The sequence below is a fragment of the Triticum aestivum genome, chromosome 4B, assembly GCF_018294505.1.
Source record: "Triticum aestivum cultivar Chinese Spring chromosome 4B, IWGSC CS RefSeq v2.1, whole genome shotgun sequence".
NCBI classification, from domain to species: Eukaryota; Viridiplantae; Streptophyta; class Magnoliopsida; order Poales; family Poaceae; genus Triticum; species Triticum aestivum.
Genome location: NC_057804.1, coordinates 250,515,280 through 250,587,162, shown reverse-complemented (window position 1 = coordinate 250,587,162; position 71,883 = coordinate 250,515,280). Strand labels below are relative to the sequence as shown.

At 51.4% G+C, this 71,883-nt stretch overlaps 1 protein-coding gene across 1 annotated transcript; it reads left to right on the top strand.

Annotated features, from left to right (window-relative positions):
- Nucleotides 1-37,336: 37,336 nt before the first annotated feature.
- Nucleotides 37,337-50,369, top strand: LOC123090073 (proline-rich protein 36-like). The gene is made up of 6 exons (XM_044511541.1): nucleotides 37,337-37,354; nucleotides 37,621-37,699; nucleotides 37,838-38,104; nucleotides 38,197-38,268; nucleotides 48,576-49,524; nucleotides 50,313-50,369. Exons 1-6 carry the CDS (start codon nucleotides 37,337-37,339, stop codon nucleotides 50,335-50,337), a joined length of 1,410 nt encoding a protein of 469 aa, XP_044367476.1. The 3' UTR covers nucleotides 50,338-50,369.
- The last annotated feature ends 21,514 nt before the right edge of the window (nucleotides 50,370-71,883 follow it).

The following is a 71,883-nucleotide window of genomic DNA, read 5'->3' as shown; positions in this document are numbered from 1 at the left end:
TCTTCACAAAGATCTGCATGCCACCACAGAGGTGCCTCCCGAGCCTTGCCCCAACGTGTCTGTCGAATGTTGGTGGGCTCAAGGGTGGCTCACTTTGGTTGGCGCGGGCGAGCTGCCCCGGCAAGGGCCTTGCCGGGGTTGCTGAGGCCGCCCCGGCAAGGGTCTTGCCGGGGGAACCTGCTACGCCCTTCTGATCTTTGTGGTCTTGGTCCTTATTGTTGCTTCGTTCGCCTTGTGTCCTCGGCTTCTCTCCGGCTTCCCCTTCCTGCCGTGTCTGTGCGTGGCCATGGTGGGAGGCTCTGGCTGCCCGTGCACAAGTAAAGGGGTCAGAAGGAGAACCCCTACTTTTGTACACCGACACGAAGTGTAGCATAGTGAGCAAGATATGTGTCAAAGTCATCAAATGGCCCAACCATATTCGTCTTGACGGGTGCCATTTGGCCTTGGTGTTGCAGGGCCAGGATTGAAATGAATGCCATAATCCTTCTTGTTTTGTTCTACTGAATCCTTTGCATACAGATAATTTGGCTTCAAATAGTTCATCATCATGACAGCAATGAATGTTGGTTTGGTCACGATCTTGTAGCATCGAGTATCTCACCATGCAAGGGTAGAAACCTAACCCAATGCCATCTGCCTTTGTCTTTGGGATAAGCTTCTTGTACACAATATTTTACCATGTTGGCGTGATGGCATTTTTAGCAGAGTACTCCGCTGTGACAAAGTGATAGAAGAACCATTCTTCTGCCCAGAATCGTCATATCCACTAGGTGCGCGACTTGCGCTCACCATAGGTTTATGCAAGATCTAATTTATACTTCACATAGAGATTTGGTTGAAGATCTTGTGCGGTATTATGACGTCGTTATCTTCCACCCCTTCTGGGTGCTGGAGCATTATCCTCTGCCATTAGTATCAAAGAATTTATTATTTTTGCAAAAACAATTGGCTTCATAGGACTGATAAGCTTCACAGGACTGATACAACAAGAACTTGCTTTTGGAGAGTCAATATGAAGTTGTAAGAAGTCTGCAAATGAATTCAAACTATGACAACCATGCGACACGGCCACAAACATGTACCTGTGAAAGAGGAGAGATGCGAGGGAGGTATGAGAGGTCATATGCATTCTTAGAGGATTTTCGAAGATAAAATCTACTTGAAGATAATGACATCATATCGCGAAGGCATTCACTTCATGTGAGTGGTTGGTTCCATATTTGTATGAATTCATGAATAAGTACAAGTGAGGAATCATACGGGTCATCTGACACAAGTGAAAAACTTTGCGTGATATGTGAAGTATTGGAAGTGAAAAACAACTTTTGAACATATTGGAAATTTTATCAGATCAAATCAGCGTTAATAATGAAATTTTATATATCGCTCGATGAACTGATGAAGAACAGCTTGATGAGGCAGAGAAGCTAAGAAGTCCAATCTCCCATGCCCTAACTTGGAAGTGGAAGACAACCACTGCGACGGCATTATGAAGATATCCGTGACCAGCGTGAGTACTCCGATGAAGAAGTTCCGGCAGCAAAGCGCTTCTTCTCGGGCAAAGATGAATCCAAGCGATGGCGCTTTGGTTTGAGGAGGTGAGAGCGATAGGTGTAGAAGCAATAAATGACCATAGGGCAAAGTATATATAGGGAGGGGTTTGGCCTGGGTGAAATTATTGTGTTGCCCTTGGCGCTTTGTATTTGCTTGACACATGGCATGCATGCACATTTTTTGTTGCCACACTTCAAATCCACTAGCCTGCTACATTGCTTTGGGCGGGAAGTCATTCCGGCTTCTACAACGACAACCAAGATTGGATAAGGATAGGAAATCATTTTAAATTTGTGGTCTTAAAATCATCGACGAACAAGGACACAGTGAAGACAATCGACACATGTCAAACAATATGCATATGGAATGTAGAGATAGAGTGGACGAGATTAGCATAGATGGGGGAAGGGTGCGTTCACATTCACTTAGTGCAAAAAAATCAACTTGAAAACATAGCTATAAGTGAATGTTGTTGAGGACAAAATCATATATACACCCCTAGTAACGCTCTATACAAAATATAGTAGCGTAGCATACAAAATGTAGTAATTTTTTTATAATGTAGTAAATTAAAAACATGGATAGTAGAAAATAATATTTCAGAATTACTACATTTTATACAGTGTTTTACTAGATTTTGTACATAGCATTACTAGGGGTGTAGAATAAGTTATTCTACACTCACGCTTAGAATAGCGTTATACTAAACGTGAGTGTATAATAGCTTATTCTACACCCCAGTAATGGTACATACAAAATATAGTAACACACTATGCAAAATATAGTATTTTTTGTAAAAAAAAAATGTACTAAATTACAAATTTGGGTTTCTAGGTTACTACATTTTATACACCGTTTTACAAGATTTTGCATATAGCATTATTAGGAGGTGTAGAATAAGCTATTCTACACTCGCACTTAGAATAGCGCTATATATACATATATATATATATACATATATATATATATATATATATATATATATATATATATATATTGTCGGATTTCGGGTTCCGGCAGACCCTTGAGGTTCGAACTCTGGGGTGCGCACGAAGATCTTTCCCCTACCAGCTCACGTTTCGAAGACTCGCAAGGAATCTAAGCTAGAAAGAAGAACACACAAGGGATACGAGGTTTATACTAGTTCAGGCCACCATTGTGGTGTAATACCCTACTCAAGTGTGTGGTGTGGTCGATTGCCTCAGGGGCTGATGATGAGCAGTACAAAGGAGAACAGCCTCGCGAGGGGCTATTCTTGGGCTGGTGCAATGAACTTCTTGGGTAAGTTCAATCGCTTCTCTCTCTCTCTTTCTGATTGATCCGTCCCCCCTTGCCCTGTGGTGTCTAGCTCTATTTATAGAGGGAGGCCCTGGGCCTCTTCACAAATAATGAGCGGGAAGGGCGCCAACAATTGGCCATTTTGAAGGGGAACATCTAGTACACTTATCCTGACTAAAGTTGGTCTTCGGCTACCAAAGGCTCTGACGATGACGCCGTCCTGGGCTCCATGATGACCTCCATCCTGCTGTTCTGCTAGTCTAGGTCTCGTTCCACCGAAACTGTAACCTTTGTCTGATGCCTTGGCCTGTGCTTGCCCCCTTTGCACCTAAGGGGAAATAAGGACACTGCGCAGGCCGGTACCCGCCTGGTCTCGATCGTCATGGCTTGCGTCACGGGATCCTCGCGAGGTGCCCTGCCTTGATCTCCCCGCCTCCTCGCGAGCCTGCCTGATTTGGCTACTCCTGAGGAAGCTTCCTGTCGTCCGCCCGCGAGGCTTGGCCCCTCGGAGGGTCTTGAGCTTGAGCTGATGAAGCTGGGCTGCACTGGGCCCCCACATTAGCCACGCCGCAGGATGCAGGCAGGCAAGTCTGGGGACCCCCATACACAGAACACCGACAGTAGCCCCCGGGCCCAAGGCGTGCCCGGACTTGGCATAGCAGAGAAGCAAAGGGGCAAGTGCGAAGCGCCGCGGGCCCCAATAGCCTGCGGCCTTGGGTGCCGCATGGCGATTGATTGGACGTGGGCGTCTCTGCTTCCCCACGACGCCTCGACAACCACACGACTTGACAAGTCCCTGCATGCAGAAATGGGTCATGATTACCTCCGATCGTGGTGGACGACGGTTGGCCTTCTCCGACTATAAGTACGGAACGACATGAGCCCTTCCAGTCAATCCCTTCCTGCTACTCCCTTTCTTCTTCTTCCTTGCCCATGGTCCACCTTACGCCAATGGCACCAATCCGCCGGTTTTCTGCAGAAGGGAAGGGAAAGCCCCCACGAGAGGGTCCCGACCCGCTTCTGCCAAAGAAACGGCTAGTCCTCTGCCGCTGAGATGAGGGTGCTGGGCAGGAGGCGTCGAGGCCCTGGTACGAGCGGCCGCCGCTCGGGTTTCGGTTGCCCTTGTACGCCTGAATCGAGGGCCCTGAAGAAGAAGGCGTCGAGCGACACCGACGGTGCCGCCGCTGACGCCGGCGAGTTACGGTGGTGCGCATCGTTCCCCCTGGACTTCACGCCTCCATGCCTCCTCGATCTTGGATTCTCCTTCCTCCCTCCTTCGCCTTCGAGATCCTGCCGAGGGGGGCTCGGGAGCTCTGGCTGCAGCACGCCGACTGCAACACCCCTGTGACCGGGGCGGAGGTCGAGGTTGTTGCCCTGGGCAAGGTCTTCCTGACCCGGCTGGGGCGAGATCGCCCGGGTCTGCCGGACAGGGGGCGCCCTCGTAATTCATCTCGAATACGATGGCGCCTCCTGGCTTCTCTTCAAGGTCTTCGACGTGGAAGGACGCCGGCTGGAATGCTGCCCCAAGGAAGGCGGCCGAGGCATCAGAGTGGTGAGGACCAGACCCGCCAACCGCTTCCCCAGCTGCTCCACAGACAGCAGCGGAGGGGCCAGAGGGTCCAGCGACTCCGCCGAGCCTCACGTGACTCCGGAGACGAGCGATGACAGCTACAAGCCCCCGAGCTCGCGTAGTGCCCGGAGCAGGGCAGCTGCATCAGGCCACCATCACCAGTGATCTGGATGGGGTTGGCGCCGGCGCCTGACGGCCCACTATTGATGATGGCGTCTTGTGCGGAGGCGCGCGTAGTTAGCGTTCCTTAGGATTAGCACCTTTTGTTCCCTGCGAGGAATCGAAGTACCACCCCGCGGGGGTATGTAAGGCGCTAGCCATGTCCTTTTGAATATTATATCCTTATTATGAATCAATGTGAGATGCTTGTTCTATCCCAGCTCGGCTCCCGCTTTCTTTCCTCACGAGGGGCTTGGTGCTCTACGCCGGCAGGTCCCGGTCCCCAGGAAGCTTCAGCCGTCGCTGGTATGCCAGGTCGCGATGTCGTGGTCAAGGCCAGGAGGTGAGCGGCCCAAGGTCCAGTAAGAGCCCCCGAGTCACGATGCTCAGGAAGTCCCCTTTAGCGCTCAAGCATCCTCTGCTGGGCAAGAAAGGTAGGCAACGTTGTCGTGATAGAGCTGCACTAGTCGTGGGTTTAGCGTCGAGTCAGTTCAGTTTTTGGCGTGACTTATCTCGTGGGTTTGGAGTGCTTTTCGGTGATGCGTCGGGCCTGCGTGGCGGTAGCTGAGGTGTTGCTGGGTTAGGTCCTCGTGAGCTTCTTCCCTCTCCCCCGCACTTTCCTTCATGTTCTACGTCCTCAGGGCCCGGCCCTCAAGCGAGCTCAGCCGCCGCTGGTATGACAGGTCGCGATGTCGTGGGTCAAGGCCAGGGGGTGAGGGCTGGAGAGCCTGTAAGAGCCCATGAGTCGCGATGCTCAGGCGCCCCCCTTTTAACGTGCAAGTGGATCGTGCCAGAGAGATGGAGAGAAAGCTCGTGACGTCCCCAGCATTGCTTCTGGAGTGGGTCCTGCAAACCAATCACGAGGGGGAAACAAGGTCTGTCGTTACAGTTGCCAGCCAACCATTGGTCGCTCCGAGGGAGTGATTGGGGCACTAAGGGCCTGGTGAGCTGGCGCCTTGCGGGGCTGCCACGGCCAGAGCTCAGCCACTCAGATTTATTGGCATTGCAGGGATGGACCCGTACGCAAGTGCCGTGCCAGAGTGAGCGGCTCCAAAGGTAGGTGTCAATCGAGCAGGCTATTAGGTCAAGCATGTTAAGCACGAAGGAGCAAAACCATTTAGATAGATGCGGAAAAAGCAAACGCCACTAGGTCAGGCCTGAGCAGCTTGGGGATAATGCAGCCCGAGGGGCGCCCCCAACAAGGTAGGTAAAGAGCATAAGCAAAACGGGTACATGCCGCAGGGACGGACCCACGCGACCTGTGAATGATGCAGCCCTGTGGGCGCTCCCAGCTGAAAATGGAACTTTGAAAGATGTCACCTGATATCGTTGGAGATGAAGTGATGCTGAAGTAGTGGATGACGCATGGTGAGAAGGTCGACCCTCACGAGCCCCCGGGACCAGGAGCCTCAGGAGGCTCCGGGGGCTCGGGTGGATCTTCGAGAACCATCTCCAACTCCGCCAGGATCGCACAATGTGTAACCTCCTGAGCCTCCTGAATGCTCCTCATCAGGCGCTGATGAGCAGCGGCCGCGTTTGTCAGGCCGAAAGGCATGCGAACATAGTTGTGGGGTGGACCCTCGCAACGCCCCACGCGTGAAGGCCATAGGCGCTCCTGAGACGCGGCTCGTTTGAGCCCTGGTACGTCGATGCAGACACGCAGGCCACCATCCTTGCCGAGATGTGGGGCTATGGTGGGCAAGCGGCTGCTGCCGCGCATGGCTCTTCACTCCTGTGGCTCCTGAATGTTTCTCGCGATGAACTCCTGAGGGTTTGGCCCTCCTTGACTCATACCTTCCTGAGGGAAACGTGCTTTGAAGCACGCCTCCAAGTGGTGCCCGAGCGCCTCCCTCATGACCTTGGCAAAGTCGGTGGCTCTCCAAGAAAGAGCCCCCGAGCCCTGCCCAAGGAGGGCGTCGGGCGCGCCTTCCTATGCGATAGAGGGTGGCGCCCCCTGAACGGGCGTGAATCCTGACGCAGCACCTCCGGAGGTACCTACCTCCTAATGGCTTGGGCCAGGCGAAGCCTTCTTCTTCTTGCAGACCTCCTCGGGAAGTCTTATGCTCCTGTGATCTGGGTCTTCGATTGTCGCGCCCTGGAAGGCACGCTCAAGAGAACACACTGCATCCCTTTCCTCACAAGGTACTGTGATGACTCCACCGCTTCTTGGCATCTTGAGGACATTGTAGCCATGGTGACTCACTGCCATGAACTTGGCCAGGGCTGGGTACCCGAGGATGGCATTGTATGGCAAGCGAATGTGGGCGACCTCGAAGTCAATGAGCTCGATGCGGTAGTTGTTGCGCTGCCCAAAGGTGACTGGAAGGCGAAACTGCCCTATTGGAAGAGTGGAACCATCAGTGACTCCTAAGAAAGGCTTGGTCGGCTGAAGCTGATCATATGGCACTTGGAGATTGTTGAATGTCTCGACGGACAGGACGTTGAGTCCTGCTCCGCCATCGATGAGGGTCCTGGTGACTTGCACATTGCTGATGACCGGGGAACAAAGCATTGGTAGGACTCCGGAGGATGCGGCGCACTTGAGCTGATTCGCCGAGCTGAATGTGATAGCGCATGCAGACCACCTGAGAGGGCGCGTGGCTTCAAGCTTGGGGAGGACTGCATTCACCTCGCGAGCAAACTGCTTGAAGATGCGCTGTGAGGCTGGGGCCTGGGCGCCGCCCAGGTTGGAAGCGATTGTGTGCGGCTCCTGGAAGCCCCCAGCCCCCTTGTCCTGATGCTGGTCCTCATTCCTCTTTGGCAGTGGTGGCAGAGGAGGGAGGCCTGCGTTGCCGTGCGGGCGATCCTCACGAGGCTGATCCGTCCAACCTTCCTCACGAGGTTGGTCCTGCCAGCGGTCCTCGCGTGGTCTGTCACGCCACACTTGGCAAGGTCCACGGTCTTCCCATCGTCCTCCACCTCTTCCTCCTCCTTGGCCATAGCCCCGGTCGTTGCGCTTGGGGCGTTGGCCGATACGCCCATCTCGTACGGCCCTAAGCTCTTGGCATTCGTTGGTGTTGTGGGTGTGGAGGTCGTGGTACACGCAGTACCGGCTACCCTTGCATGACTCGGGCTGATCCCTGCCTCGCTTGGTGTCTGGCTCTGCTGCGAGTACAGCAGCCCCATTGTGCTTCATGTCCTTGACCTTGGGCTTCTTCTCTTCTGGATCGGCAGCCGGAAGCTCGAGGAGGGAGAGGCTGATGGGGAACGTAGCAGAAATTCAAAATTTTCCTACGTGTCACCAAGATCTATCTATGGAGAAACCAGCAACGAGGGGAAGGAGAGTGCATCTACATACCCTTGTAGATCGCTAAGCGGAAGCGTTCAAGAGAACAAGGTTGAAGGAGTCGTACTCGTCGTGATCCAAATCACCGGAGATCCTAGTGCCGAACGGACGGCACCTCCGCGTTCAACACATGTACAGCCCGGTGACGTCTCCCACACCTTGATCTAGCAAGGAGAGAGGGAGAGGTTAAGGAAGACTCCGTCCAGCAGCAACACAACGGCGTGGTGGTGGTGGAGGAGCGTGGCAATCCTGCAGGGCTTCGCCAAGCACCGCGGGAGACGAGGAGGGAGAGAGGTAGGGCTGCACCTTGAGGGAGAAAACTCATGTCTCTGGCAGCCCCAAAACCCCCACTATTTATAGGAGGAGGGGAGGTGGCTGCGCCCCCATCTAGGGTTCCCACCCTAGGGGTGCGGCAGCCCTAGATGGGACTTGCAGGGGGCGGCCAAGAGGGGGAGAGAGGGGGCGCGCCCTAGGGTGGGCCTTTAGGCCCATCTGCGCCTCTGGTTTCCCCTCTCCCCTCCTAGTTGCGACTTGGGCCTTGTGGGGGGTGCACCAGCCCACCTGGGGCTGGTCCCCTCCCACACTTGGCCCATGCAGCCCTCCGGGGATGGTGGCCCCACTTGGTGGACCCCCGGGACCCTCCCGGTGGTCCCGGTACGTTATCGATAAAACCCGAAACTTTTCCGGTGACCAAAACAAGACTTCCCATATATAAATCTTTACCTCCGGACCAATCCGGAACTCCTCGTGACGTCCGGGATCTCATCCGGGACTCCGAACAACATTCGGTAACCACATACAAACTTCCTTTATAACCCTAGCGTCATCGAACCTTAAGTGTGTAGACCCTACGGGTTCGGGAACCATGCAGACATGACCGAGACGTTCTCCGGTCAATAACCAACAGCGGGATCTGGATACCCATGTTGGCTCCCACATGTTCCACGATGATCTCATCGGATGAACCACGATGTCAAGGACTCAATCGATCCCGTATACAATTCCCTTTGTCTAGCGGTATTGTACTTGCCCGAGATTCGATCGTCGGTATGCCGATACCTTGTTCAATCTCGTTACCGGCAAGTCTCTTTACTCGTTCCGTAACACATCATCCCGTGATCAACCCCTTGGTCACATTGTGCACATTATGATGATGTCCTACCGAGTGGGCCCAGAGATACCTCTCCGTTAACCGGAGTGACAAATCCCAGTCTCGATTCGTGCCAACCCAACAGACACTTTCGGAGATACCTGTAGTGCACCTTTATAGCCACCCAGTTACGTTGTGACGTTTGGTACACCCAAAGCATTCTTACGGTATCCGGGAGTTGCACAATCTCATGGTCTAAGGAAATGATACTTGACATTAGAAAAGCTTTAGCATACGAACTACGATCTTTGTGCTAGGCTTAGGATTGGGTCTTGTCCATCACATCATTCTCCTAATGATGTGATCCCGTTATCAACGACATCCAATGTCCATGGTCAGGAAACCGTGACCATCTGTTGATCAACGAGCTAGTCAATTAGAGGCTTACTAGGGACATGGTGTTGTCTATGTACCCACACATGTATCTGAGTTTCCTATCAATACAATTATAGCATGGATAATAAACGATTATCATGAACAAGGAAATATAATAATAATAACCAATTTATTATTGCCTCTAGGGCATATTTCCAACAGTCTCCCACTTGCACTAGAGTCAATAATCTAGTTCACATCGCTATGTGATTAACACTGATAGGTCACATCGCCATGTGACCAACATCCAAAGAGTTTACTAGTGTCACTAAACTAGTTCACATCACCATGTGATTAAGACTCAATGAGTTCTGGGGTTTGATCATGTTTTCCTTGTGAGAGAAGTTTTAGTCAACGGGTCTGCAGTATTCAGATCCGTATGTACTTTGCAATTCTCTATGTCATATTGTAAATGCTGCTTCCACGCTCCACTTGAAGCTATTCCAAATGGTTGCTCCACTATACGTATCCGGTTTGCTACTCAGAGTCACTCGGATAGGTGTTAAAGCTTGCATCGACGTAACCCTTTACGCCGAACTCTTTGTCACCTCCATAATCGAGAAACATGTCCTTATTTACTCCAAGGACAATTTTGACCGCTGTCCAATGATCCATTCCTGGATCATTCTTGTACCCCTTGACTGACTCATGGCAAGGCACACTTCCGGTGCGGTACACAGCATGGCATACTATAGAGCCTACGTCTGAAGCATAGGGGATGACCTTCGTCCTTTCTCTCTATTCTGCCGTGGTCGAGCTTTAAGTCTTAACTTCGTACCTTACATCTCAGGCAAGAACTCCTTCTTTGACTGATCCATCTTGAACACCTTCAAGATCATGTCAAGGTATGTGCTCATTTGAAAGTATTATTAAGCATTTCTATCCTATAGATCTTGATGCTTATTGTTCAAGTAGCCTAATCCAGGTTTTCCATTGAAAAACACCTTTCAAATAACCCTATATGCTTTCTAGAAATTCTACATCATTTCTGATCAACAATATGTCAACAACATATACTCATCAGAAATTCTATAGTGCTCCCACTCACTTCTTTGGAAATACAAGTTTCTCACAAACTTTGTATAAACCCAAAATCTTTGATCATCTCATCAAAGCGTACATTCCAACTCCGAGATGCTTACTCCAGTCCTAAGAAGGATTGCTGGAGCTTTGCATACTTATTAGCGTCTTTCAGGATTGACAAAACCTTCTGGTTGTATCACATACAACCTTTCCTCAAGTATAACGTCGAGGAAACAATGTTTTGACATCCTATCTGCAAGATTTCATAAATCATGCAGTAATTGCTAAGATAATTCCAACAGATTCTTAGCATCGCTACGAGTGAGAAAGTCTCATCGTAGTCAACTCCTTGAACTTGTCGAAAACATCTTAACGACAAGTCGAGCTTTCTTAATGGTGATACTTACCATCATTGTCTGTCTTCTTCTAAAATCCATCTGTACCCAATAGCCTTACGACCATCAAGTAGTTCTTCCAAAGTCATGGATCCTTTCTCGGATTTTATGGCCTCAAGCCATTCGTCGGAATCCGGGCCCACCATCGCTTCTCATAGCTCGTAGGTTCATTGTTGTCTAGCAACATGACCTCTAAGACAGGATTGCGTACCACTCTGAAGTAGTACGCATCCTTGTCACCCTACGAGGTACGGTAGTGACTTGATCCGAAACTTCATGATCACTATCATAAGCTTCTACTTCAATTGGTGTAGGCGCCACAGGAACAACTTCCTGTGCACTGCTACACAGTAGTTGAAGTGACGGTTCAGTAACCTCATCAAGTCTCCACCATCCTCCCACTCAATTCTTTCGAGAGAAACTTTTCCTCGAGAAAGGACCCGTTTCTAGAAACAATTACTTTTGCTTCTGGATCTGAGATAGGAGGTATACCCAACCATTTTGGGTATCCTATGAAGATGTATTTATCCGTTTTGGGTTCGAGCTTATCACGATGAAACTTTTTCACATAAGCGTCGCAGCCCCAAACTTTTAAGAAACGACAACTTCGGTTTCTCCAAACCACAGTTCAAACGGTGTCGTCTCAACGGAATTACGTGGTGCCCTATTAAAGTGAGTGCGGTTGTCTCTAATGCCTAACCCATGAACGATAGTGGTAATTCGATAAGAGACATCATGGTACGCACCATATCCAATAGGGTGCAACTATGATGTTCGGACACACCATCACACTATGGTGTTCCAGGCGGTATTAATTGTGAAACAATTTCCACAATGTCTTAATTGCGTGCCAAAGCTCGTAACTCAGATACTCATCTCTATGATCATATCATAGACATTTTATCCTCTTGTCACGAAGATCTTCAACTTCACTCTGAAATTACTTGAACCATTCAATAATTCAGACTTGTGTTTCATCAAGCAAATATACTCAGTATCTACTCAAATCATCCGTGAAGTAAGAACATAATGATATCCACTGCGTGCCTTAGCACTTATTGGACTGCACACATCAAAATGTATTACTTCCAACAAGTTGCTATCTTGTTCCATTTTACTGAAAACGAGGCTTTTCAGTCATCTTGCCTATGTGGTGTGATTTGCATATCTCAAGTGATTCAAAATCAAGTGAGTCCAAACGATCCATCTGCATGGAGTTTCTTCATGCGTATACACCAATAGACATGGTTTGCATGTCTCAAACTTTCAAAAACGAGTGAGTCCAAAGATCCATCAACATGGAGCTTCATCATGCGTTTTACACCAATATGACTTACATGGCAGTGCCACAAGTACGTGGTACTATCATTACTATCTTATATCTTTTGGCATGAAAATGTGTATCACTACGATCGAGATTCAATAAACCATTCCTTTTAGGTGCTAGACCATTGAAGGTGTTATTCAAATAAACAGAGTAACCATTATTCTCCTTAAATGAATAACCGTATTGCGACAGACATAATCCAATCATGTCTATGCTCAACGCAAACACCAAATAACAATTATTTAGGTTTAACACCAATCTCGATGGTAGAGGGAGCGTGCGATGCTTGATCACATCAACCTTGGAAACACTTCCAACACGTATCGTCAGCTCACCTTTAGCTAGTCTCCGTTTATTCCGTAGCTTTTATTTCGAGTTACTAACACTTAGCAACCGAACCGGTATCTAATACCCTGGTGCTACTAGGAGTACTAGTAAAGTACACATTAACATAATGTATATCCAATATACTTTTATCGACCTTGCCAGCCTTCTCATCTACCAAGTATCTAGGGTAATCCTGCGCCAGTGGCTGTTCCCCTTATTACAGAAGCACTTAGTCTTGGGTTTGGGTTCAACCTTGGGTTTCTTCACTGGAGCAGCAACTGATTTGCCGTTTCATGAAGTGTCCCTTCTTGCCCTTGCCCTTCTTGAAACTAGTGGTTTTACCAACCATCAACAATTGATGCTCCTACTTGATTTCTACTTTCGCGGTGTCAAACATCGTGAATACCTCAAGGATCATCATATCTATCCCTGATATGTTATAGTTCATCACGAAGCTCTAGCAGCTTGGTGGCAATGACTTTGGAGAAACATCACTATCTCATCTGGAAGATCAACTCCCACTCGATTCAAGTGATTGTTGCACTCAGACAATCTGAGCACAAGCTCAATGATTGAGCTTTTCTCCGTTAGTTTGCAGGCTAAGAAAATTGTCGGAGGTCTTATACCTCTTGACGTGGGCACGAGCCTGAAATCCCAATTTCAGCCCTCGAAACATCTCATATGTTCCGCGACGTTTCGAAAAACGTCTTTGGTGCCTCAACTCTAAACCGTTTAACTGAACTATCACGTAGTTATCAAAACGTGTATGTCCGATGTTCGCAACATCCACAGACGATGATTGGGGTTCAGCACACTAAGCGGTGCATTAAGGACATAAGCTTTCTACTGTCCGCATAATCGCTACTGTCAACTTTCAACTATATTTTCTCTAGGAACATATCTAAACAGTGGAACTAAAGCGCGAGCTTACGACATAATTTGCAAAGATCATTTGACTATGTTCAGGATAATTAAGTTCATCTCATGAACTCCCACTCAGATAGACATCCCTCTAGTCATCTAAGTGATTACATGATCCGAGTCAACTAGGCCGTGTCCGATCATCACGTGAGACGGACTAGTCATCATCGGTGAACATCTTCATGTTGATCGTATCCTCCATACGACTCATGCTCGACCTTTCGGTCTCTTGTGTTCCGAGGCCATGTCTGTACATGCTAGGCTCGTCAAGTTAACCTAAGTGTTTCGCGTGTGTAAATCTGGCTTACACCCGTTGTATGTGAACGTAAGAATCTATCACACCCGATCATCACGTGGTGCTTCGAAACGACGAACTTTCGCAACGGTGCACAGTTAGGGGGAACACTTTCTTGAAATTTTAATGAGGGATCATCTTATTTACTACCGTCGTTCTAAGCAAATAAGATGTATAAACATGATAAACATCACATGCAATCAAATAGTGACATGATATGGCCAATATCATTTTGCTCCTTTTGATCTCCATCTTCGGGGCTCCATGATCATCATCGTCACCGGCATGACACCATGATCTCCATCATGATCTCCATCGTGTCTTCATGAAGTTGTCTCGCCAACTATTACTTCTACTACTATGGCTACCGGTTAGCAATAAAGTAAAGTAATTACATGGCGTTGTATAATGACACGCAGGTCATACAATAAATAAAGACAACTCCTATGGCTCCTGCCGGTTGTCATACTCATCGACATGCAAGTCGTGATTCCTATTACAAGAACATGATCAATCTCATACATCACATATCATTCATCACATTCTTCTTGGCCATATCACATCACATAGCATACCCTGCAAAAACAAGTTAGACGTCCTCTAATTGTTGTTTGCATGTTTTACGTGGCTGCTATGGGTTTCTAGCAAGAACGTTTCTTACCTACGCAAAACCACAACGTGATATGCCAATTGCTATTTACCCTTCATAAGGACCCTTTTCATCGAATCCGTTCCGACTAAAGTGGGAGAGACTGGCACCCGCTAGCCACCTTATGCACCAAGTGCATGTCAGTCGGTGGAACCTGTCTCACGTAAGAGTACGTGTAAGGTCGGTTCGGGCCGCTTCATCCCACAATACCGTCGAAACAAGATTGGACTAGTAACGGTAAGCATATTGAACAAAATCAACGCCCACAACTACTTTGTGTTCTACTCGTGCAAAGAATCTACGCAATAGACCTAGCTCATGATGCCACTGATGGGGAACGTAGCAGAAATTCAAAATTTTCCTACGTGTCACCAAGATCTATCTATGGAGAAACTAGCAACGAGGGGAAGGAGAGTGCATCTACATACCCTTGTAGATCGCTAAGCGGAAGCGTTCAAGAGAACGAGGTTGAAGGAGTCGTACTCGTCGTAATCCAAATCACCGGAGATCCTAGTGCCGAACGGACGGCACCTCCGCGTTCAACACACGTACAGCCCGGTGACGTCTCCCACGCCTTGATCCAGCAAGGAGAGAGGGAGAGGTTGAGGAAGACTCCGTCCAGCAGCAGCACAACGGCGTGGTGGTGGTGGAGGAGCGTGGCAATCCTACAGGGCTTCGCCAAGCACCGCGGGAGATGAGGGAGAGAGGTAGGGCTGCGCCTTGAGGGAGAAAACTCATGTCTCTGGCAGCCCCAAAACCCCCACTATTTATAGGAGGAGGGGAGGTGGCTGCGCCCCCATCTAGGGTCCCACCCTAGGGGTGCGGCAGCCCTAGATGGGACTTGGAGGGGGCGGCCAAGAGGGGGAGAGAGGGGGCGCGCCTAGGGTGGGCCTTTAGGCCCATCTACGCCTAGGGTTTCCCCTCTCCCCTCCTAGCTGCGCCTTGGGCCTTGTGGGGGGGGGGGGCGCACCAGCCCACCTGGGGCTGGTCCCCTCCCACACTTGGCCCATGCAGCCCTCCGGGGATGGTGGCCCCACTTGGTGGACCCCCGGGACCCTCCCGGTGGTCCCGGTACGTTACCGATAAAAACCGAAACTTTTCCGGTGACCAAAACAAGACTTCCCATATATAAATCTTTACCTCCGGACCATTCTGGAACTCCTCGTGACGTCTGGGATCTCATCCGGGACTCCGAACAACATTCGGTAACCACATACAAACTTCCTTTATAACTCTAGCGTCATCGAACCTTAAGTGTGTAGACCCTACGGGTTCGGGAACCATGCAGACATGACCGAGACATTCTCCGGTCAATAACCAACAGCAGGATCTGGATACCCATGTTGGCTCCCACATGTTCCACGATGATCTCATCGGATGAACCACGATGTCAAGGACTCAATCGATCCCGTATACAATTCCCTTTGTCTAGCGGTATTGTACTTGCCCGAGATTCGATCGTCAGTATGCCGATACCTTGTTCAATCTCGTTACCGGCAAGTCTCTTTACTCGTTCCATAACACATCATCCCGTGATCAACCCCTTGGTCACATTGTGCACATTATGATGATGTCCTACCGAGTGGGCCCAGAGATACCTCTCCGTTAACCGGAGTGACAAATCCCAGTCTCGATTCGTGCCAACCCAACAGACACTTTCGGAGATACCTGTAGTGCACCTTTATAGCCACCCAGTTACGTTGTGACGTTTGGTACACCCAAAGCATTCTTACGGTATCCGGGAGTTGCACAATCTCATGGTCTAAGGAAATGATACTTGACATTAGAAAAGCTTTAGCATACGAACTACGATCTTTGTGCTAGGCTTAGGATTGGGTCTTGTCCATCACATCATTCTCCTAATGATGTGATCCCGTTATCAACAACATCCAATGTCCATGGTCAGGAAACCGTGACCATCTGTTGATCAACGAGCTAGTCAATTAGAGGCTTACTAGGGACATGGTGTTGTCTATGTACCCACACATGTATCTAAGTTTCCTATCAATACAATTATAGCATGGATAATAAACGATTATCATGAACAAGGAAATATAATAATAATAACCAATTTATTATTGCCTCTAGGGCATATTTCCAACAGAGGCGCCCTTCCTCAGCCCTGGTGCACTTGGTCGCCAAGTTGAACAGCTCCAGGGATGTGCACAGGTCTTCATGGATTGCTAGCTCATCTTTCATCTTGATGTCAAGAACGCCATCGGAGAAGGCTGAGATGATGGCTTCCTCAGTCACCCTGGGGATCTTGAGGCGAGCGTTGTTGAAGCGCTGGATGTACTTATGCAGGGTCTCTCCTGGCTGTTGCTTGATGCGGTGCAGGTCACTCATTGCCGGAGGCCGGTCGCGAGTGCCTTGGAAGTTGGCGATGAAGCGAGTGCGCATCTCGTCCAAGGAGGAGATTGTGCCAGGAGCTAGGTTCAAGAGCCAGGTGCGGGCACCGTCTTTGAGCGCCATGGGAAACCAATTCGCCATGACCCTTTCGTCCTTGTTGGCGGCTTCGATGCCCAGCTTGTAGAGCTGTAGGAACTCCGCGGCATCTACAGTGCCGTCATAGCAAGGGGGCAGGTCAGGCTTGAACTTGCCTGGCCACGCGGCACTGCATAGCTCGGGGGTGAAGGCGCGGCAGCCTGCGGTGGCCACCAGAGCCCTCTTCTGGTGCAGGGCTTGCTCCCGGAAATCCCCATGAGCCGCCGCTTGGAGCAGCGCGGGGTCTTGACGCGGTGGCGCAGGGATGCGGTCATGGCGCACTAGTGCTGGGAGCACGCGGGCACCTTCTTGGGGGCGAGGGATTTCTTGGCAGCTCCTTTCTTGCTGCGCGGGCGCCGGATGTGGAGGGTCTCGTCCTGGGGCCACGCACCTTGGAGCCAGGGCGCCTTCTTGGGGAGGAGGTGGCGGAGGCACCTCTCGATCCACGCCTCCTCCGCAGGATGGAGGGCGGGGCAGCGAGAGAGAGGGCATAGGAGAGCCCCCAGTGGCGCTGATGAGCTCGGTGATGCAGGCCAGCCAGTCCTCATAGAGGTCATCGACGGGACGGTAGTGCAGGAGCTCACACGCCATGAGCAGCGCAGCGTGCGCGTCCGTGGGGGCGCGACAAGCGTTGGACAATGAACCGGCTGGAGTCAGCGACGGGGTGGCGGTGCGGCCTTCCCGCTGCACCGAAGGATGCAGGGACGAGGCCTGCTGCTCGTTCCGCGTCGGGCCGGTGGCGGCGTTGGCGGCAGGCGACGGGGAACGACAGGGGCGTCCGCCGATGGGCATCGTCTGGGGGACGCGGCTGGCGAGAGCAGCCCGACGCTCGGCGCGAGCCCGCCGAGCATCAGCCTTGGATACGACGGAAGATTAGACGCGACCAGCAGAAGAAAAGATTCCGACGCACCCCCTACCTGGTGCGCCAAATGTCGGATTTCGGGTTCCGGCAGACCCTTGAGGTTCGAACTCTGGGGTGCGCACGAAGATCTTTCCCCTACCAGCTCACCTTTCGAAGGCTCGCAAGGAATCTAAGCTAGAAAGAAGAATACACAAGGGACACGAGGTTTATACTGGTTCAGGCCACCATTCTGGTGTAATACCCTACTCCAGTGTGTGGTTTGGTGGATTGCATCAGGGGCTGATGATGAGCAGTACAAAGGAGAACAGCCTCGCGAGGGGTTGTTCTTGAGCTGGTGCGATGAACTGCTTGGGTGAGTTCAATCACTTCTCTCTCTCTCTTTCTGATTGATCTGTCCCCCCTTGCCCTGTGGTGGATAGCTCTATTTATGGAGGGAGGCCCTGGGCCTCTCCCCGAATAATGAGCGGCAAGGGCGCCAACGATTGGCCGTTTTGAAGAGGAACATCTAGTACACTTATCCTGACTAAAGTTGGTCTTCGGCTGCCAAAGGCTCTGACGATGACACCATCCTGGGCTCCACGATGACCTCCATCTTGTCGTTCTGCTGGTCTTTGTCTCGTTGCACCGAAACGGTAACCTTTTCCTGATGCCTTGGCCTGTGTTTGCCCCCTTTGCACCGAAGGGAAAATAAGGACACTGCGCAGGCCGGCGCCTGCCTGGCGCCTGCCTGGTCTTGATCGTCATGGCTTGCATCACGGGCTCCTCGCGAGGTGCCCTGCCTTGATCTCCCCGCATCCTCGCGAGCCTGCCTGATGAGGCTGCTCCTGAGGAAGCTTCCTGTCGTCCGCCCCGCGAGGCTTGGCCCCTCGCGAGGGTCTTGAGCTTGAGCTGATGAAGCTGGGCTGCACTGGGCCCCCACTTGAGCCACGCCGCAGGCCGCAGGCAGGAAAGTCTGGGGACCCCCGTTCCCAAAACGCCGACATATATATATGGCTGGACTATTCTGTTACTAGTAACAAAATAATATTCTATTACCCCTCGGCCCTATAAGGGCACAATGCGCAGACCACAGTAGAAACTCCCCGACCCAACCCCAACCTAACCCGCCTCCTACTGCCGGAGGTAGCCGTCGCGGGCAAGCGAGCGACGACAGCGGCCAGAGCAAGGGAGCAAGCGGCACTGCGACTGGCTGCCGACAGATCCACCGCCTCCATCCACATACTCGCTGGCAAAGTAACGCCGGGCCTTGATCCCTGCCTCCTGCCTCCCTCCCTAACCGGAGCGAGCTTCGTCGGGGCCATGATCCGCACCTCCTGCCTCCCCCCTTGCCGGAGCTCCTTCGACGGGGTCGTGATCCCTTTCACCAGCCGCTGCCTCCCTGGAGCTCCACCACAAGCAAGAGAGTCGTCATCTCCCCAAGCTCCATGCCTGCATCAATGACGCCGCCTGATACGTCTCCAACGTATACATAATTGTTGATTGTTCCATGCTATTATATTACCCGTTTCGGATGTTTATGGGCTTTACTTTACACTTTTATATCATTTTTGGGACTAACCTACTAACCGGTGGCACAGCCCAAATTGCTGGTTTTTTTTGCCTATTTCAGTGTTTCGAAGAAACGGAATATCAAACGGAGTCCAAATGGAATGAAACCTTCGGGAGCAATCTTTTTGGAACAAACGCAATCCAGGAGACTTGGAGTGGACGTCAAGAAGCAGTCGAGGCGGCCACGAGGGTGCTAGGTGTGCCCTAGGGGGGTGGGCGCGCCCCACACCCTCGTGGGCCCCTCGTGGCTCCTCTGACCGACCTCCTTTGCCTATATATACCTCTGTACCATGAAAACACCGAGGAGCACCACGAAAACCTATTTTCACCGCCGCAACCTTCTGTACCCGTGAGATCCCATCTTGGAGCCTTTTCTGGCGCTCCACCGGAGGAAAAATCGATCACAGAGGGCTTCTACATCATCGCCAAGGCCTCTTCGATGAGTTGTGAGTAGTTTACCACAGACCTTCGGGTCCATAGTTGTTAGCTATATGGCTTCTTCTCTCTCTTTGAATCTCAATACAAAGTTCTCCTCGATCTTCTTGGAGATCTATTCGATGTAACTCTTTTTGTGGTGTGTTTGTCGAGATCCGATGAATTGTGGGTTTATGATCAAGTTTAGCTATGAGAAATATTTGAATCTCCTTTGAATTCTTTTATGTATGATTGGTTATCTTTGCAAGTCTCTTCAAATTATTAGTTTGGTTTGGCCTACTAGATTGATCTTGCTTGCAATGCGAGAAGTGCTTAGCTTTGGGTTCAATCTTGCGGTGTCCTTTCCCAGTGACAGCAGGGGCAGCAAGGCACGTATTGTATTGTTGCCATCGAGGATAAAATGATGGGGTTTATATCATATTGCTTGAGTTTATCCCTCTACATCATGTCATCTTGCCTAATGCCTTACTCTGTCCTTATGAACTTAATACTCTAGATGCATGCTGGATATCGGTCGATGTGTGGAGTAATAGTAGTAGATGCAGAATCGTTTCGGTCTACTTGTCGCGGACGTGATGCCTATATACATGATCATGCCTAGATAATCTCATAACTATGCACTTTTCTATCAATTTCTCGACAGTAATTTGTTCACCCACCGTAATATTTATGCTATCTTGAGAGAAGCCACTAGTGAAACCTATGGCCCCCAGGTCTATCTTTTATCATATAAGTTTCCGATCTACTTTATTTGCAATCTTGACTTTCCAATCTATATCATAAAAATACCAAAAATATTCATCTTATCTTATTATCTCCATCAGATCTTACTTTCGCAAGTGATCGTGAAGGGATTGACAACCCCTTTATCACGTTGGTTGCGAGGTTCTTGTTTGTTTGTGTAGGTATGAGGGACTTGTCAGGAGCCTCCTACTGGATTGATACCTTGGTTCTCAAAAACTGAGGGAAATACTTACGCTACTTTGCTGCATCACCTTTTCCTCTTCAAGGGAAAACCAACGCAGTGCTCAAGAGGTAGTAAGAACGATTTCTAGCGCCATTGTCAGGGAGGTCTTCGCTCAAGTCAAGACATACCAAGTACCCATCACAAACTCATCTCCCTCGCATTACATTATTTGCCATTTGCCTCTCGTTTCCTCTCCCCCACTTCACCCTTGCCGTATTATTCGCTCTCTCTTTTCCGTTTGCTTCTTTTTTGCCTTCCTCTTGTGTGCTTGTGTGTTGGATTGCTTGTCACGATGGCTCAAGATAATACTAAATTGTGTGACTTTTACAATACCAACAATAATGATTTCCTTAGCACTCCGATTGCTCCTCTTAATGATGTTGAATCTTCTGAAATCAATGCTGCTTTGTTGAATCTTGTTATGAAAGATCAATTCTCCGGCCTTCCTAGTGAAGATGCCGCTACTCATCTAAACAACTTTGTTGATTTGTGTGATATGCAAAAGAAGAAAGACACGGATAATGATATTGTTAAATTGAAGTCATTTCCGTTTTCACTTAGAGATCGTGCTAAAACTTGGTTTTCGTCTTTGCCTAAAAATAGTATTGATTCATGGACTAAGTGCAAAGATGATTTTATCTCTAAGTCTTTTCCTCCCGCTAAGATCATCTCTCTTAGAAATGATATTATGATTTTTTAGCAACTAGATCATGAGCATGTTGCACAATCTTGGGAGAGGATGAAATTAATGATTCGCAATTGCCCTACTCATGGATTAAATTTATGGATGATCATACAAAAAATTTATACCGGATTGAATTTTGCTTCTAGAAATCTTTTAGATTCGGCCACAGGAGGCACTTTTATGGAAATCACTTTAGGAGAAGCTACTAAACTCCTAGATAATATTATGGTTAATAATGCTCAATGGCACACCGAAAGATCTACTAGTAAAAGAGTTCATGCGATAGAAGAAATTAATGTTTTGAGTGGAAAGATGGATGAACTTATGAAATTGTTTGCTACTAAGAGTTCTCCTATTGATCCCAATGATATGCCTTTGTCTACTTTGATTGAGAATAATAATGAATCTATGTATGTGAATTTTTTTGTTAGGAATAATTTTGGTAACAATGCTTATATAGGAAACTTTAATCCTAGGTCATTTCCTAGTAATTCCTCTAATAATTATGGTAATTCTTACAACAACTCTTATGGAAATTTTAATAAGATGCCCTCTTATTTTGAGAATAGTGCTAAAGAATTTATGATCTCTCAAAAGAATTTCAATGCTTTGCTTGAAGAAAAATTGCTTAAAGTTGATGAATTGGCTAGGAACATTGATATAATTTCTCTTGATGTTGATTCTTTGAAACTTAGATTTATTCCACCTAAGCATGATATCAATGAGTCTCTCAAATCCATGATAATTTCCATTGATGAGTGCAAAGAAAGAACCGCTAGGATGCGTGCTAAGAAAGATTGCTTTGTAAGAGCGTGTTCTTCTAGTTTTCATGATAATAATGATGAAGATCTAAAAGTTATTGATGTGTCCCCAATTAAATCTTTGTTTTGCAATATGAATCTTGATAATGATGGGACTGGAGATGAGTCAACTTTAGTTAAAAGGCGTCCCAATGATTCGGAGTTTCTAGATTTTGATGCTAAATTTGGTAAAAGTGGCATTGGAGAGGTCAAAACTTTACATAGAAATGAACCCACTATTTTGGATTTCAAGGAATTTAATTATGATAATTGTTCTTTAATAGATTGTATTTCCTTGTTGCAATCCGTGTTGAATTCTACTAATGCTTATAGTCAAAATAAAGCTTTTAGCGAACATATCGTTGATGCTTTGATGCAATCTTATGAAGGAAAACTTGAATTGCAAGTTTCTATCCCTAGAAAACTTTATGATGAGTGGGAACCCACTATAAAAATTAAAATTAAAGATCATGAATGCTATGCTTTGTATGATTTGGGTGCTAGTGTTTCCATGATTCCAAAAACTTTATGTGATGTGCTAGGTTTCCATAAATTTCATGATTGCTCTTTAAACTTGCACCTTGCGGATTCCACTGTTAAGAAACCTATGGGAATGATTAATGATGTTCTTATTGTTGCAAATAGGAATTATGTGCCCGTAGATTTTAACCGTTCTTTATATAGATTGCAATTTTTCATGTCCTATTATTCTTGGTAGACCTTTCCTTAGAACGATTGGTACAATTTTTTATATGAAGGAAGGGAATATTAGATTCCAATTTCCATTAATGAAAGGCATGGAACACTTTCCTAGAAAGAAAATCAAATTACCTTATGAATCTATTATGAGAGCCACTTATGAATTGAATACCAAAGATGGCAATACCTAGATCTATTCTCGCTTTTATGCCTAGCTAGGGGCATTAAACGATAGCGCTTGTTGGGAGGCAACCCAATTTTATTGTTGTTCCTTGATTTTTTCTTCTGTTTAGTAATAAATAAATCATCTAGCCTCTGTTTAGATGTGGTTTTGTGTTTTAATTAGTGTTTGTGCCAAGTAGAACCTATAGGATCATCTTGGGTGATAGTTAATTTGATTCTGCTGAAAAGCAGAAACTTCTGCGCGCACGAGAATAATTTTAATAAATCACAGAAACGTGATTTTTAATTGATTCTTATTGAAGTAGATCAATAGACAAATTGCCTATGACTTCCTATTTTGGTAGGATTTTTAGAGTTCCAGAAGTATTCAAAAGTTACAGATTGCTATAGACTGTTCTATATTTGACAGATTCTGTTTTTTGTGTGTTGTTTGCTTATTTTGATGAATCTATGGCTAGTATCGGGGGGTATGAACCATAGAGAAGCTGGAATACAGTAGGTTTAACACCAATATAAATAAATAATAAGTTTATTATAGTAACTTAAGTGGTGGTTTTTCTTTCTTGCACTAACGGAGCTTATGAGATATCCTGTTGAGTTTGTGTTGTGAAGTTTTCAAGTTTTGGGTAAAGATTTGATGGACTATGGAATAAGGAGTGGCAATATTCCAAGCTTGGGGATGCCCATGGAACCCCAAGATAATTCAAGTACAACCAAAAGCTAAGCTTGGGGATGCCCCGGAAGGCATCCCCTCTTTCTTCTTCGTCTATCGGTAACTTTACTTGGAGCTATATTTTTATTCGCCACATGATATGTGTTTTGCTTGGAGCGTCGTGTATGATATGAGTCTTTGCTTTTTATTTTACCACAATCATGCTTGCTGTACACACCTTTTGGGAGAGACACAACGTGATTCAGAATTTATTAGAATACTCTATGTGCTTCACTTATATCTTTTGAGCTAGATAATTTTGCTCTAGTGCTTCACTTATATCTTTTTAGAGCACGGCGGTGGTTTTATTTTGTAGAAATTATTGATCTCCCATGCTTCACTTATATTATCTTGAGATTCTTTTAGAACAGCATGGTATTTTCTATGGTTATAAAATTGGTCCTAGAATGATGGGCATCCAAGTTGGGTATAATAAAAACTATCATAGGAAGTGAATTGGATGCTACGATCAATTTGATGCTTGATAATTGTTTTGAGATATAGAGGTGGTAATATTAGAGTCATGCTAGTTGGGTAATTATGGAATTGAGAAATACTTGTGTTGAAGTTGGCAAGTCCCGTAGCATGCACGTATGGTAAAAGTTGTGTAACAAATTTGTAGCATGGGGTGCTCTTTTGATTGCCTTCCTTATGAGTGGAGGTCGGGATCGCGCGATGGTTAACTCCTACCAAACCTTCCCCTAGGAGCATGCGTAGTAGTACTTTACTTTGAGGGCTAATAAACTTTTGCAATAAGTATATGAGTTCTTTATGACTAATGCGAGTCCATGGATTATATGCACTCTTACCCTTTCATCAATGCTAGCCTCTTCGGTACCGTGCATTGCCTTTTCTCACCTTGAGAGTTGGTGCAAACTTTGCCGGTGCATCCAAACCCCATGATACGATACGATCTACAACACATAAACCTCCTTATATCTTCCTCAAAACAGACACCATACCTACCTATTATGGCATTTCCATAGCCATTCCGAGATATATTTCCATGCAACTTTCCATCGTTCCGTTCATCAAGACACGTTTCATCATTGTCATATTGCTTCTGCATGATCATGTAGTTGACATCGTATTTGTGGCAAAGCCACCTTCATAATTTTTCATACATGTCACTCATGATCCATTGCATATCCCGATACACCGCCGGAGGCATTCATATAGAGTCATATTTTGTTCTTGTATCGCGTTGTAATCCATGAGTTGTAAATAGAAGTGTGATGATCATCATTATTAGAGCATTGTCCCTTAAAAAGAGAAATGCCAAAAAAAGGAAGAAAGGACAAATAAAAAAAGGAAAGGCCCAAAAAAAGGGGGGAAACGTTACTATCTTTTTCCACACTTGTGCTTCAAAGTAGCACCATGTTCTTCATATAGGGAGTCCCTTATGTTGTTACTTTCATATACTAGTGGGAATTTTTCATTATAGAACTTTGCTTGTATATTCCAACGATGGGCTACCTCAAAATGCCCTAGGTCTTAATGAGCAAGCAAGGTGGATGCACACCCACTTAGTTTCTTTTGTTGAGCTTTCATACATTTGTAGCTTTAGTGCATCCGTTGCATGGCAATCCCCAGTCCTCATGTTGACATCAATTGATGGGCATCTCCATAGCATGTTGATTAGCCTCGTCAATGTGAGGCTTTCTCCTTTATTGTCTTCTCCACACAACCTCCATCATCATATTCTATTCCACCAATAGTGCTATATCCATGGCTCACGCTCATGTATTGCGTGAGAGTTAAAAAGCTTAAGCGCGTTAAAAAGTATGATCCAATTGCTTGGCTGAAACTGGGGTTGTGCATGATGGAAGTATTTTGTGTGACAAAAATGAAGCATAGCCTAACTATATGATTTTGTAGGGATAAACTTTCTTTAGCCATGTTATTTTGAGAAGACATGATTGCTTTATCAGTATGCTTGAAGTATTATTATTTTTATGTCAATATGAACTTTTATCTTGAATCATTTGGATCTGAACATTCATGCCACAATAAATAAAATTACATTGAGAAATATGCTAGGTAGCATTCCACATCAAAAATTCTGTTTTTATCATTTACCTACTCGAGGACGAACAGGAATTATGCTTGGGGATGCATGATACGTATCTATAATTTTGATTCTTCCATGCTATTGTACTACCATTTTGGATGTTTATGGGCTTTACTTTACACTTTTGTATAATTTTTGGGACTAACCTCCTAACTGGAAGCCTAGCCCAAATTGTTGTTTTTTGCCTATTTCAGTGTTTCAAAGAAAAGAAATATCAAATGGAGTCCAAACAGAATGAAACCTTCGGGAGCGGTCTTTTTGGAACAAACGCAATCCAGGAGACTTGGAGTGGACGTCAAGAAGCAGCCGAGGCGGCCACGAGGGTGCTAGGCGCGCCCTAGGGGGGTGGGCGCGCCCCCCACCCTCATGGGCCCCTCGTGGCTCCCCTGACCGACCTCCTTCGCCTATATATACCTCCATACCATGAAAACACCGAGGAGCACCACGAAAACCTATTTCCACCGCCGCAACCTTCTCTACCCGTGAGATCCCATCTTGTCGCCTTTTCCAATGCTCCACCGGAGGGGGAATCAATCACGGAGGGCTTCTACATCATCGCCAAGGCCTCTCCGATGAGTTGTGAGTAGTTTACCACAAACCTTCGGGTCCATAGTTATTAGCTAGATGGCTTTTTCTCTCTCTTTGACTCTCAATACAAAGTTCTCCTCATTCTTCTTGGAGATCTATTCAATGTAACTCTTTTTACGGTGTGTTTGTCGAGATCCGATGAATTGTGGGTTTATGATCAAGTTTATCTATGAGAAATATTTAAATCTCCTATGAATTCTTTTATGTATGATTGGTTATCTTTGCAAGTCTCTTCCAATTATCAGTTTGGTTTGGCCTACTAGATTGATCTTTCTTGCAATGGGAGAAGTGCTTAGCTTTGGGTTCAATCTTGCGGTGTCCCTTCCCAGTGACAGCAGGGGCAGCAAGGCACGTATTGTATTGTTTCCATCGAGGATAAAATGATGGGGTTTATATCATATTGCTTGAGTTTATCCCTCTACATCATGTCATCTTGCCTAATGCGTTACTCTGTTCTTATGAACTTAATACTCTAGATGCATGTTGGATAGCGGTCGATGTGTGGAGCAATAGTAGTAGATGCAGAATTGTTTCGGTCTACTTGTCGCGGACATGATGCCTATATACATGATCATGCCTAGATAATCTCATAACTATGCACTTTTCTATCAATTGCTCGACAGTAATTTGTTCACCCACCGTAATATTTATGCTATCTTGAGAGAAGCCACTAGTGAAACCTATGGCCCCCGGGTCTATCTTTTATCATATAAGTTTCTGATCTACTTTATTTTGCAATCTTTACTTTCCAATCTATATCATAAAAATACCAAAAATATTTATGTTATCTTATTTTCTCTATCAGATCTTACTTTTGCAAGTGGTCGTGAAGGGATTGACAACCCCTTTATCGCGTTGGTCGTGAGGTTCTTGTTTGTTTGTGTAGGTACGAGGGACTTGTGAGGAGCCTCCTACTGGATTGATGCATTGGTTCTCAAAAACTAAGGGAAATACTTACACTACTTTGCTGCATCACCCTTTCCTCTTCAAGGGAAAACCAACGTAGTGCCAAGAGGTAGCACCGCCTTCCAAGATTATGCCAATACGCCGCCAATGAGAGGAAGAAGAAGACGTCAGATCCAATAACATGCCACTATAGGTGATGTGTGCTTCCCACACTAATTTTCCTCAAAATTGAACATGCCTGGTTGCTACTGAAGCACAAACGATTAGTTCAAAAATTGTTTTCAGATCTGGGTTTCCTGAAGAAAAATACCACGTTTGTGTCAGTTCGTCAATTCATCAGTTGATCAGTGCTACTATGCAAAATATTTGATTTAAAAATTGCACACACTATGCTCTGCCTACATGTTACACTATTAGGTTCATGAGTAGTACATGTGTGCTGCATCAGCCTATGATGCAGAAGCTGGTAGTACATTGCAAATGCTTGCTTCAGTTCATTACACTCCTGCCACTTGATGCACAATTTGGATGTCGAGGTTACTGTCAGTACCTCTAATATGCTAGCTTCAGTTCCAGTCAAAAAACATAAACTTATGCATCAGTCCAAGTAGCTAGTACTAAGGTTCAGCTACCACTGAAAGTTGTATGTTGTTATTTCTAATAGTACATGTCATGTAGTTGTGTTAGTTCGAACAAGTAAAAAGACTGTTGTTGAAAAAATATACACTTGTTACAATGTAAGTTCAATGATATAGAAACTAAGAGTACTTGTAATGTAGGTGCATAAGTTCTAGATGAAAATAAGAGAAGGCATGCATCAGCTTTATATATATGCATACTGTTTGAAAGTTCAATGTTCAGTTTACAAGCAGTTGCACCAAATGTTCATGCATTAGTTCTAGGGAAAAGGATAAAAAATTGTACATAACATATGCATCAGTTCTAAAAACAGTACATCAGTACATCAGTGCTGAACATGTTCATACATCAGTTCGACTGAAACTACATCAGATACAAAATAGACAACAAAGTTTAGTAAAGCCCAGCGATGCAAGTTGAACTTGTAGGTTACCTTCAGTACATGACATGGTACCCATATCATGTATACGAGAAAATGTAGAAAAGATCAATCCCAAAACAGTTGAATGTCATTGTAGAAACATGCAAGGCAGCACACGCAGGGAGGGTTTGATGAGCCAAGCAGATATGAGGCACCGCCTGGTTGGGTAACACCAGAAATAGCACCTGGATACTTCAACAATACATGCTGATTGCAAGCTACACCGGAATCATCGGAAGCACGGACTGGTTCTTCTCTGCTGCAAACACCAATTGCTGGGAATACAAGCTTTGCCACTGCTGGGGTGCAACAAAGGTCCACAATGTCCCCAACAACAAATATTTTCTTTCCCTAGCGCATGCAGAAAGGCAAGGACACCCAGGCTTCCACCAGTCTCTCCATCAGCATCAATCATCCGTCCTGCAAAAGCGGTTGCGACGAGAAGACCAGGCCAAAGAGATAGGAATGTTCACCACTCTAGCAGGGTGCAAAGTAGAAGATATGAGCCATATAGACAGGAGAAATCTCACAATGAATCTGAGGGAAGACAGTCGTACAATGAGAGATGGAGAGCTTTATCAACATTCCTCCCTCCAAGAGATGCATTGTTGCATGTGCCGAGGGTGACACCACCCGCGCCCATACACCCGGGTGAACAACAAACACCGGATTCAGTACAGAGCTATACACATGCAAGTATACATTCAGAAAAAACATACAAGCACACTCCATACCCTAGTACTGTGATCACCCCATCTAACATTTTCATTACTGTGTTTTTGTTTGATCACTATTGCGTGTAGCCACCTAACATTGAAGCTTACGTTCTGCCAAGGCTATATATGCGCTTTGAAACTTTCAAAGAAGCAAAAACTTTTATAACATCTATGCAAACCATGTGGGTTTTGCTGGTAGGGAAGGCTCCAAGCTTAGCACCAGAGTCTACCTTTATTGCACGTGCTATGGAGTCTATGAATCGAAGGTGTCAGAAGCAAATAGATAGCGGGACAAGTTTACAGCCAGGACTAACTGCGGGGCTAAAATGAGGCTAAAGAGGGAAAAGGATGGAACACTTGTCGTAAAAGAGATATGCTAGGAACACAACCACAGGATACAGCTCACCCCCCCCCAAATGCTTGTCTTCTTGCACACCCACAAAAACTTTGACAAAATAATCTTGGAATACGTCAAGTACCTGCAGTTCAAAGGCATTGAACACGTGCAAATCATGACTATACTGGGCGGCGATGACCCCGGTAGCTACTTCCTCGAAATGAATGTCAAAGACCTAATTAACATGTAAGTACAAACTTGTTCTCCTCCCAGAAACCCCATCCATCTTTTTTCATCTGTTAGTACAAACATATTATGCAATGTATGACCTGATGCCAGTTCAACATACAACTTGATGAGTCTGACAGACTGAAGAACATACAACTTGATGAAAGCGATAAACAAGGAATTCTTCTGCGACATACAACTTGATGAGTCTGACAGACTGAAGAACATATTTTGGGCGAATGCAAACTACCGAGGGGCATATCAAGACTTTGTTGACTGTGTGCTGTTTGGCACCACATATAAGACCAACAAGTACCATATGCCACTTGGGGTGTTTGTGGGTACTAATAGCCACTTACAGACTACATTCTTTGCTTTCACCCTGATAAGAGATGAGGATGCAGATTCATTCAGATGGCTTTTCAAAACATTTTTAAGGTGCATGAGAGGGAAGGCTCCTACATGCATCCTCACAGGTACAACCGCAAAACCCCCTACCCCCCAAAGGAAAATAACACAGTAAAATTGTTGTGTCAGTTTTATTTGTATATATGCACAACCATTTACTGACCACTCCACGTCTCTTTTCTCATTACCAGACCAGTGCACAGCAATGGCTTTGGTGATCCCAGATGTTTTCAGGGACACAGTACACAAGCTATGCCGCTGGCACATTATGAAGAAGTACAGGGAACACCTCACGTACCTGTACAACCTCCACGAAATCTTTAAGGACGAATTCACAACAATCCTCAACTGGACCCTCATGCTAACTGAGTTTGAGGCTGCCTGGAAAGAACTCCTGGATAAGTGCAACCTCCATGATGATGCCACGATGGTGCCAATGTGGAACGAGCGCAAGAAATGGATATCATCTTACTTCAAAGAAATTTTCTATGCCAAAATGACATCCACACAATGGAGTGAGAGCATGAACTATGTGCTGAAGAAGAACTTCGTACCTGAGAGACAAAACCTGCGTCGGTTTGTTAGCCAGGTAAACACATGCGTCAAAGCATGAGGCAGACAGAAAACCAGGAGACAATGGGTAACCGGGTATAGCTCTATCACCTGTCGTATGACAAATAACGTGCTTACTAAAGTAATTCTTTCTTAGTTAGACAAGTTTTTGCTGCAAGAAAACTAACAATTTGTTCAACACTCCTGCTTGCGTAGAAAGAACAAAACATGCTGACCCTCTATGGGTTCGACACTCACATGACAAAGCTTTACTCACGAGCTGTGTACAGCGAGATCAGAAAATGGCTAAAACTAAGCACCCTCTTCACGGTGATGGGGACAGAGGAGCCCACGAAGTACCTTGTGCGCTACAACAAATGCAAAAATAGTTTGCATGGTCTCAGCATGTGTTCCATGTGGTTGCAGATCTCGTGGGAGAAATATACGACCGTGAGTGTAAGTTGTGGGGTCACATAGGTGAGGACTAAAAAATGATGTTACAGACTGTAGTACTTATTTTTGCCAAGTTTTTGTTCGAATGAAATGACAGAAGACATGCACCTCTTCCAAAAAACAGGTATTTTCTGCCTGCATGTCCTGTGCATATGCAAACAATTAAGGCTACTAGTGTTCCAGAGAAATACATCCTCATGAGATACACCAAACGCCCGAACATCCAGCCAACCTTCAACATGAATGACTTGAGGACAGTACCGTCAAACAAGGCCTCCCAATACTGCATTGAAAGTGCACTACTGCAGCTTAACATGAGAGTGCACACAAAAAGCCTGAGAAGCCAAGACCAGATGGCAAGGTCATGGGTCATCATGGAAAGACTTGAAGAAGAACTCGACGCCATGCATTCTTCTGGAAATGGAGCTATCGTGGACAACGAAGCAGAAAAATTGAGCAGGATATCGCTACAATCTTATCCGAGATGAAACATCTAGGAGCTATTGACCCATACGACAACGAGGAGGATGAGCAACAACAATCAGAGCTTGCCCATGTGCACACTCAAGAGCAGCAACATGCTCATGTGCAAGATCATGAGCTTGACGGTGTTGTAGGCGAACGACATGACAACAGGAGATCCTACTAGCAGCAGCAGCAAAGGGTAATTAAACCACCCATAAACTCATGCACAAAGGGGAGGAAGAGTAAGATGCGGGCAGCGAAAGCAGCGAAAGCAGTAAAAGCAGCAGCCAAAAAGCCGCCACGCCTCATTAGATGCGTGGTATTCGGCTCGGACGACAAATCTCTCAGGATAAGGGCATGCGGATTCTGCAACGTGGTGACCAGTCATAATTATCACACTTGCCCACACCGCACAGATGCCATTGTCAACAAGCAAAGGCTGCAGAAGCAGATTGGAGCTGCCCAGGTTTCTACCAATGGGGACGACACACGTCACAGCTACACTTGCAGCAAGTGTGGGTGGACTGACAGACATAATGCCCGCACATGCAAAGTGGGCAAGGAGGTCGATGTCGGGTGGTAGGTGCGACATATGCCAAAGGATGGCTAATCATAGTGGGAGCCAGTAAGATGTCGCCGGTGCCTGGAAACGGGATGAGGCGCAGACATGCACGCCGGCGAATCTTACCCAGGTTTGGGGCTCTCCTAGGAGATAACACCCCTAGTCCTACTCTGCGGGGTCTCCGCATGATCACTAAATCAGTAAGTAGCTACAAGTGGCTCCTTGAGTTGTTCAGCTAGAGGAAGAAGAAGTGCAAGACTAGCTCTCCACTTCTCTCTATGTGGTGTGTGTAATTCTCACAGGTCAACCCTTTGCATGGGTGCCCTGGGGGTTTATATAGGCCTACCCCCAGGGGTACAATGGTAATTCGGCTAGGTGTGGGCCCAGACCGTCAGCGTCTATGGATGCTGGCTTCTTCGCCCACCATTGGGGCCCACCGACTAGTGTGTCCCACCAGCTGCCGGCCTCTTGGCCGACAGGCTGGGCCCACCGCCTATGGGCCATGTTGGCTGCTCATTACTGTAGCCTTGCTCATGATGATGATGGCTTGGTCAAGGTGAGCGTGGCTACAGTGCCGCCGCCCAGCGGGTGTTCACTGTTGCCTCACCCCGTCTTATCTGGTTAATGGTGCACAAACTCCATGGGGAGGGGAGGGCCGACTGTTGGGAGCCAGCCTCCCCATACGCCGACTGGTCTGGTCAAGACGCCTTCTGGTGGCTCTCTGGCAGGAGGGTCCCATCGCTTGCGGGCCGTACCTACAACCCGTCGTGGGGGCATGGTTGTTCTGCCATGGGTGATGTCAGGGTCAACGTGGCAATAGTGTCACGCCGGGCAAGGGATGGCCGCCCGGTACGATGCACTGTGGCCATGCTTGATCCGGGATTCAGGGGCGGCAGGCTTCACTGTAGCCATGCCCCGTCTTATCGCTGTTATGTGGGTGCAAACTTTGAGGGTGCATGGCGGGCCGCCTGCTAGGAGTCGGCCACTCTGGTGACCGCCTGTTGGGCCTTGCCGCCTTCCAACAGCCGGCTGTGTGGACCAGCCGACCACGAGAGGGCAGCCCTTCGCCTTGGATTCTTGAGGGCCATAGTCGGCTCGATGTCTTGAAAAGCCAGGGGGACCTGATAAGGCTACCCGTGGTCATTTACTCCGACAGTAGTCCCCGGTGCTGGTGGGGCTTCACGGCTAAAAAGAGGGCGAGAAGCCCAAGAAGCTTCCTACTCTAAAGAGCCGACAGCTAGGGGTCGGCCATGAACAGATGTGCCGTCTGGAAGATTTCAAAGTCCGAAGGTGGGAACCAGGTGGCTCACACACCGGGCTTCGGGCCGGCCGCCTGCTGTCTGTGTGCCACGCGGCACCAGCCGGATGGGCCAGCCTGCTAGCCCACGCACGCGATGAGACGTCGCCGTAGGGTGGGGCCCGCCACTACCGCACCTCGGCCCACGCGCGGATCCACTGCGGTCGAGGCGGGCGGTTGGCATTCCGGGCGTGGTTAATACACGTCTTTACGGTGCGATTATCGCGGGATCGTGGGGGAATGGGTGCAGTGAATCCCACGGCCCCCATGCCCCGCCCCCTCGGCTTCGCTGTTCTGGGGCTATAAATAGGGGGAGGAGGGGAGCGGTAGACACACGCGCGCTTACCTCCTCCGCCATTCTCCCCTTCCTCCTTCTGTTGCTGCTGCTGTCCGCCGCCGCGCCATGCTTTCGGCCACCCTGTTGCGCTGCAACTCACCACCACAGGACCGGGCACACGTCAAGTTCTCGACCCCATGGTGTGTGCCGGAGTGTGGGTCGGCTCCAATGTCCATGAGGACCACATAGACTTCCTCCGCTGGACGCGGCGGCTACTGATAACCCACAAGTGTAGGGGATCGTAATAGCTTTCGAGGGTAGAGTATTCAACCCAAATTTATTTATTCGACACAAGGGGAGCCAAAGAATATTCTTAAGTATTAGCAGTTGAGTTGTCAATTCAACCACACCTAGGTAACTCAGTATCTGCAGCAAAGTATTTAGTAGCAAAGTAGTATGATAGTAATGGTTACAATGGTAAAAGTAAAGATAATAGTTTTTAGGAATTGTAACAGTAGCAACGAAAAAGTAAATAAGCGAAACACAAGATGTGAAAAGCTCATAGGCATTGGATCAGTGATGGTTAATTATGTTGGATGCGATTCCTCATGTAATAACTATAACATAGGGTGACACAGAACTAGCTCCAATTCATCAATGTAATGTAGGCATGTATTCTGAATATAGTCATACGTGCTTATGGAAAAGAACTTGCATGACATCTTTTGTCCTACCCTCCCGTGGCAGCGGGGTCCTAGCGGAAACTAAGGGATATTAAGGCCTCCTTTTAATAGAGAGCCAGAACAAAGCATTAGCACATAGTGAATACATGAACTCCTCTAACTATGGTCATCACCGAGAAGTATCTTGATTATTGTCACTTCGGGGTTGTCGGATCATAACACATAATAGGTGACTATATACTTGCAAGATAGGATCAAGAACTCACATATATTCATAAAATATAATAGGTTCAGATCTGAAATCATGGCACTCGAGCCCTAGTGACAAGCATTAAGCATAGCAAAGTCATAGCAACATCAATCTCAGAACATAGTGGATACTAGGGATCAAAACCTAACAAAACTAACTTGATTACATGGTAAATCTCATCCAACCCATCACCGTCCAGCAAGCCTACGATGGAATTACTCACGCATGGCGGTGAGCATCATGAAATTGGTCATGGAGGGTGGTTGATGATGACGACGGTGACGAATCCCCCTCTCCGGAGCCCCGAACGGACTCCAGATCAGCCCTCCCGAGAGAGATTAGGGCTTAGCGGCGGCTCTGTATCGTAAAACGCGATGAAACTTTCTCTCTGGATTTTTTCTCCACGAAACGGAATATATGGAGTTGGAGTTGAGGTCGGTGGAGCATCAGGGGGCCCACAAGACAGGGGGTGCGCCCAGGGGGGAGGGCGCACCCCCACCCTCGTGGACAGGGTGCGGGCCCCCTGGTCTTGATTCTTTCGCCAGTATTTTTTATATTTTCTAAAACTTATCTCCATGGATTTTCAGGTCATTCCGAGAACTTTTGTTTTCTACACATAAAACAACATCATGGCAGTTCTGCTGAAAACAGCGTCAGTCTGGGTTAGTTTCATTCAAATCATGCAAGTTAGAGTCCAAAACAAGGGCAAAAGTGTTTGGAAAAGTAGATACATTGGAGATGTATCAGCTGCCCGGCGAGGACTTTGTGAAGGTTCGCCTAGCGCCCGAAAGGGAGATCTTGCCGGTGCCGGAAGAGGGCGAGCGCATCATCTTCCGGTTGCACTGCCTGCGCGGCCTCGGCCTGCCGGCAAGCGGCTTCCTCCGCGCCTTCCTCGACTTCTACGGCCTCCAGCCGCACCACCTCATGCCAAACACGGTGGTGCTGTTGTCCGCCTTCGTCACCCTCTGCGAGGGCTTTCTCGGCGTCCTCCCCACCCTTGAACTTTGGGGCGACTTCTTTTACTCGAAGCTCGGCACCGTCGTCAAGAGAGTGGCGGCGCAGTGCGGCGCCTTCCTTGCAGTGCGGAGGCCGGCTGCCGACAACCCGTTCTCGCCCATCACGCTGATACAGTCGATGAAGATGTGGCAGCAGTCGTACTTCTAGATGAAGAGCGTCCACCCGGAGGGCGACTGGGTCAACCTACCGGTTTACGCAGCCGGCCCGCCGACTGGAACCCGACCAACTGGTCGTACCGGCCTAGGATGTTGTCGAACGCCGGTGCCGCCGCCATTGCACGGCTCAAGGTGATGGTGAAGTCAAAGGGCCTCACCGGGCCCGACTTGCTGACTGCCTTCATGGCACGCCAGGTGCTCCCCCTCCAAGGCCGGCCGCACCTGATATGCCAAATGAGCGGGCACCGAGATCCCAACCGGATATGCACCAAGGAGATGTTGCACGCAGAGGTGGCTCACTTGGTGAATTACATTTTGAACTGCAAGCTCTCAAAGGCGGAGTGGCGGTTCGGCAAGGAGACGTACTTGTGCGCGAATCCATCGCCAGCGGTAAGTCTTCATTTCTTCTTTTGCTTTAGACATCGAGTTCTCTTCGGCTGTCTTGACCAATTGGCTATGAGACAGAGCACCCTCCTCCAGCCAGCAGCCGGTGCCTTAGGGCCGGTGCGTGAATTCCTCCCCGACCAGGAGGAGAGTGATGCGGACGACCCCGACTTGGGGGCGGCCGCCTTGGAGGACGATGCTATAGGCGGTGGTGGTGAGGCAGGTGGCTCCGGAGCCAGAGGCGACCTCGAGGACTAGCCTGATATTGACGACGAAGAGGCCGTCCCGCGCCGCAAGCCGGCGTCCGACCAAGTGGGCGCGAGCTCATCCACCGCGTCGGCTGCCCGAGGCAGTGCGCAAAAGCGTCGGGCCCCGCCGTCGATGTATGGCAGCCGGCCGAAGAAGCCCAAGAGCTCGGCCGCGGCGACCAAGCGGGAGGAAGCGTCCGCGAAGGCGAACCGGTTTCAAAAGGTTGTGAAGGAGCCCCAAATAGTTTCTGCGTAAGTACTGGCTTCTTAACGCGTTCTTTCTTCTTTTTCTTGCAAATGCTCTTCTGAGTTTTTCTTCTGCTTGCCTCAACAGGGCTCCGCTCTCTCTTAAGCGGTCAGACGCCGCCTCCGTGGTTAGAATGGCGGGGGGATCCACCAGCACCCACCGCGTGGACCCGCGCGCCAAGCTCCAGGCGGCAACGGAGAGGAACACATGGGAGGCGCGGGAAGAATAGGAGGCGGAGCGGCAGAAGGCGGCTGCCGCCAAGGCGGCGCAGGAGGAGGCGGACGAGGATGCGAAGGAACAGGCCGATACCGTGGCCAAGGCCCAGGCGGACGCCGCGGCCGCAGCGCAGGCGGGAGAGGCCACACGCGGCCAACCCCCACAGCTCGTCATCCCCCTCCGCGTTGTGGCGCCCGCGCCTGAAGCCTCGGTGGTCCCGCCTAGGGGAGCCGGCAGTGACCAACCGGTCATGGAGAGGGAGGGGGCGACAGCATTGCCCTGGGGACAGAGGTGACTCCCCAGGCGCTGACTGCAGCAAGACCAAGGCAGCCAACCCAACGCGCCACCCGCGTCTCTGGCTGGCGGTGGACCGGCGGCAGGAGCGGACCTTGTTGTCCGATCTCCGGCACGCCAGTGCGCGGGGAAGGCAACCTCGACACCGCATCCGCAGGGAGCCAGGGGCGCCAGTTCATCGACCCAGGAGTTCGAGGCGACCAGCGTCAACTCGTCGGACTGGACGCCTGGGGACGAGATGGCCGTGCTGAACGAGGTAGCACAGGACGTCCGAGCCTGTCTCCAGGCTCAGGCCACCGCCCTCCGCAGCTACAACTAGGAGTTCCTGGCGACGTGGACGGCCATCCGGGTAAGCCTATTGCTTATTTATTCTTGGATTCTTCTGTGGGGGCGCGCCAGTGCACCCACTGGGTGTAGTACCCGAGTTCCAGGTCGGCTAGTGAGCAAGCGGCCTAGAACTTCTAAGTAGACTCGGGTGTTGACTTGTTTTCTCTTGTTCATGTGTCCTTCTTGCAGGACTAGCATAACCTCCGTGCAGCCACCTTCAACTCCCACGTCCGGGAGCTGACTCAACGGACCGCCGACTTGTCTGAAAGCCGAAGTAAGTATTCCGCCTTCTTTCTCTCAGTGCACCCACTGGGTCTAGTCCCCGAGATTCGGGCCGACTGCTGAGCAGTCAGGCCGGATCTCTTATGGTGACTTCTTGCTTGCTAATTGTTCTTCCTCGCTATCTTTGCAGAGGCTAACACCGCCCTGCAGCAGCAACTAGGTCAGGCCCAAACCGCGTTGCGCTCCAAGGAGGCGGAGTGCAACACGGTGGCCCAGGAACGCTACCGCCTGGCCAAGCAGCTGGCTGACCAGGAGAAGCGTCACCAGGCAGCCCTCCATGCGGTGAAGGATAGCGAGACCGCCCTTCAAGGCGAGTACAAGACCCAGGCGGCGAACTGGGTCGAGTCTGAGCGAGCGCTGAGTGACGGCTACGGCCAGGTTGAGGACATGGTCGACGGTAACTTGTCTTCCTCCTCTATTTCTTTCGTCTGCTGCCTGGTCATTCTGTCCGGCCTCTGACTTCATATTCCCTTTTTCTTCTTTGTGCAGAGTACTTCCCTGGCTACTCCGTCGCTGCCAGCCAAGCCATCGAGGCCCACCACCAAGCGCGGAGGCACGCTGGTGCTGAGATTGCGCCGAATGCTCGCCGGACACTTGAGGAGTAGCTCCTGGCCATCGAGGCCCATCTCCAGCCGGCCCACCAGATGCTCCACCGCCTTCAACGCGTCAGAGCCTAGGTGCTTTCTGCCCTCTGGCCTGACACGCCGGCGCCATGTACTCCCAGTCGGACTGCCGACTGGCTGGAAGTGGCAGTCGGCCGCTTCGAGGCGTGGAAGGCTTCTTTGGCCCGGGCAGGCGCCAGGCGGGCGTTGGAGTTTGACAGGTGGCCAATGAGGAATTGGTGGCAGTGCGGATCTAGCTGAGTTGGCCATGTTCCGACAGGTGGCCAATGAGGAATTGGTGGCAGTGCGGACGGCTATCATTCATCACGCCGCGGCGATCGCCGACTACACCGACACCAGCATCTTCATCCCCAACTTGAACGAATACGGTTGAGGTGCCGATGGACTGGTTCGGGCTGAACCCGGAGCATGGCGAGGACTCGTTGGAGGAGATCGACTCCAGCGACGAGGGCGAGGACGAGGAAGACGAGGACGGTAAAGACGCCGCGCCAGATGGTGGAGCAGACGTCTAGCCTCAACCTGATCGTGCCTCCAGCAACGAGGCACGTGCGAACACGTCGACTGCTGCTGTGACGACCAAACCGAGACTCGCCACCTATCCACTCCACCATTCAGCGATGCCGTCTCCATCGACATGTCAGGCTCGCCAGTTGCTCCCTTGGTCTATGCAGCCACTTTTATCTTTACCTTCTTGCCCAGCAATCTTTTAGGCAATGTCTGTTAAATTTGCGCAGTTCCACCCACCGGGGGTGTATTCAAACTATGTTGAATTCCGGCTTGAAAAAGCCTTTTGTGTAAATATTGTCTTGCATGTGCTATGCTTGTGTCGGGTTCCGACTTTGCCTGCTTTTAATCCTTTCTGACTTTTTCCTTTGCTGCCCTCCCTTGGCCGCCGCCTTCCCAGCCGAACAGCTGCTCTGCAGTCTATGGCTGGGAAAACACCTAACCATTTGGGAGGGAAAGTACTTCAGCCTTCTTAGATCATGGCAAGGTAAGTGGGAAGCCGGCTAGCCGGCTGCTTAGCAGTCGGTCGGCAGGGCGGGGAGCCAACTTGTGTTATGTAAGCTCATTGGTCCTTAGCCATTTTTCGTGTGGGCATCGTTTCCTGCCTTTGACTCTTGCCAGTCGGGCAGCCGCTCTGCGAGCTGCGACTTTCAGCAAGAGAGGGCTTAGACGCCGGCACACTACTTGTCTGACTGTAGGTAGTGCTAACGTAATTCAAGGTGGCAAGTCCCCGGGCCGACTGGTCAAACCCGGTGCAGGACGAAAGAACAAATGTAGTAACACATTCAGAGGCATAATACTCATCATATAAATAAAAGAAGGTAGTCTACGAGTGCTCCTTGGGGGGGTGTCTTGTACTTAATACAAAAGATAGTGTGGTACATACTGCATCAACTATAAAATCTTCTAAGGAGATTGGAGTTCCAACTCTGTCGGCGTCCTGGACTTGGGGGAATCCAGTCCTGCCTGACTGCGGCCCACCCCATGGCTCCATCGACGGCCTGGTACAGCCCACCTTCGACATCTACACCACAAGACCCTCGCGAGAAGCCAAGCCTCGCGAGACGGATGACGCCAAGACCCCTGAAGGAGTTGGCCTCCTCAGGAGGGCTCCTGAGGGGCGTAGGGATCTATGCAGCTACCTCATGAGGCTCAGCTGACGTGAGCCATGACGACCAAGGCCAGGCGAGCGCAGAGCGCGGGTTTCCTCTTTGGTGCAAGGGAGGCAAGCCACGGGCACAGAGTCCCAAGGAATCAACCAAAGGTTTCCACTCTGGTGCGACGAGACCAAGACCGCCAGGACGACAAGATGGAGGTCATCACCGAGCCCACCGCAGCATCACGACCAGAGGCTTTTCGCAGGCGAAGACTACTTTTGTAAGGGTAGACTGTACCGCTTGTCCCCTTTCAAATCCCGCCATTGTGGAATCCCTTCCCTCTCATATTTGGGAAGAGGAAGGCGACTATATATAGGACCTAGCCACCACCATAGGGAAGGGACGATGGACCGAAACCAGAACAAGTAGAACACCACACCAGCTCAAGAACACCTCACCTCGTGAAGCTTGTTCATCCTTGTAACTAGTTCATCCATAGTCCCTCGAGGCTGGAACACCCTGGATGTAGCATTCCATAATTGTAACTCCAACTCTTGCCATTTCCGGCTATGTGTTGTGATACTTCCTTCGTGGTTGGGTTTTTGTCTTTCGTTTTGCATTTTATTCATGTCATGCATCTCATCTCATAGCATCATGAGCATTGCGTCTACATGTTTTCTTAAAGCATGCATCCGTTCGTAGTTGCCACGTTTTCCCCTTGCCTTCGTTGATCGATCCGAGTCCAACCGAGTTTTCGACTCCCTCTTGTCTGATGGTTTGACCCTCTCTACACTTTGCTCAGACCCCCTCGCGCGCGTCCGTAAGCTGACCCGAACCCAACCCGGGTTGTTGTTACCGATGGGTCCAAATCATCCCCTAACAACTATAAAACATCTCCATTCTCTTATTTGGACTCCCCTAACCTTTTATTCTCGATCGTCTGATTGTGATCCGATGATCAATTTGTTCCAAGCCTCCCCAGGCCATATGCTATTTATAGCAGTCTAACCCTAGACTTAGGCTGTCCCATCCATCCTCCCCTGCCCAGTCGGCCACCGCCACTCTCTTCCTTGGGATCGCTCCCGATACAAAAATCCACCAGGCCAACCACCTCCTCCCCTCGATCCTCCCAGATCCACCTCTCCAACTAGCCTCTGACCACCTCCCTGGATTTCCGCGCCACCCAAATCACAGCAGCCAACCACCATCCTCATCCCGATCCAGGACGAGACGAGCTCCTCTCGTGTGCGCCTCCACTCGACCCCGTCGCCCTCTGCCTTCATCCTGCACCGCCAGTAGTAGCAATCCCCCGAGCTCCAGTTCACCTTGCTGCCGCCAGGAACCGGCATCCCGGAGCCGGATCCGTCAAGTCCCCGACCCGCTCGACCTCCAAGGTGCCATGGACGACCTCCCCGCCGCTGTGTCGTGCTTCCTCCCGTGAACATGCAACCCGTACTCGTCGCCACCTCGACCGCCCCTCTCCTCCTCTAGCTCCTCATCAGCGTCCCTCGCCGGAGAAGAGAGCCTCCAGCAGGACCCCGGAGGCCGCGCCCTCTGGCAACCCTGTCGTCGGCGACCACGACCAGGACCGGCCTTGTCCCGCTCCTCTCCTCCCCTGTCTCTTCCTTCCTCCTCGTGCTTCTCTCTCACATCTCTCTCTCACAGGAAACCACCTTGGCCGCCGCCCGTTCGTCACCCCTCGTCGGATCCACGACACCTACCTCGACCTGCTCCCTTCCCGGCCAGATCCGCCGCCGACCCGCATCGCCAGCCGTCGTCCCTGCCGCCAAGTGCACACTATGGCCTCTGCATCCTCTGCATCGAGCAGGTGCTCGCCTGCGCGTCCCGCTCGAGTCTCTCTGCTTGTTGGCCGCGCACTCATCCAGCGCCTCACTTGGACCGCGTCGCCAGGCCCAGCAGCCCCCCTGCCGGCCTCACCTCTCCACAGACCGGGCCAAGGCCCACAGGGTAAGCAGCGCCCCAGCCCCTCCTGTGCACTGTTGGCCCAGCAAGATTTAGCCCGATGCATGTTTTTCCCTGTTGCGATTTTAGCATTTATCCCAGGATTTACAGCTTTGTAGAAACACCCCTAGAGTTCATGCATTTAATAACTCACAAGTGGTGCATCATATGTAAAAACTTTATATATGTAAAATGCATAGTTTTTCATCTAGTTTCATAATCTGCTGCTTTCATCCATGTTAAATATGTTTAACTTGTTGTTTGTTTAATTTTGCATAAATGCCATGCTAAAATGCTTTATTTCATAACTAATTAACCGTAGCTCCGAATTTAATAAACTTTATATGTAAATGGGGTGGAAAAATGCATAGATTAACTTGTTGCACTTTATTTTCCTGTTTATCAACAATAAAATATGGTTTTAGGCAGAACAGTACCAATTTCGTAAAATGGACATGAGGACTTTCCGGGATTGTTGTTTGTCGTCCCGGCCTCATTTAAACTTGTCTAGTTAGGTAGTTTTATTATGCTTCACCCCTTGCCATGTTTAATAACATTTAATGTTGTTGTGTACCTAAACGACAGCGAACTAAATAACTCGAATGTGGTGTTTCATCAATATGCAACTCGTTGCATATTGAGCTCCACTTAATTTGTAGTATTGTTTGTGCACTTTGCCATGCCATACCTCATTAAACCAGGCATGCATCATACTTGGTTGTGCATCGTGCCATGTTTATGTGATGGTGGTTTACCTTGTTGTTTGCTCCTTTCCGGTTTGCTTCTCTTGTTAGCTTTGGTTTCATTCCAGAGTTGTGAGGATTCGTTCGAATATGTTCGTTTGTCTTCTTCATGGATTCAGTCTTCTTCCTAGCGGGATTTTAGGCAAGATGACCATTACCCTCGATATCACTTCTATCTTTGCGTGCTAGTTGCTTCGTTCTATCGCTATGCTGTGCTACCAATCACTTGTTTACCATGCCTCCCATATTGCCATGTCAAGCCTCTAACCCACCTTCCTAGCAAACCGTTGTTTGGCTAAGTTACCGCTTTTGCTCAGCCCCTCTTATAGCGTTGTTAGTTGCATGTGAAGTTGAAGATTGCTCCATGTTGGAACATGATTATGTTGGGATATCACAATATCTCTTATTTAATTAATGAATCTATATACTTGGTAAAGGGTGGAAGGCTCGGCCTTTTACCTGGTGTTTTGTTCCACTCTTGCCGTCTTAGTTTCCGTCATACCGGTGTTATGTTCCTTGATTTTGCGTTCCTTACGCGGTCGGGTTTATGGGAACCCCTTGACAGTTTGCTTTGAATATAACTCCTCCAACAAGGCCCAACATTGGTTTTACATTTGCCTAACAACCTACTAACTTTCCCTTGGGCAGGACAACCCAAGGGTCATCTTTAATTTAAACCCCCCAAGGCCAGCGCTTCTCTAAGTGTTGGTACGAACCGAGTAGACTGCGGGGCCACCTCGTGGAAACTTGAGATTTGGTTTTACTCGTAGGATATCTCATCTGGTGTGCCCTGAGAACGAGATATGTGCAGCTCCTATCAGGATTTGTCGGCATAGTCGGGCGGTCTTGCTGGTCTTGTTTTACCATTCTCGAAATGTCTTGTAACCGGGATTCGGAGACTGATCGGGTCTTCCCGGGAGAAGGAATATCCTTTGCTGATTGTGAGAGCTTGTGATGGGCTAAGTTGGGACACCCCTGCAGGGTATAAACTTTCGAGAGCCGTGCCCGCGGTTATGTGGCAGATGGGAATTTGTTAATGTCCGGTTGTAGAGAACTTGACACCTGAATTAATTAAAACGCATCAACCGCGTGTGTAGCCATGATGGTCTCTTCTCAGCGGAGTCCGGGAAGTGAACACGGTTTGGGTTATGTTTGGACGTAAGTAGTCTTCAGGATCACTTCTTGATCACTTCTAGATGACGACCGTTGCGTAGTTTCTCTTCCTACTCTTGTACTCGCCTGTTATCCACCATATTTTGCTTATCAATTGTTGCAACTCCACCTCATTACCTTGTCCTACCTTGAAGCTTAAATAGTCTTGATCTCGCGGGTTTTGAGATTGCTGAGTCCTCGTGACTCACAAGATACTACCAAACAATTGCAGGTGCCGATGATACCAGTGCAAGTGATGCAACCGAGCTTAGTGGGGAGTTCGATGAGGATCTTGGTTGTTACATGTTTCTTTTCTGGGTGATCAGTAGTGGAGCCCAGTTGGGACGATCGGGGATCTAGCATTTGGGGTTATCTTCTTTTCATTTGGATTTGTCCATAGTCGGACTATGTGTGTATTTTGGATGATGTATGACTTATTTAAGTATTGTGTGAAGTGGCGATTGTAAGCCAACTCTATTTATCCCTTTCTTGTTCATTACATGGGATTGTGTGAAGATGACCCTTCTTGCGACAAAACCACAATGCGGTTGTGCCTCTAAGTCGTGCTTCGACACGTGGGAGATATAGACACATCATGGGCATTACAAGTTGGTAATCAGAGCCATCCCCGAGTTAGGAGCCCCCTTCTTGATCGAATCACTGACGTTGTTGAGTCTAGAAAAAAAATATTTTGAGTCTTAGGATTATATATATCGGAGAGTAGGATTATTTTTACTCCTCAGTCCCTTCGTCGCTCTGGTGAGGCCTCCTGACGTAGATGTTTTGACTTTCCTCTCCTCAAATTTCACTAAAAAATTAGGATCACGCGGGTATCTTGGGATCGTTCCGATATTCTTGTGACGAGAACATTGTTCTTGGTGCCTCCTGACATTTAGGAGTTGTGGCAGTGTCCCGGGGAGTTTAGCTACGAGGTGTTGTCGTCACAATTTTATTGATGCAGTTCTGGAATACCTGAGTTTCACCGACATCGAAAATCTCTTGTATGCAGCTAGTGGTAAGATAACCTCGACGCCACCCAGTACTGGGGCAGGTGTTTGGGAGTATTGCCATAGCTTGTATAACGGATGCTTTTCGAAGGTTGAGGTACACTATTTCCAGAGTTTTCTTGGTTATGTGTTGACGAATGGATACAGTTGGATGTAGGGATTGTTAGTTTGGGTGAGATATTTATTGCTTCCCTTGTATCCCCAACACCAGATTGCATAACCAGAAAGTTTCGGGAGTTTTATAGGTGGGAATTCAAGTAGCTCTAGTTTTTTTTTCTTTCCGACAGATGCATGATATGAGATTGGGGTTCGACGTCTAGTGGTTCGTCTATCCACGGTCGTTTTTTACAGTGGTCTTGTTGTGTCTTAAGAGTCCTTGGCTATGCTGACTCGGGGACGCTTCGTATGTCATGTGCACTGCCTTGTACATGGTGCTGCTGTATGATCGAGCCCGTGTGGGCCCCACCACGAAAACTTCGGACGAAATCTCTATCATATGTTTGTTTCCGGTTTATTCTGCAAGACAAATCCTTTGTTTTGTTTTATTTGTGGTATTCGAGTTGCTTCGATGTCAAGTGTTGATCCACACCTTCCCTAAACGGTGTTCTCATATTGCTATGTGAATACTAATCCTTCTTGATCATTGAGGTTGTCATGTTAATTCTTTTCCAACCGGCGTGCTTCTCTTCAAGTGGATCCGATCATTTCAACATCCGCAAGATCAGTTCTAAGTTTTCTCAACGGTATCCATTCCATCTGCCCCAAGTTGCCTTTGTTTTTCCGCCCTCCCACCCTTTTCTTCAAGGACTCAGATATCTTCAACAAGTATCCTTTTATAGATGGGAAGTCTCTCCATTCTTTTCCGTCAATGTTCTTATCCGGTGATACTCAGGAAGATACTAACGGAGCTTCAAGTTCATTATTCTTCGTTCTCTTTTCTTCTCCGGTGGATTCAATTCAAGCTTTGTCGATCATATCCTTTCCTTGTTTCATATGTTTCTCATGCCGGTGCACTCATTCACCTCTTGTTATTTATTTGTTCCGGAGTGTTGAAGATATCTCAGAAGAATCATGTCTACATTCTTAATCCATTCAAGTTACTTCGAGGTTTTTATCTCATTTAAGCTATTTAATTCAACCGGTGCAATCCCCCCCTTTCAATCAATCGTTCAACAGTAGTGGACTCTAACCCACAGGTCTTTTTACAGGATCTTACCTGAGTCTTCTAATTTTCCCGGAGCCATTCCCAAATTCTTTTCGAAGTTTGACGTAAGAATGAATTTCATCAGTCAGATGTTTTCCAAAATCGATTTCAAATTATTTTTCATTGTTGGCTCAACCTCTTTGTTTTTCATTCTCCCGGAGTATCTCAACAATTCATGGTGGTGTTTCTCATCGTCATTCTCAACACGGAAGACCGAGGAAGACATTTCTCCTAAAATCTTGGTCCATTCTCTTGAAGGTTCATGGTTCTAGCTTCATGTCACCCTCATAATTGTTTTTGATTGTGACAATTCTTTTCTTACCATCAAGAGCATTTCATGAGTTGTTTCCATTTCTTACCTCCGAAGGCCATCATGTCATAATTCTTCAACCTCAGCTTGTAGCTATTGTTCTCCACATCTTACCGGTGAATCGTTCAAATACCCTCTAATCAGTTTCTGATCTCTTCGTTCTCATGTATCTAAATCCCCTCAAGTATCTTCATTCGTTTTCCAATTCTTCTCGGTGAATTGTGCTTTTTCTACTTTCATTTTCAATTCTTACGGTGGTTCTTTCAACATTCCTCTTCTGTTGTTATCGTATCAATTAATTCGTTCTTTCCGAATCCTACCGGTGGTTTGTTCAAGTTTTTCCCAAGTTTGCGCTATGTTTATCCTAATCCCTCAAGAAGAATAAGTAGTATGCCAAATCCATTGCTTGTCATTCATTTAAGTTGATGAAGGATAAGCATACAATAAATGTTATTCTTATTTCCTCGAGGTGATTCAATTCTTTTCTTTCGGAGATTGTTCATAAGGAAGTAATTCTCAGTTCTAGTGTTTCATCTTTTCCTTTTCCAAAGTTCCAAGTTTTCTCGGTTATATCGCCGCGAAGCTCCATCTAAATCGTCGCAAGGCTTCACCTTCTGTTTTCAACTTCTCTTTCTTTCTATCATCATTTTATTACCGGAGTTCTTCATGGAGGCTCTACATGGTGGTTCGTCAAGGATTCCTTTCATTCTTCAATTGTTCTTCAAGGTTTCTCTTGAAGTTATGACCCACCAAGTTATACTCAAAATTAAACATGGTGCTCAACACATGTTTTGTTTTGAGGAGCTCAAGTATTCTTCATCTTGCATTCCAAAGTGCAATTCCTTCTACCTTATCTTTGGAGATGGTGTTATATCATTCTTGACAATTTTCATTCATGTTTCGCGATTCACATGTTGTTAGGAATGAGGTATTTTAAACCCATCATTTTATTGCTTGGAGTTATCTTGGTAAAGATATCACCTAAAAGCCTTCCCGAAGGAATATTGCTAATTGTGGTGCTTATTAATGACCCAAGCTCTCCAATTATCCTCTTGGTGAAAGAAGTTTCTCTTATCTTCATTGATCTCAACCAATCAATCATTTCTATTAGTGGCCGGTTGTCACATCATCATTTTGAGATGTTTGCCATAAGCCCATAACAAGCTTGTGCTTTTCATTGTTGATTTTCCAACAAATCCGTTCAATTCTTCTTTGCAAGGGTGCTTTCCAAGTTCATTTCTGGCAGAAGATGTCATTTGCTTCTCCGTCCCTTTATCCCAACAATCTAGCTTCTATTCTTTCGTTCCGGGGGCATTGTGATGTTGCTCTCTTCACTCATCATCTCGATTTGAGGATCGTGTTCTTTTCATGCTTATCCATTTAACCGGAGTGTTGTGTTCTCATTCAAGTTCTTTCATTTTATCAAGTCATGCGTCTCTTTTCAACCGGAGTGCTGCCCGAATTCTTTATTCTTATTCCTTGTCCAGCTAATTTTAACCGGAGTGGCTTCAAAATCTACCTTGTCCCCTAAGCTCCTGGTTCTCATCATATTCCTTGTTCCTCTTGTCCAATGGACTGTTTGCAATCTTGGTCATCTCCGTTGTTTTGTTTCTTTCAATTTGTTCAACCTCTCAAGGTTCGTGGTTTCACTCGTTTGTCGAAGAAGCAACTTAGTTTTACATCTTCTCTTCCTCTTCCGTTTCTCTTCGGTCCATCCTAGATCTCGGGATGAGATCCTCTTGTAGTGGTGGAGTATTGTAATGCCCCGGATGTAGCTTTCCATAATTGTAACTCCAACTCTTGCCATTTCCGGCTATGTGTTGTGATATTTCCTTCGTGGTTGGGTTTTTGTCTTTCGTTTTGCATTTTGTTCATGTCATGCATCTCATCTCATAGCATCATGCACATCGCATCTGCATGTTTTCTTAAAGCTTGCATCCGTTCGTAGTTGCCGCGTTTCCCCCTTGCCTTCGTTGACCGATCAAAGTCCAACCGGGTTTTCGACTCCCTCTTGTCTGACCGTTTGACCCTCTTTACACTTTTCTTAGACCCCCTCGCGCGCGTCCGTAAGCTGTCCCGAACCCGACCCGGGTTGTTGTTACCAATGAGTGCGGATCATCCCCTAACATCTATAAAACATCTCCATTCTCTTATTTGGACTCCCCTAACCTTTTATTCTCGATCGTCCGACTGCGATCCGATGATCAATTTGTTCCAAGCCTCCCCAGGCCATATGCTATTTATAGCAGTCTAACCCTAGACTTAGGCTGTCCCATCCATCCTCCCTTGCCCAGTCGGTCACCGCCACTCTCTTCCTTGGGATCGCTCCCGATCCAAAAATCCACCGGGCCAACCACCTCCTCCCCTCGATCCTCCCAGATCCACCTCTTCAACCAGCCTCCAACCACTTCCCTGGATTTCCATGCCGCCCAAATCGCAGCAGCCAACCACCATCCTCGTCCTGATCCAGGAGGAGACGAGCTCCTCCCGTGTGCGCCTCCACTCGACCCTGTCGCCCTCTGCCTTCGTCCTGCACTGCCACCAGTAGCAGTGCCCCGATCTCCAGGTCACCTTGATGCCACCAGGAACCAGCGTCCCGCTGTCGGATCCATCAAGTCCTCGACCCGCTCGACCTCCAAGGTGCCATGGACGACCACCCCGCCGCTGTGTCGTGCTTCCTCCCGCGATCAAGCAACCCATCCTCGTCGCCACCTCGACCGCCCCTCTCGTCCTCGAGCTCCTCATCAGTGTCCCTCCCCAGAGACGAGAGCCTCCAGCAGGACCCCGCAGGCCGCGCCCTCCGGCGACCCCGCCGCCGGCGACCACGACCAGGACCGGCCTTGTCCCGCTCCTCTCCTCCCCTGTCTCTTCCTTCCTCCCCGTGCTTCTCTCTCACATCTCTCTCACACAGGAAACCACCATAGCCGCCGCCCGTTCGTCACCCCTCGTCGGATCCGCGACACCTACCTCGACCTGCTCCCTTCCCGGCCAGATCCGCCGCCGACCCGCATCGCCAGCCGTCGTCCCTGCCGCCAAGTCGACGCCGTGGCCTCTGCATCCTCTACATCGAGCAGGTGCTCGCCTGCGTGTCCCGCTCGAGTCTCTCTGCTCGTTGACCACACGCTCGTCCAGCGCCTTGCTTGGAACACGTTGCGAGGCCCAGCAGCCCCCCCTGCCGGCCACACCTCTCCACCGACCAGGGCAAGGCCCACTGGGTGAGCAGCCCCCTAGCCCCTCCTGTGCACTGTTGGCCCAGCAAGATTCAGCCCAATGCGTGTTTTTCCCCTGTTGCGATTTTAGCATTTATGCCAGGATTTGCAGTTTTGCAGAAAAACCCCTAGAGTTCATGCATTTAATAACTCACAAGTGGTGCATCATATGTAAAAACTTTATATATGTAAAATGCTTAGTTTTTCATCTAGTTTCATAATCTGTTGCTTTCATCCATGTTAAATGTGTTTAACTTGCTGTTTGTTTAATTTTGCATAAATGCCATGCTAAAATGCTTTATTTCATAACTAATTAATCGTAGCTCTGAATTTAATAACCTTTATATGTAAATGGGGTGGAAAATGCATAGATTAACTTGTTGCACTTTGTTTTCCTGTTTAACAACAATAAAATATAGTTTTAGGCAGAACAGTACCAAATTCAAAATATGGACGTGAGGACTTTTCGGAATTGTTTTTTGTTGTTCCGGCCTCATTTAAACTTGCCTAGTTAGGTAGTTTTATTATGCTTCACCCCTTGCCATGTTTAATAACATTTAGTGTTGTTGTGTACCTAAACGAGAGCAAACTAAATAACTCAAATGTGGTGTTTCGTTAGTATGCAACTCATTGCATATTGAGCTCCACTTAGTTTGTAGTATTGTTTGTGCACTTTACCATGCCATGCCTTATTAAATCGGACATGCATCATACTTGGTTGTGCATCGTGCCATGTTTATCTGATGGTGGTTTACCATTGTGTTTGCTTCTTTCCGGTTTGCTTCTCTTGTTAGCTTCCGTTTCATTCCGGAGTTGTGAGGATTCATTCGACTACGACCGTTTGTCTTCTTCATGGATTCGGTCTTCTTCCTAGCGGGATTTCAGGCAAGATGACCATTACCCTCGATATCGCATCTATCATTGCTTGCTAGTTGCTTCGTTCTATCGCTATGCTGCGCTACCTATCACTTGTTTACCATGCCTCCCATATTGCCGTGTCAAGCCTCTAACCCACCTTCCTAGCAAACCGTTGTTTGGCTAAGTTACCGCTTTTGCTCAGCCCCTCTTATAGCGTTGTTAGTTGCATGTGAAGTTGAAGATTGCTCCATGTTGGAACATGATTATGTTGGGATATCACAATATCTCTTATTTAATTAATGAATCTATATACTTGGTAAAGGGTGGAAGGCTCGGCCTTTTACCTGGTGTTTTGTTCCACTCTTGCCGTCTTAGTTTCCGTCATACCGGTGTTATGTTCCTTGATTTTGCGTTCCTTACGCGGTCGGGTTTATGGGAACCCCTTGATAGTTTGCTTTGAATAAAACTCCTCCAGCAAGGCCCAACATTGGTTTTACATTTGCCTAACAACCTACTAACTTTCCCTTGGGTAGGCCAACCCAAGGGTCATCTTTAATTTAAACCCCCCAAGGCCAGCGCTTCTCTAAGTGTTGGTACGAACCGAGTAGACTGCAGGGCCACCTCATGAAAACTTGAGGTTTGGTTTTACTCATAGGATATCTCATCTGGTGTGCCCTGAGAACGAGATATGTGCAGCTCCTATCAGGATTTGTCGGCATAGTCGGGCGGTCTTGCTGGTCTTGTTTTACCATTCTCGAAATGTCTTGTAACCGGGATTCCGAGACTGATCGGGTCTTCCCAGGAGAAGGAATATCCTTTGCTGATCGTGAGAGCTTGTGATGGGCTAAGTTGGGACACCCCTGCAGGGTATAAAATTTCGAGAGCCGTGCCCGCGGTTATGTGGCAAATGGGAATTTGTTAATGTCCGGTTGTAGAGAACTTGACACCTGAATTAATTAAAACGCATCAACCGCGTGTGTAGCCATGATGGTCTCTTCTCAGCGGAGTCCGGGAAGTGAACACGGTTTGGGTTATGTTTGGACGTAAGTAGTCTTCAGGACCATTTCTTGATCACTTCTAGATGATGACCGTTGTGTAGTTTCTCTTCCTACTCTTGTACTCGCCTGTTAGCCACCATATTTTGCTTATCAATTGCTGCAACTCCACCTCATTACCTTGTCCTACCTTTAAGCTTAAGTAGTCTTGATCTCGCTGGTTTTGAGATTGCTGAGTCCTCGTGACTCACAAGATACTACCAAACAGTTGCAGGTGCCAATGATACCAGTGCAAGTGATGCAACCGAGCTCAGTGGGGAGTTCGATGAGGATCTTGGTCGTTACTGTGGGGAGTTCGATGAGGATCTTGGTCGTTACTATGTTTCTTTTCTAGGTGATCAGTAGTGGAGCCCAGTGGGGACGATTGGGGATCTAGCATTTGGGGTTATCTTCTTTTCATTTGGATTTGTCCGTAGTTGGACTATGTGTGTATTTTGGATGATGTATGACTAATTTAAGTATTGTGTGAAGTGGCGATTGTAAGCCAACTCTATTTATCCCTTTCTTGTTCATTACATGGGACTGTGTGAAGATGACCCTTCTTGCGACAAAACTACAATGTGGTTATGACTCTAAGTCGTGCTTCGACACGTGGGAGATATAGTTGCATCGTGGGCGTTACAGAGGCAATCCACTACACCACACCGGAGTAGGGTATTACACCATAACGGTGGCCCGAACCAGTATTAATCCCTATGTCTTTGTGTCTTTGTGAGCTCTACGTGCTAGGCTAGGGAGGATCGCGAGTAGCCAGGTTGGACAGGTTGAGATCTCTACACGCACCCCAGTGTTCGAACCTCTCACGGGTTGCGGGACCTCGAAATCCAACATTTGGTGCGCCAGGTAGGGGTGCGTCGGATACCCTCTTCCGTCATTCGACTCATCTCTGCTTTGACATCTCCATGACCGACACACGCAAAGCTCGCGCCAAGCGTCGGGCTGCGGTCGCCGCCCGCATCGCTCAGACGGCTCCAGCGGGTGACGGTTGCGCCCGCCGCGCTCCTTCTTTGGTGGCCAACGCCTCCACGGGCCCTGCCGGCCATGAGCAGCAAGCTTCATCGCTGCACCCGTCAGTGCGCTGCGACGGCCGCACCACTACTCCGTCCTTGACTCCAGCAGCTTCGTCATCCCACGCGCGCCATGGCCAGGTAGACACGCATGCCGCTCTACTCTCGGCGCGGGAGATCTCTACGAGGAGTGGCTCTACGAGGAGTGGCTCGAGCGTATCGCCGAGCTAATCAGCACCGCGCACGGGGGCTCCAACGGGCCGGCTCGCTCGCTGCCTCGGCAACCACCTGCAGCGGGCGACGTCGCGCATGGGGCTCCTCCTCCGCCTCCGGCCCGGGCACCATCGTCAAGCCAAGGCGTATGGCTCCATGGCGCGACCCGCAGCGCCCAGCACCAGCTCGGGACGACGTGAGCTTCCAGGTAGTCCAATGTCCCCAAGGGGAAGCGCGCATGCTTCCAGCTCCCCAGCACCAGGCTCGCGAGCTGCCACAGGAGGTGGCGGTGCGCGTGCATCAAGACTAAGTTCCACCCCCTCGATGAACTCCGGTGGCCACGGCAGGGTGCCATGCGTTCACTCCAGAGCTCCGCAACGTCGTCTGGCCGAGAAATTCAAGCCTGACTTGCCTCCACGCTATGACGGCACCGCAGACCCCGCCGAGTTCTTGCAGCTCTACAAGCTGAGCATCGAGGCAGCCAACGGTGACGAAAAGATCATGGCGAATTGGTTCCCGATGGCCCTCAAGGATGGCGCGCGTTCTTGGCTCCTGAACCTGACCAAGGGGTCGGTTTCTTCATGAGAGGAGATGTGCAGCCGCTTCATCGCCAACTTTCAGGGCACCCGCGACCATCCGCCGGCCGCGGGCGACCTGCGCCATGTCAAGCAGCAACCTGGAGAGACCCTGCATAAATACATTCGGTGCTTCAACAACGTCCGCCTCAAGATTCCCAAGGTGTCAAACGAAGCCATCATCTCTGCATTCACCGATGGCGTCCGTGATGTTAAGATGAAGGAGGAGATGGCCATCCACAAGGACCTCTGCACCGCTCTGGAGATGTTCAACATGGAGAACAAGTGCGTGACGGCTGAGGACGGATGCCTCTCCCTCCTCGAGCTCCCTGATGCTGATCCATAAGACAAGAAGACCAAGACCAAGGACACAAAGCGCAAGGGGCCAACAGTGCTGGCGGCAGAACCAGAGACCAAGCGCGGCTGCGACCACCCCGAGTCATCCAAGGGCAAGCGGCCGTTCTGTGCCTTCCACACCTTCTACAGCCACAACACCAGCGACTGCCAGGAGCTCAGAGCTCTTCGCAACGGGCGCCTCGGTCGACGCCCCGAGCACAACGATCGAGGCTATGGTCGCGGGGGTGGCCGAGGTGGAGGATGCTGGGATGGACGCAACCGCCGTCAGGAGTGGCACGACCACCCTCATGAGGACCGCTGGCAAGACCAGCCTCGCGAGGGTAGCTGGAGGGAGCAGCCTCGTGAGGACCGCCCTCAGGGCAATGCAACTTTGCCTCCTCTGCCTCCACCGCTAAGAAGGAACGAAGATCACCACCAGGACGAGGGGGCTGGGGGCTTCTAGGAGCTGCGAGCCATCGCCTGCATCTTGGGCGGCTCACAAGCCCCAGCTTCTCACCGTGTCTTCAAGCAGTTTGCGCGCAAGGTCAATGCAGCGCTCCCCAAGCTTGAGGAAACTCGCCCTCTCAAGTGGTCGAAGTGCGCCATCACCTTCGACTCCATAGACCGGCTCAAGTGTGCGGCCACCGCTGGCGCGCTCTCCATGCTCTGCTCCCCCATCATTAGCAACATGACCGTCACCAAGACTCTCATTGATGGAGGTGCAGGGCTCAATGTTCTCTCTGTTCAGACATTCGATAGACTCCAGATGCCATACTATCAGCTGCACCCCGCCAAGCAATTCTCAGGAGTGACCGACGGATCAACACATCCGATCGGGTAGGTTCGCCTCCCTATCACCTTTGGCGAGCGCAACAACTACTGCACCGATCTCATCGACTTCGACGTCACCAACATTCGCCTGCCCTACAACGCCATCCTTGGATACCCAGCACTGGCCAAGTTCATGGCGGCCACACATCACAGCTACAACATCCTCAGGATGCCAGGAAGCGACGGCATCATCATAGTCGCCTATCAGGAGAAGGATGCAGTGTGCTCCCTCGTGCGCGCTTTCTAGGATACAGCAGTCGAAAACCCAAAAGACGAAGATGGCGCCCTCCCTCCTGAAGTCGCCCCCAAAACAAAGAAGCTGCGGCTGAGCCAGGGGTCTCATGAGGAAACAACACCCGAGGATGATGTGTTGAGTCTCGCATCTGCGGACGCGGCGCCTTCCCCCATCGCATAGGGAGGCGTGCTCGGCGCCCCTCTCAGGATGGGCTCGGGGCTCTCCTTTGGAGGGCCTCAGACCAAGCCAATGTCACGAGAGTGGTGCTCGGGCACCATGTGGAGGCACTCTTCAAAGCATGCTTCCCAGGAGAAGGCAACAGGTGTGAGGCACCAGGCGTTCAGGAGTTCATCAGCGAGGCGATCGAGGAGATTCAGGAAGGCGATCGAGGAGATTCAGGAAGGAAGGGTTCTGCAAGGCGATCGTCGCCTGCCGTGAGGTGGAGCTCACTGCCCTAGCGAGGGTAAGGAGTTCCGCGTCTGCATCGACATCCCTGGGCTCAACAGGGCCACATCTTGATAGCTCATGTGGTCGTCTCGTGTTGGCCGATGCAAGGGACCGCCGCACAGCTACGTCTGCATGCCTTTTGGCCTGGCGGGCGCGGCTGAGGCGTTCCAGCGCTGCATGAGGGACGCTTAGGCGGCCTGCAAAGCCAGGCACCAAGCGATCTTAGCGGAGATGGAGGAGCACCTTCAGGAGCCTTCCAGTCCCCCTGAGCCTCCCGAGGTTCGGCACCGGAGCGGCTCATGAGGAACGGCTTCGGCAGCACGCGTTTTTTGGCTACTTCAACAACTCTTCAGCGATGGTACCAGGTGACATCTCCCTAGTTCGTTCAGTTTGGGGGCGCCCCTCGGGCTGCATCACCCACAGGCCGTGTGGGTCTGTCCCTATGGAGTGTACCCCTTTTGCATTTTAGCAAAGCTAGTTACAATCCTTTGCAAACTACTTTCGAATTACCAACTGCCTGACCGGTGCTTCGTTGCTAAAAACGTCTCGCGCCCTTGCAAGCCCTCCCATAACCGCCTCATGATTGAGGACTGGCATGGCATCTGTGGTTGGGTTCGACCCTATAGTGTCGCTAAACCCAAGCAGCTGAGCTCTGGCTCACGGATCGGTCCTGTGTACGTCACCTCCTGTGGCTCTTGGTGCCTCGTTCTCGCATGAGCTAATTGTGACGGATGAGCAAGGGCGCATGTGTCGGATTTCGGGTTCCGGCAGATCCTTGAGTTTCGAACTCTAGGAAGCGCACGAAGATCTTTCCCCTACCAACTCACGTCTCGAAGCCTCGCAAGGAATCTAGGCTAGAAAGAAGAACACACAAGGGACACGAGGTTTATACTGGTTCAGGCCACCATTGTGGTGTAATACCCTACTCCAGTGTGTGGTGTGGTGGATTCCCTCAGGGGCTGATGAACAATACAAAGGGAGAACAGCCTCGCGAGAGGTGTTCTTGACCTGGTGTGATGAACTGCTTGGGTGAGTTTAGTCGCCTCTCTTTCTCTCTAGTCTACCCAAAACTTGGATCTCTCACCCTTACTCTGTGGTGGCTAGCTCTATTTATAGAGGAAGGCCCTGGGCCTCTTCCCAAATAATGAGAGGGAAGGGCGCCAACAATTGGCCATTTTGAAGGCGAACATCTAGTACACTTATCCTGACTAAAGTTGGTCTTCGACTACCAAAGACTCTGACGGTGACACCGTCCTGGGCTCCATGGTGACCTCCATCCTGCCGCTCCGCTGGTCTTGGTCTTGTTGCACCGAAACGGTAACCTTTGCCTGATGCCTTGGCATGTACTTGCCCCCTTTGCACCGAAGGGGAAACAAGGAGACTGCACAGGCCGGCGCCAGCTTGGATCCCGCCTGGTCTCGATCGTCATGGCTTGCGTCACGGGCACCTCGCGAGGTACCCTGCCTTGATCTCTCCGCTCCTCGCGAGCTCGCTTGATGAGGCTGCTCCTGAGAAAGCTTCCTGTCGTCCTCCCCGCGAGGCTTGGCCCCTCGCGAGGGTCTTGAGCTTGAGCTGATGAAGCTGGGCTGCACTGGGCCTTCACTTGAGCCACGCTACAGGCCGTAGGCAGGCAAGCCTAGGGACCCCCGTTCCCAGAACGCCGAAAGTAGCCCCCGGGCCCAAGGCATGCCCAGACTTGGCTTAGCAGAGAAGCGAAGGGGCAAGTGCGAAGCATCGCGGGCCCCAATAGCCTGCAGCCTCGGGCACCGCGTGGCGATTGATTGGATGTGGGCGTCCCCGCTTCCCCACGACGCCTCGGCAACCGCATGACTTGACAAGTCCCTGCATGCAAAAACGGGTCATGATTACCTGCGATCATGGTGGCCGACGGTTGGCCTCCTCCGTCTATAAGTATGGAACGGCACAAGCCCTTACAGCCCATTCCTTCCTGCTACTCCCTTTCTTCTTCTTTCTCGCCCTTGCTCCACCTTACGCCAATGGCGCTGATCCGCCGGTTTTCTGCAGAAGAGAAGGGAAAGCCCCCCCCCCCCCGAGAGGGTCCCGACCCGCTTCCGCCGAAGAAGCGGCCAGTCCCCTGCCGCCGAGATGAGGGTGCTCGGCATGAGGCATCGACTCCCTAGTACGAGCGGCCGCCGCCTAGGTTTTCGTCGCCCTTGTACGGCCAATCGAGGGCCCTGGAGAAGAAGGCGCTGAGCGACACCAACGGTGCCACCGTCGACGCCGGCGAGTTACGGCGGTGTGCGTCGTCCCCCCTAGAGTACATGCCGAGGGCTCTTCTCGCGAGCTTGTGCTTCATGCCGCCATGCCTCCTCGATCTTGGATTCGCCTTCCTCTCTCCTTCGCCTTCGAGATTCCGCCGAGGGGGCCTCGGGAGCTCTGGCTGCAGCACGCCGACTGCAACACCCCCGCGACCGAGGCGGAGGTCGAGGTTGTTGCCCCAGGCAAGGTCTTCCTAACTCGTGGCTGGGGTGAGATCGCCTGGGTCTGCCGGACAGGGGGCGCCCTCATAATCCATCTCGAATACGATGGTGCCTCCTTGATGTTCTTCAAGGTCTTCGACGCGGAAGGATGCCGGCTGGAATGTTGCCCCAAGGGAGGCAGCCGGGGCATCGGAGTGCCGAGTACCAGGCCTGCCAACTGCTTCCCCAGCAGCTCCTCAGGCAGCAGCAGAGGAGCCGGAGGGTCCAGCGACTCCGCCGAGCTTCACGCGACTCCGGAGACAAGTGACGACATCTACGAGCCCCCGAGCTCACGTTGCGCCCGGAGCAGGGCGGCTTCATCAGGCCGTCGGCGCTGCTGATCTGGATGGGGTTAGCGCCGGCGCCCGATGACCCACTGTTGATGATGGCGTCTCCTGCAGAGGCGCGCGTAGTTATCGCTCCTTAGCACCTTTTGTTCCCTGCGAGGAATCGAAATGACACCCCATGGGGGTATGTAAGGCGCCTGCCATGTCTTTTGTGAATTGTACATCCTTATCATGAAACAATGCGGGAGGCGCGTTCTGCCCTAGCTCAGATCCCCCTTTCTTTCCTCATGAGGGCTTGGTGCTCTACGCCGATAGGTCCCGGTCCCCAGGCAGGCTTCAGTCGTCGCTGGTATGTCAGGTGGCGATGTTGTGGTCAACGCCAGGAGGTGAGCGGCCCAAGGTCCAGTAAGAGCCCCTGAGTCGCGATGCTCAGGAGGTCCCCTTTAGCGCTCAAGCAGCCTCCGCTGGGCAAGAAAGACAGACAACGTGGCCATGACAGAGCTGCAGTAGGTGAGGGTTTAGCGGTGAGTCGATTCAGTTTTTGCGTGACTTATCTCATAGGTTTGGAGTAGTTTTTGGAGAAGTGTCGGGCCTGCATGGCGGCGGCTGGGGGTGTTGCTGGGTTAGCCCCTCGTGAGCTTCTTCCCTCTTTCCCGCACTTTCCTTCATGCTCTACATCCTCAGGTACCAGCCTTCGAGCGAGCTCAGCCACCGCTGGTATGATAGGTCGCGATGCCGTGGGTCAAGGCCAGGGGGTGAGGGCTGGAGAGCCAGTAAGAGCCCATGAGTCACGATGCTCAGGCGCCCCCTTTTAATGCACGAGCGGACCGTGCCGGAGAGAGGGAGAGAAAGCTCGCGACGCCCCCAGCATTACTCCTGGAGCGGGTCCTGCATGCCAATCATGAGGGAAAACAAGGTCTGCCGTTACGGTTGCCAGCCAACCATTGGTTGCTCCGAGGGAGTGATCGGGGCACTAAGGGCCTAGTGAGGTGGCGCCTTGTGGGGCTGCCGCAACCAGAGCTCGGCCACTCAGATTTGTCGGTGTTGCAGGGACGGACCCATACGCAAGCGTCGTGCCAGAGCGAGCGGCTCCAAAGGTAGGTGTCAATTGAGCAGGAGATTAAGTCAAGCAGGTTAAGCATGAAGGAGCAAATCCATTTAGATAGATGTGGAAAAAGCAAATGCCAGTGGGTCAGGCCAGAGCAGCTTGGGGATAATGCAGCCAGAGGGGCACCCCCAACAAGGTAGGCAAAGAACATAAGCAAAACGGATACATGCCGCAGGGACGGACCCACACGACCTGGGAATGATGCAGCCCTGTGGGCGCTCCCAGCTGAAAATGGAACTTTCAAAATGTCACCTGATGCCGTCGGAGATGAAGAGATGCTGAAGTAGCGGACGACGCACGGTGAGGAAGCCGACCCTCACGAGCTCCCGGGACCAGGAGCCTCGGGAGGCTCCGGGGGCGCACGTGGATCTTCGAGGACTATCTCCATCTCCACCAGGACCGCGCAATGCCTGACCTCCTGAGCCTCTAGAATGCTCCTCAGCAGGCGCTAATGTGCAGCGGCCGCGTTCGGCAGGCCGAAAGGCATGCGAACGTAGCTGTGAGGTGGACCCTCGCAACGCCCCACGCGCGAAGGACAGAGGCGCTCCTGAGACGCGGCTCGGTTGAGCCTTGGCACGTCGATGCAGACGCGCAGCCCACCATCCTCGCCTGGATGGGGGCCTACGGCGGGCAAGCGGCGGCTGCCGCGCATGACTCTTGACTCCTGTAGCTCCTGAGTGTTTCTTACAATGAACTCCTGAGGGTTTGGCCCTCCTTGCCTCATACCTTCCTGAGGGAAATGTGCTTTAAAGCACATCTCCAAGTGGTGCCCGAGCACATCCCTCATGACCTTGGCAACGTCAGTGGCCTTCCAAGAAAGAGCCTCTGAGCCTTGCCCGAGGAGGGCGCCGGGCGCGCCTTCCTATGCGATAGAAGGTGGCGCCCCTTGAATGGGCGCGGGTCCTGACGCAACGCCTCTAGAGGTGCCTGCCTCCTCATGGTTTGGGCCAGGTGAAGTCTTCTTCTTCTTAGGGAATGCCTCGGGAAGGCTCCCGCTCCTGTGATCCGGGTCTTCGTTTGACGCGGCCTGGAAGGCATGCTCAAGAGAACACACTACATCCATTTCTTCACAGGGGACTGTGATGACTCCACCGCTTCCAGGCATCTTGAGGACATTGTAGCCATGGTGAGTCACTGCCATGAACTTGGCCAGAGCTAGGTACCCGAGGATGGCATTGTACGGTAGGCGAATGTGGGCGATGTCGAAGTCAATGAGCTCGGTGCGGTAGTTGTTGCGCTGCCCAAAGGTGACAGGAAGGCGAACCTGCCCTAACGGAACAGTGGAACCATCAGTAACTCCTGAGAAAGGCTTGGTCGGCTGAAGCTTATCATATGGAACATGGAGATTGTTGAATGTCTCGACAGACAGAACGTCGAGTCCTGCTCCGCCATCAATGAGGGTCCTAGTGACTTGCACATTGCTGATGACTAGGGAACAAAGCATTGGGAGGACTCTGGCCGTTGCCGCGCACTTGAGCTGATCCGCTGAGCTGAACGTGATAGCGCACGCAGACCACCTGAGAGGGCGTGTGGCCTCAAGCTTGGGAAGGACTGCTTTCACCCCGCGAGCAAACTGCTTGAAGATGCGCTGTGAGGCTGGGGCCTGGGCGCCGCCCAGGATGCAAGCGATGGCGCTCGGCTCCTGGAAGCCCCCAGCCCCCTCGTCCTGATGCATGTCTTCATTCCTCCTAGGCGGTGGTGGTAGAGGAGGGAGGCCTGCGTTGCCTTGCGGGCGATCTTCACGAGGTTGATCCCTCCAACCTCCCTCGCGAGGCTGGTCCTGCCAGCGGTCCTCGCGAGGTCGGTCACGCCATCCTTGGGGAGGGCCACGGTCTTCCCATGGTCCTCCACCTTTTCCTCCTCCTCGACCATATCCCCGATCATTGCGCTCGAGGCGTCGGCGATATGTCCATATCGCACAGCCCTGAGCTCTTGGCATTCGTTGGTATTGTGGGTGTGGAGGTTGTGGTACACGCAGTACCGGCTGCCCTTGGATGACTCCGGCTGAACCCTGCCTCGCTTGGTGTCTGACTCCGCTGCGAGCACAGCAGCTCCTTTGCGCTTCACGTCCATCACCTTGGGATTCTTCTCTTCCGGATCAGCAGATGGAAGCTCGAGGAGGGAGAGGTGCCCTTCCTCAGCCCTGGCGCACTTGGTCGCCAAGTTGAACAGCTCTAGAGATGTGCACAGGTCTTCATGGATTGCTAACTCCTCTTTCATCTTGATGACACGCATGCCATCGGAGAAGGCTGAGATGATGGCTTCCTCAGTCACCCTGGGGATCATGAGGCGGGCGTTGTTGAAGCGCTGGATGTACTTCTGCAGGGTCTCTCCTGGTTGTTGCTTGATGCGGCGCAGGTCACTCATGGCTGGAGGTCGGTCGCGAGTGCCTTGGAAGTTGGCGATGAAGCGAGTGCGCATCTTGTCCCAAGAGGAGATCATGCTGGGAGGCAGGTAAAGGAGCCAGGTGCAGGCGCTATCCTTGAGCGCCATGGGAAACCAGTTCGCCATGACCTTTTCGTCCCCATTGGCCGCCTCGATGCCCAGCTCGTAGAGCTGGAGGAACTCCGCGGGGTCGGCAGTACCGTCGTAGCGAGGAGGCAGATCTGGCTTGAACTTGCCTGGCCAGGCCACACTGCGTAGCTCGGCTGTGAAGGCGCGGCAGCCTGAAGTGGCTACAGGGGGCCTTTGGTGATGAAGGGCTTGATCTTGGAGGTCTCTGCGCGCTGCCGCCAGTAGCAGCGCGGGGTCTTGGCGTGCTGGAGCAGGAACGCGGTCATGGCGTGCTAGCGCTGGGAGCACGCGAGAAACTTCTTGAGGGCGAGGGACCTCTTGGCGGCTCTTTTCTTGCTGCGCGGGCGCTGGGCGCGGTGGGTCTCGTCTAGGGGCCGCGTGCCTTGGGGCCAGGGTGCCTTCTTAAGGAGGAGGCCGCGGAGGTGCCTCCGGAGCTGCGTTGCCCGTGCAGGGCGGAGGGCGATGTAGCGAGAGGGACGGTGCAGGGGAGCCCCCTACGGCGCTGACGAGCTTGGTGATACGAGCGAGCCACTCATCGTAGAGGTCGTCGAAGGGGAGATAGTGCAGGAGCTCACATGCCAGGAGCAGCACGGCGTGCGCGTCCGCGGGAGCGTGACGAGCGTGCGACGACGAGCCTGCCGGAGTCAGCGATGGGGTGGCGGTGCGGCCTTCCTGCCGCACCGAGGGATGCAGCGACGACGCCTGCTGCTCGTTCCCCGCCGGACCGGTGGCGGCGTGGGCGGCAGGCGACGGGGAACGACGGGGAGGCCCGCCGACGGGGGCCGTCTGGGTGACATGGGCCGCGAGAGCAGCCCGACGCTCGTCGCGGGCTCGGCGAGCGTCAGACATGGGCGCGACGAACGACGAAATGCGAGGCGGTGGAAGAAGGATCTGGCGCACCCCTACTTGGCGCGCCAAATGTCGGATTTTGGGTTCCGACAGACCCTTGAGGTTCGAACTCCGGGGTGCGCACGAAGATCTTTCCCCTACCAACTCACGTCTCGAAGCCTCGCAAGGAATCTAGGCTAGAAAGAAGAACACACTAGGGACACAAGGTTTATACTGGTTCAGGCCACCATTGTGGTGTAATACCCTACTCTAGTGTGTGGTGTGGTGGATTGCCTCAGGGGCTGATGAACAATACAAAGGGAGAACAGCCTCGCGAGAGGTGTTCTTGACCTGGTGCGATGAACTGCTTGGGTGAGTATAGTCACCTCTCTTTCTCTGTAGTCTACCCAAAACTTGGATCTCTCACCCTTACTCTGTGGTGGCTAGCTCTATTTATAGAGGAAGGCCCTGGGCCTCTTCCCAAATAATGAGCGGGAAGGGCGCCAACAATTGGCCATTTTGAAGGGGAACATCTAGTACACTTATCCTGACTAAAGTTGGTCTTCAACTACCAAAGACTCTGATGGTGACACCGTCCTGGGCTCCATGGTGACCTCCATCCTGCCGCTCCGCTGGTCTTGGTCTTGTTGCACCGAAATGGTAACCTTTGCCTGATGCCTTGGCATGTACTTGCCCCCTTTGCACCGAAGGGGAAACAAGGACACTGCACAGGCCGGCGCCCACTTGGAGCCCACCTGGTCTCGATCGTCATGGCTTGCGTCACGGGCACCTCGCGAGGTACCCTGCCTTGATCTCTCCGCTCCTCGCGAGCTCGCTGGATGAGGCTGCTCCTGAGAAAGCTTCCTTTCATCCTCCCCGTGAGGCTTGGCCCCTCGCGAGGGTCTTGAGCTTGAGCTGATGAAGCTGGGCTGCACTGGGCCTCCGCTTGAGCCACGCTACAGGCCGCAGGCAGGCAAGCCTGGGGACCCCCATTCCCAGAACGCCGACAGTAGCCCCCGGGCCTAAGGCATGCCTAGACTTGGCTTAGCAGAGAAGCGAAGGGGCAAGTGTGAAGCGCCGCGGGCCATAATAGCCTGCAGCCTCGGGCGCCGCGTGGCGATTGATTGGACGTGGGCGTCCCCGCTTCCCCATGACGCCTCGGCAACCACATGACTTGACAAGTCCCTGCATGCAAAAAAGGGTCATGATTACCTGCGATCATGGTGGCCGACGGTTGGCCTCCTCCGTCTATAAGTACGGAACGGCGCGAGCCCTTACAGCCTATTCCTTCCTGCTACTCCCTTTCTTCTTCTTTCTCGCCCTTGCTCCACCTTACGCCAATGGCGCTGATCCGCCGGTTTTCTGCAGAAGAGAAGGGAAAGCCCCCCCCCCCCCCCCCCGAGAGGGTCCCGACCCGCTTCCGCCGAAGAAGCGGCCAATCCCCTGCCACCGAGATGAGGGTGCTCGGCATGAGGCATCGAGTCCCTAGTATGAGCGGCCGCCGCCTAGGTTTTCGTTGCCCTTGTACGGCCAATCAAGGGCCCTGGAGAAGAAGGCGCTGAGCGACACCAACATGCCGAGGGCTCTTCTCACGAGCTTGTGCTTCACGCCGCCATGCCTCCTCGATCTTGGATTCGCCTTCCTCTCTCCTTCGCCTTCGAGATTCCGCCGAGGGGGCCTCGGGAGCTCTGGCTGCAGCACGCCGACTGCAACACCCCTGCGACCGAGGCGGAGGTCGAGGTTGTTGCCCCGGGCAAGGTCTTCCTAACTCGTGGCTGGGGCGAGATCGCCTGGGTCTGCCGGACAGGGGGCGCCCTCATAATCCATCTCGAATACGATGGTGCCTCCTTGATGTTCTTCAAGGTCTTCGACGCGGAAGGATGCCGGCTGGAGTGCTACCCCAAGGGAGGCAGCCGGGGCATCGGAGTGCCGAGTACCAGGCCTGCCAACTGCTTCCCCAACAGCTCCTCAGGCAGCAGCGGAGGAGCCGGAGGGTCCAGCGACTCCGCCGAGCTTCATGCGACTCCGGAGACAAGTGACGACATCTACGAGCCCCCGAGCTCGCTCGCGCCCGGAGCAGGGCGGCTTCATCAGGCCGTCGGCGCTGCTGATCTGGATGGGGTTAGCACCGGCGCCTGATGACCCACTGTTGATGATGGCGTCTCCTGCAGAGGCGCGCGTAGTTATCGCTCCTTAGCACCTTTTGTTCCCTGCAAGGAATCGAAATGACACCCCATGGGGGTATGTAAGGTGGCCGCCATGTCTTTTGTGAATTGTACATCCTTATCATGAAACAATGCGGGAGGCGCGTTCTGCCCTAGCTCAGCTCCCCCTTTCTTTCCTCTTGAGGGCTTGGTGCCCTACACCGAAAGGTCCTGGTCCCCAGGCAGGCTTCAGTCGTCGCTGGTATGTCAGGTGGCGATGCCGTGGTCAACGCCAGGAGGTGAGCGGCCCAAGGTCCAGTAAGAGCCCCTGAGTCGCGATGCTCAGGAGGTCCCCTTTAGCGCTCAAGCAGCCTCCGCTGGGCAAGAAAGGCAGACAACGTTGCCATGACAGAGTTGTAGCAGGTGAGGGTTTAGCGGTGAGTCGATTCAGTTTTTGCGTGACTTATCTCATAGGTTTGGAGTAGTTTTTGGAGAAGTGTCGGGCCTGCGTGGCGGCGGCTGGGGGTGTTGCTGGGTTAGGCCCTCGTGAGCTTCTTCCCTCTTTCCCGCACTTTCCTTCATGCTCTACATCCTCAGGTACCGGCCCTCGAGCGAGCTCAGCCACCGCTGGTATGATAGGTCGCGATGCCGTGGGTCAAGGCCAGGGGGTGAGGGCTGGAGAGCCAGTAAGAGCCCATGAGTCGTGATGCTCAGGCGCCCCCCTTTTAACGCACGAGCGCCATGGGAAACCAGTTCGCCATGACCTTTTCGTCCCCATTGGCCGCCTCGATGCCCAGCTTGTAGAGCTGGAGGAACTCCGCGGGGTCGGCAGTACCGTCGTAGCGAGGAGGCAGATCTGGCTTGAACTTGCCTGGCCAGGCCACACTGCGTAGCTCGGCTATGAAGGCGCGGCAGCCTGAAGTGGCTACAGGGGGCCTTTGGTGATGAAGGGCTTGATCTTGGAGGTCTCCGCGCGCTGCCGCCAGTAGCAGCGCGGGGTCTTGGCGTGCTGGAGTAGGAACGCGGTCATGGCGTGCTGGCGCTGGGAGCACGTGAGAAACTTCTTGAGGGCGAGGGACCTCTTGGCGGCTCTTTTCTTGCTGCACGGGCGCTGGGCGCGGTGGGTCTCGTCTAGGGGCCGCGTGCCTTGGGGCCAGGGCGCCTTCTTGAGGAGGAGGCCGCGGAGGTGCCTCCGGAGCTGCGTTGCCCGCGCAGGGCGGAGAGCGATGTAGCGAGAGGGACGGTGCAGGGGAGCCCCCTACGGCGCTGACGATCTTGGTGATACGAGCGAGCCACTCATCGTAGAGGTCGTCGACGGGGCGATAGTGCAGGAGCTCACATGCCAGGAGTAGCGCAGCATGCGCGTCCGCGGGAGCGTGACGAGTGTGCGACGACGAGCCTGCCGGAGTCAGCGATGGGGTGGCGGTGCGGCCTTCCTGCCGCACTGAGGGATGCAGCGACGACGCCTGCTGCTCGTTCCACGCCGGGCCGGTGGCAGCATGGGCGGCAGGCGACGAGGAACGACGGGGAGGCCCGCCGACGGGGGCCGTCTGGGCGACATGGGCCGCGAGAGCAGCCCGACGCTCGCCGCGGGCTCGGCGAGCGTCCGACATGGGCACGACGAACGACGAAACGCGAGGCGGTGGAAGAAGGATTCTGGCGCACCCCTACTTGGCGTGCCAAATGTCGGATTTTGGGTTCCGACAGACCCTTGAGGTTCGAACTCTGGGGTGCGCATGAAGATCTTTCCCCTACAAACTCACGTCTCGAAGCCTCGCAAGGAATCTAGGCTAGAAAGAAGAACACACAAGGGACACGGGGAACATCTAGTACACTTATCCTGACTAAAGTTGGTCTTCGACTGCCAAAGACTCTGACGGTGACGTCGTCCTGGGCTCCATGCTGACCTCCATCCTGCCGCTCCGCTGGTCTTGGTCTTGTTGCACCGAAACGGTAACCTTTGCCTGATGCCTTGGCCTATGCTTGCCCCCTTTGCACTGAAGGAGAAACAAGGACACTGCGTAGGCCGGCGCCCGCCTGGCGCCCGCCTGGTCACGATCGTCATGGCTTGCGTCACGGGCACCTCGCGAGGTACCCTGCCTTGATCTCTCCGCCTCCTCGCGAGCTCGCTGATGAGGCTGCTCCTGCGGAAACTTCCTGTCGTCCGCCCCGCGAGGCTTGGCCCCTCACGAGTGTCTTGAGCTTGAGCTGATGAAGCTGGGCTGCACTGGGCCTCCGCTTGAGCCACGCCGCAGGCCGCAGGCAGGCAAGTCCGGCGACCCCCGTTCCCAGAACACCGACAGCGCGACCTGGTGCCCCCGTGGCCACGGGAACCATGCGCCGGCTGTTTTTCTTCAGGATCTTTGCATGAGAAGACTGGGCACGGAATCTGCGCTCGGGTCTGTCCCTGCAGCATCGATAAATCCAGCGGCTGAACTCTGTCTGGCGGGCCGACCCCGTTCACGTCACCTCCTGCGGTTGTTGGAGTCTGGCCTTCTCATGCAATAGCCTCAGGAAACTCATTCGGCGCAGGATGCCTAACCATCTCGCAGGACCAACTCAAGCATCCCCAACCAAGACCAGGCGCAATCCCCCTTGGGGTAGGGCCTCGTGAGTCCCACGCTGGCTCACCGGTGCCCATGTACACCTCCTCTAGCCCTGTCACGCAAGCCACGTGTCAGGGCGGGGCTGTACATGCCCCAGGGGCTCTCCTCAGAGGGATCCCCCTCCCACGCATAAGTGGAAGCACCATGCTTTACGCTGGCCGTCAACACTGCCGAGGAGCTGCTATGCCCGTGCGATAGCGGAAGCGCTATGCTCCGCGCTAGTGCTAAACAACTGGGGGTGGCCTCATGGCCGCATTAACCCCAGGGAGCCTCCGGGCTCAGTGGCTAGCCTCACCGTGCTGCTCTCCCTCGGGAAGGTAGCATGAGGGGGCTGGGCACGGGGGCTACGTTCAGGTCACGCCTGGCGTACCCCACCTCGCCAGGCCTCACGGGCCTGGTCCTCACGCACCCCTCCCAAGCGAGAGCTCGACGAGGGGAAGGTAGGATGGTATGTGTGTACGTCAAGGGGGACTCCTGAGCATCGCGACTCAGGAGCCTAACTGGTCACGTAGCCCCTCACCTCTTGGGCTCGTCCTGGTGATCCGGAAAACCCAACGACGGCTGAGGTATGCGCGGGGCCGGGCCCTACCGATGCAGAACACCAAGACCTGGTTGTCGCCCTTCTCTTTCAAGCCGTTCGTACGTCAAGGGGGACTCCTGAGCACCGCGACTCAGGAGCCTAACTGGTCACGTAGCCCCTCACCTCTTGGGCTCATCCTGGTGATCCGGACGACACAACGGCGGCTGAGGTATGCGCAGGGCCGGGCCCTGCCGATGCAGAACACCAAGGCTTGCCCCTGCATCTTTTCCTAAGTTGTTCGCACATCAAGGAGGACTCCTGAGCATCGTGGCTCAGGAGCCTAACTGGTCCCGTAGCCCCTCACCTCTTGGGCTCATCCTGGTGATCTGGACGACCCAACGACGGTTGAGTACGCGCGGGCCGGGCTCTACCGACGTAGAACAATAAAGCAAATGGAAAAGCTGAAGGAGCATAATCTAGTTATTATAAGACATATTGTTCCAAGAAAATAGTTTTAAACGCCTCCTCGAGGCATGTCGCATGGTGTAGGATAAAAAGGCGAAAGCAGAATCTCCGGGCCACCTCTTCAGACTTGGGCGTCACCAACGCTCGCCAGCGGAACCTCATCGCCAGGCGTGTCGCTTGTCCCACCGCCTTCACTTGGAGGACCAACCACCATGTACTTGTTCAGCATGGCATCCACGAAGCTCTTCATGGCGGCAGCAGCAGCATTCCGGGAGTCGGTGTCCACCGAAGTGAGGAAGGAGGACAGGTTGAAGTTGGCATCCTGGAGATAACGATGGATGTAGACGCACGTCAGAGCCAAGGAAAAAGGTGAGCGTGCCTCATCTTCCACCTGGGATGTAAACCCGTTGACAGCATCTTCGAGCACCGCCACGACTTCAGGAAGCAGAGCGGTGGGACTCTCCCTCGGGGTCATCACCACCACCTTTCCCGAGGGACCATCTCCAAAGAGCGCCTTCTGGGCCTTGTGGAAGCGCGCCTCGAGGAAGGAAAGGGTGTCGCGCTCCATGGCAGCCACCTTCTTGGCCTCGATCAGTGCCGCTTGGGCTGCCTCCACCTCCTCCTTCAGCTTCACCAGGCGATCGCGCTCTCCGGCCTGCTCTAAGGCCTTCCTCTTCACCTCGGCTTCCCGGATGGCGACGGCAGCCTCCTGGGCCTTCAGCTTCTCCTCGTGCTCCTGGAGCTGGCTGGCCTAGGTGGCCTGCTGATCTTGGAGAGTCTTCAGATCAGCCTCCCCCGCACGGCACCGGTTCCCAGCTTATGTGGCCTCCTTCCGCGCCAAGTCGCCCGCCGTGGTAGCCATGCCAAGCGCCTTCTGGGCCTCCTCCGCAGAGTCCCAGGCTGCGCGAACAGACGCGTCGGCCCTGAGCCAACTAGAGATCAACCCCAGGCGTCCTCACGTCGAACAACAATTCGGGCCCTGAAGCTCACCCTGGAGGAGGTCCAGCGCGGCCCTTGCCTCTTCCAGGGTCCTAGAGGGTGCAGGAGCACCATGGATCGGCCACGCGCTGGGCAAGGGAGGAGACGCCCTCGGTGCCAAGGCAAAAGAAACCTCAGCCTCATGAGGGACCGAGAGCTCCAGAGGCCGATTGCCCCCAGCAGCCGCGACAAGGCTGGGGGCTGGAGGGGTCACTTCTGCCGAGGGCACCGGCGACTCCTCAGGACGGGCATCCAAGTCCTCCGGAGACGGCGTCGCCTCTGGGGTGGCGGAGGCAGGGGCACTCTTCTTCACCAGGGCCGCGGACGCCGCTCCGTCGCCTGCGGCCGCGGCGATCTCCGTACCCTCCTTCTGCTTCTTAGACAGCTGCTGCCTGGCGACAGGAAAATGCGTCCAGCATTGCTTCAAGAATGGACAAGCAAGGATAAGGGAGAAAACTTACTGGTCAACAAAGGCGTAGTGCCTCTTCAAGCTCAGCAGCGGGCGCCGAGGCGGAGCAGCTGGTGTTGAGCCCTTGGGAGCAGGAGGGCTCGTGGTTGGCGCCGCCTGGGACGGTGTCGGCGAAGCTGGGCTACTGCCCGGAGAAATCACTGCGGTCCTAGTTTTCTTTGCAATCGCTCGCGTGTGCTTCTTCAAGGAGGCCACCGCAGACCTCAGGGTGATACCAGGAGGGCGCGACACCTCCACCACTCGCCGTCATCATCATCATCCGGCAGATCGCGCAGGAGCTCCCTTTGCTCCAGGGCAGAGGAATCGTCCACGACATCATCCTCTGTGGCCTTGGAGGATTGGCCGTCGGAGGAGAGGAGCACCAAGGTGGTAGGCGGCAAGGAAGACCCCAGCCGCACAAAGCCGAGCTTGTCGAGACTGGCATGGCTGCGACGACCTCCTCGGCGATGTCACGATCGTATAGCGGGAGCCAGCCCTCCGGAGGATCGCTCAGATCCCTTCCCATCAGGTAGAGCAGCACCTTGTTCAGCTCCTCCTTGGGAAGGGGATCTCGGCGCAGGCGGATCTTGTCGTCGTTTCCACCAAGCTTCCACAGGGGCGGGGGCGGTCTTAAAGTGGGCGATGTGCTGCTTTAGGATCTCCCTGATGAGCATAGCCCCCGTCAGCTTCGCGTCCTTCAGTTCCTTGTCCATCGTCCTCACAAACGACGTCAGGGCAGGCTCGGTGATCTTCTCGGATTTCCACCACTTGTCAGAGACGGGGAATGTGGTTGGCAGCGTAAGCGAGCGCTGGGAGCTCTTAGCATCCATCAACACCCACCTCTTCACGGCGTCATCCACCTTCTTCCCGACGCAGGAGATTGTGTTACCACTGAGGGAGTCCTGGATTAGGGGGTATCCAGATAGGCGGACTGTGTACAACGTCCGGACCATTGAAGCATGAAGATACAAGACTCAAGACTTCGGCCCGTGTCCGGATGGGACTCTCCTTTGCGTTGAAGACAAGCTTGGAAATCCGGATATTATCTTTCCTTTCTTGTAACTGACTCCATGTAAACCCTAGCCCTCTCCGGTGTCTATATAAACCGGAGAGGTTGGTCCTTAGAAGGCCGATCACAATTACAATCATACCATTATAGGCTAGCTCTTAGGGTTTAGCCTCTACGATCTCGTGGTAGATCTACTCTTGTACTACCCATATCATCAATATTAATCAAGCAGGAAGTAGGGTTTTACCTCCATCGAGAGGGCCCGAACCTGGGTAAACATCTGTGTCCCTTGCTTCCTGTTACCATCAGCCTTGACACACAGATCGGGACCCCCTACCCGAGATCTGCCGGTTTTGACACCGACATTGGTGCTTTCATTGAGAGTTCATCTGTGTCATCACTGTCAGGCTCGATGGCTCCTTCAATCATCATAACAGATGCTGTCCAGGGTGAGGCTTTCCTCCCCAGACATATCTTCGTGTTCGGTGGCTTCGCACTGCGGGCCAATTCACTTGGCCACCAGGAGCAGATCGACAGCTAAGCCCCTGGCCATCAAATCAGGTTCGGAAACCTGAACTACACGACGGATATCCGCGGAAACTTGATCTTCGACGGATTCGTGCCAGCACCAGGAGCGTCGAACAGTCACGATTAGCACGGCTTAGACCTGCTGTCTGATGATGCTCGAGACATCATCTCAATAGAAGCCTCGGTTCTAAGTCCGGGGCAGGCTGCGTTGCCTAAGGATGGAGGGCTGGACCCCGCCCCGCAGGCTGTACCCTCATCGGTGATGGAGCCGAACACAGGCCTCACTTCTGAGGGAGCCTGTGACTCCGGACGCCCGGATTCGTATCCGGTTGTGGGTTCCAGTCCGCGCGTCCCCGAACCAGCCGAGCCTAGTTGGGCTCCGGTGCTGGAGTTCACCGCGGCGGACGTCTTTCAGCACTCGCCCTTTGGCGACATGCTAAACTTATTGAAGTCTCTCTCTTTGTCAAGAGACTTTGGGTCGACTATGTCCGGCATGAGTGGGAAGCAGACAATGATGGAATTCGTTGCCCACCCACCACCCACTTCATTGCCACGATCGATGATCTAACCAACGTGCTTGACTTCGACTCCGAAGACATCGACGCTATGGACGATGATGTAGGAGAATTACAGGAGCCGCCGCTCACCGGGCGATGGACGGCCACCTCCTCATATGATATATATATGGTGGACACTCCGAAGGAAACAAATGTCGATGAGGCAATGGAGGATAACCCCTCGAGAAGAAAAACAAAGCATGGGCGTCGTCGGCGCCGCTCCAAGCTCCGCCACAGCAATACCGGCCCCGGAGACGAAAATAATCCGGATGGCGCCGAAGAAGAATATGACCCTGACCAGCCCGCCTTCGAGCAGGCCGAACAGGAAGATGAGAA

Bases quoted from the DNA above. Each gene is read 5' to 3' on its own strand.
- LOC123090073 (XM_044511541.1), top strand. The intron at 38,105-38,196 runs GTAACTTGTCTT...TTCTTTGTGCAG, and splicing joins GGTTGAGGACATGGTCGACG to AGTACTTCCCTGGCTACTCC. The intron at 38,269-48,575 runs GTGCTGAGATTG...CCCTAGACTTAG, and splicing joins CCAAGCGCGGAGGCACGCTG to GCTGTCCCATCCATCCTCCC.